Genomic DNA, 72,089 nt, shown 5'->3' with positions numbered 1-72,089 from the left:
CATACTGTAACTGGTGAGAGACTGGTGAGCGGTAAAAATTCCATAAACTGCTTACATCACTACAAATATGAATTGCTATTTATGGAAGATAAACAGGACTTTTTTATATATATACACTACCGTTCAAAAGTTTGGAGTCACTTAGAAATGTCCTTGTTTTTGAAAGAAAAGCATTTTTTTTTTGTCCATTAATATAACATCAAATTGATCAGAAATACAGTAGACATTGTTAATGTTGTAAATGACTATTGTAGCTGGAAACTGCAGATTTTTATGGAATATCTACATAGACGTACAGAGGCCCATTATCATCAACCATCACTCCTGTGTTCCAATGGCACGTTGCGTTAGATAATCCAAGTTTATCATTTTAAAAGGCTAATTGATCATTAGAAAACCCTTTTGCAATTGTGTTAACACAGCTGAAAACTGTTGTGCTGATTTAACTTCTTATGGCTTGGGGGCAGTATTTCGACGTCTGGATGAGAAGTGTGCCCAAAGTAAACTGCCTGTTTCTCAGGCCAAGAAGCTAGGATATGCATATAATTGGTAGTATTGGATAGAAATCACTCTAAAGTTTCCAAAACTGTTAAAATAATGTCTGTGAGTATAACAGAACTGATATGGCAGGTGAAAACCTGAGGAAAATCCATCCAGGAAGTGGGATTTTTTTTATGTGGGTATTTTCAATTGAATGCCTATAGAGTATCTAATGGGTTAGGACCCAGATGTCAACAGTCTTCAGACATTGTTTCAGGCTTGTTTTCTGAAAAATAAAGAAGAATGAGACCTTTCTGTCAGTGGACTGAGGAAGAACGCAGAGCTGGTTTGCGCGCAAGACCGATTGCACACCCTTCGTTGTTTTTCCTTTCTATTGAATATGCTATTGTCCGGTTGAAATATGATCGATTATTTACACAATTGACAACCTGAGGATTAATTATAAACATCGTTTGACATGTTTCGACGAACTTTACCGGTACTATTAGGATGTATTCATCTGTATGTTTTGACCGCCTTGGAGCCAGTGGATTACTGAACAAAACGCGCCAACAAAACTGAGTTTTTGGGATATAAAGCGGGACTTTATCGAACATTTATTGTATAGCTGGGACTCTTGTGACTGCAACCATATGAAGATCTTAAAAGGTAAGTGATTAATTTTCATCGCTATGTCTGATTTTTGTAATTCTTTTACTTGGTTGTAAAATGTTTGTATGCTTTTGTAAGCGGGGCGCTGTCCTCAGCTAATCGCATGGTATGCTTTCGCCGTAAAGCCTTTTTGAAATCTGACAAAGCGGCTGGATTAACATGAAGTTAATCTTTAACCTGTTATGGCTAGGGGGCAGTATTTTCACGGCTGGATAAAAAACGTACCCGATTTAATCTGGTTACTACTCCTGCCCAGTAACTAGAATATGCATATAATTATTGGCTTTGGATAGAAAACACCCTAAAGTTTCTAAAACTGTTTGAATGGTGTCTGTGAGTATAACAGAACTCATATGGCAGGCAAAAACCTGAGAAGATTTCATGCAGGAAGTGGCCTGTCTGACAAGGTGTCGTTCTTCTTGTCTCTGTTTATTGAAGACTGAGGATCTTAGCTGTCCCGTGACACTTCCTACGGCTGCCATAGGCTCTCAGAAGGCGGCAAAACGCTGAATCGTGGCTTTGCAGGCTCTGGCTGAAACAAAGTAGCGCGTTTGGGTAGTGGCTGGTTACAGTACTGTGAGACTCAGGCTCGTGCCAGCGTCGACCGAAAGCTTTGTTTTCTTTCCTCTGTTTAGCTAAATGGACATTCCCGGTCGGATTATTATCGCTTTTTTACGAGAAAAATTGCATAAAAATGGATTTTAAACAGCGGTTGTCATGCTTCAAAGTACGGTAATGGAATATTGAGATTTTTTTTGTCACGAATTGCGCCATGTGCGCGACCCTGATTTACCATTTCGGATAGTGTCTGGGACGCACGAACAAAACGCCGCTATTCGGATATAACGATGAATTATTTTGGACCAAACCAACATTTGTTATTGAAGTAGCAGTCCTGGGAGTGCATTCTGACGAAGACAACAAAAGGTAATCAAACTTTTATAATAGTAAATCTGATATTGGTGAGTGCTAAACTTGCCGGGTGTCTAAATAGCTAGCCTGTGATGGCTGGGCTATGTACTTAGAATATTGCAAAATGTGCTTTCACCAAAAAGCTATTTTAAAATCGGACATATCGAGTGCATAGAGGAGTTCTGTATCTATAATTCTTAAAATAATTGTTATGCTTTTTGTGAACGTTTATCGTGAGTAATTTAGTAAATTGTTAGCAAATTCCCCGGAAGTATGCTAGTTCTGAACATCACATGCTAATGTAAAAAGCTGTTTTTTGATATAAATATGAACTTGATTGAACAAAACATGCATGTATTGTATAACATAATGTCCTAGGTGTGTCATCTGATGAAGATCATCAAAGGTTAGTGCTGCATTTAGCTGTCTTCTGGGTTTTTGTGACATTATATGCTAGCTTGAAAAATGGGTGTCTGATTATTTCTGGCTTGGTACTCTGCTGACATAATCTAATGTTTTGCTTTCGCTGTAAAGCCTTTTTGAAATCGGACAGTGTGGTTAGATAATGGAGAGTCTTGTCTTTAAAATGCTGTGAAATAGTCATATGTTTGAAAAATTGAAGTTTTTGTATTTTTGAGGAATTTGTAATTCGCGCCACGCCTATCATTGGATATTGGAGCAGGTGTTCCGCTAGCGGAACGTCTAGATGTAAGAGGTTAAGCCGATGTATAACACTTGTATTTTTTTAATGAATTGTTATTATGACTATTTCTGTATTTTGAATTTGGCGCGCTGCAATTTCACCGGATGTTGTCGAGGTGGGTTGCTAGCGGAACGCCTGCGCTAGAAAGGTTAAAGCAGCAATAAAACTGGCCTTCTTTAGACTAGTTGAGTATCTGGAGCATCAGCATTTGTGGGTTAGATTACAGGCTCCAAATGGCCAGAAACAAATAACTAATGAAACTCGTCAGTCTATTCTCATTCTGAGAAATGAAGGCTATTTCATGCAAGAAATTGCCAAGAAACTGTAGATCTCGTACAACGCTGTGTAGTACTCCCTTCACAGAACAGAAAGAGGAGTGGGAGGCCCCGGTGCACAACTGAGCAAGAGGACAAGTACATTAGAGTGTCTAGTTTGAGAAACAGATGCCTCTCAAGTCCTCAACTGGCAGCTTCATTAAATAGTACCCGCAAAACACCAGTTTCAACGTCAACAGTGAAGAGCCGACTCCGGGATACTGGCCTGTCTGTGTTCTTTTGCAAATCTTAGTATTTTCTTTTTATTGGCCAGTCTGAGATATAGCTTTTTCTTTCCAACTCTGCCTAGGAGGCCAGCATCCCCCAGTGCCACTCTTGATAATAGCAAACATTTGTATTTTTTGGAGGAGGGTGAAAGGATACCAGGCCCAGCTGTCAAAGTGAGAGAGTAGGCTATTCTGGATGGAGCAGGTACTTTTGTGTAGTCTATTTCTTGTGAGGTTTTCTGTCCTCAGATACAGAGAGCCTGTCTGCAGATTAAGAGGTCCCAATGAAGAGCAGCGGTTCTCAGTCCTGGTCCTGGGGACTCAAAGGGGTGCACATTTTTGTTTTTGCCTTAGCACTATACAGCTGATTCAAATGATCAAGTCATCATCAAGCTTCAAGTGGTATTTATGTATTCATTTGTGACGATATCCTTGATGTGATCCTGATATTGTCACATGCCACACATGCATCTATCTATCTATCTATCTATCCAATGTCATCATGATTTGTTATAAGGGATATTGTACTTAGATTATACAGGAACTATTATTAAAGAGATGCTTTACATTGAAATACACATGTAGTAGTCCCAGAGTTAATGATCCAAGGTCAGTTTTGCATTTCACCTCCTGATGATTATCTTCTCTAGTGTATGTGGGACGGTAGCATCCCACCTCACCAACAGCCAGTGAAATAGCAGAGCGCCAAATTCAAAACAACAATCTCATAATTCAGTTTTCTCAAACATACAAGTATTTTACACCATTTTAGAGATAATCTTCTAGTCAATCCAACCACATTGTCCGATTTCAAAAAGGCTTTACGGCGAAAGCATAGCATTAGATTATGTTAGGACAGCACCTAGACAAGAAAAACCACACAGCCATTTTCCAAGCAAGGAGAGGCGTCACAAAAACCAGAAATACAGCTAAAATTAATCACTAATCTTTGATGATTTTCATCAGATGGCACTCCCAGGACTTCATGTTACACAATACATGTATGTTTTGCTCAATAAAGTTCATATTTATATTTAAAAAAAAACGTTTTTTACATTATTCAGAAATGTTTTGCCTCCAAAACCGCCGGTGAATGAGCACATCAATTTACAGAAATACTCATCATAAACTTTGATAAAAGATACACGTGTTATGCACAGAATTATAGATAAACTTCTCCTTAAAACCTCTTGAGGACCCCTTCGAGAGAAAATCCCGTTAACGGGATTGGTTGGACAACAACCAGTGAGATAGCACGGCGCGAAATTCAATTATAATTTTTTTAATAATAGTCTCAAAATTAAAATTCAAGTATTATACAGCATTTTAAAGATACTCTACTCATTAATCCAACCACATTGTCCGATTTCAAAAAGGCTACGGTGAAAGCAAAACATTAGATTATTTTAGGATAGCACCTTAGCAAAAAAAACAGCCATTTTCCAAGCACGGATAGGCGTCACAAAACCAGATATACAGCTAAAATTAACCTCTAGAGGACCCCTTCCCGCTCTGATCCCGCTAACGGGATTTATTGACAAGAGACCATGGTGGGAAATTCAAAACTGCAAGAATCTAATAATTTCATTTTCTCAAACAATCAACTATTTTTCACCATTTGAAAGATAAACATCTCCTAAATCCAACCACATTGTCCGATTTCAAAGAGGCTTTATGGCGAAAGCATAAAGTTAGGTTATGTTAGGAGAGTACATTGAAAATAGCTGTGTGTAATGTTTTGTCAATTGAAAGACAGGCGTCACCAAAAGCAGAAAACCAGCTAAAATTATGCACTAACCTTTGACAATCTTCATCAGATGACACTCCTAGGACATTATGTTATACAATACATGCATTTTTTGTTCCATCAAGTTCATATTTATATCCAAAAACAACATTTTACAGTGGCGGTGAAATTCAGATTTTTTTTCTCCCTCAAATGCTTCCGGTGAATTAGCGTTACAATTTACAAAATTACTATTCGATAACATTGGTATATTATAATATTGTCATTCAAAGAATTATAGATTAACATCTCGTAAATGCTACCGCATTGCCAGATTTCAAAATAACTTTACTGGGAAATCACACTTTGCAATAAACGGGGTGCTTCGCTAAGAACAATAGGCTAGGATATACAGGTTAGCACCATCTTGGAACCATCTAATATCAATAATACTATTGTAAATAATCCCTTACCTTTGATTATCTTCATCAGAAGGCACTTCCAGGATTCCCAGGTCCACAACAAATGTGGTTTCTTTCGACAAAGTTCATAATTTATGTCCAAATAACTCCAAGTTGTTCCATGTTGTTAGCGCGTTCAGTAGGCTCCTCAAAATGTAGGGGGGGGAGGGAAAAGTCACCACGAAAAGTAAAAAAAAAAATCTATTTACGTTCGTTCAAACATGTCAAACGTTGTTTAGCATCAATCTTTAGGGCCATTTTTAACGTGAAACATCAGTAATATTTCAACCCGACCTCTCCTGTGTCTTGAAAAACGTTTTGAAAAATGTCTCGCCTCACATGAACGCGCATGTGCGCGCAATAATGAAGTGACGACATCCCAGGGACGTCAACTTGTCATCCGGTCTCTGTTCATCATAGACGCTTCAAACAACTTTATAAAGATCGTTGACATCTAGTGGAAGCCATAGGAAGTGCAAAATGAATCCTTTGTCACTGTGTGATCTATTAGCAATGACTCGAAAATAGTACAGCCACAAAATTCTCATTTCCTGCTTGTATTTTTCTCAGGTTTTTGCCTGCCATATGAGTTCTGTTATACTCACAGACACCATTCAAACAGTTTTAGAAACTTCAGAGTGTTTTCTATCCAAATCCACTAATAATATGCATATTCTATTTTCTGGGCCAGAGTAGTAACCTGTTTAAATTGGGTACGTTTTTCATCCGGCCGTGAAAATACTGCCCCCTAGCCCCAAGAGGTGTTAATGCAACCTGTGTCAGATTTCAAAAAAGCTTTACAGCGAAAGCAAACTTTGCAATCTGAGTATAGCGCTCAGACATCAAAACAAGCCATACAGATACCCGTCATTTTGGAGTCAACAGAAGTCCCAAATAACATTATAAATATTCACTTACCTTTTGATGATTTTCATCGGAATGCACTCCCAGGAATCCCAGTTCCACAATAAATGTTTGTTTTGTTTTGATAAAGTCCATATTTCTGTCGAAATAACTCCTTTTTGTTTGCGCGTTCAGTTGAGTAATCCAAATGCACTGTGCTCGCGCAGTAAGTTAAGACGAAAAGTCAAAAAAGTTATAATACAGTTCGTAGAAACATGTCAAACGATGTATAGAATCAATCTTTAGGATGTTTTTATCATAAATCTTCCATAATATTCCAACTGGATGATTCCTTTGTCATCAGAAATTAAAAGGAACACACCTAACTCTCACATGAGCGCGTGAGATTTATCTCATGTCATTTTCTCAGTCATCTGACTCCATATGCTCTTATTCTCCCCAATTCACAGTAGAAGCATGAAACAACGTTCTAAAGACTGTTGACATCTAGTGGAAGCCTTGGGAAGTGCAAAATGACCCCACAAACACTGTGTATTAGATAGGCAATCACTTGAAAAACTACAAACCTCAGATTTCCACACTTCCTGGTTGGATTTTTTCTCAGGCTTTTGCCTGCCATATGAGTTCTGTTATACTCACGGACATCATTCAAACAGTTTTAGAAACTTCAGAGTGTTTTCTATCCAAATCTACTAATAATATGCATATCTTAGCTTCTGGGCCTGAGTAGCAGGCAGTTTACTACAGGCACGCTTTTCATCCGGACGTCAAAATACTGCCCCCTACCCAAGAGAGGTTATGATGACTGACCGTGTTAGAATAAAAAAACAAAGCTTAATCATGTCTCTCTCTATCCATCTGTCGCTCATCTGCAGGTATGTTTTGATGTGAGAGAGGAAGCCAGTCCCGTCATCGCCTACCTCACCCGCTCTTAAGATAACCTTCAAGGCCGACTGGGAGCCCAAGGCTGGTTAGGAGACACTATGTAATTGTGATGAACTGAGAGAATATTAGGGTAGCACTGTAATTTGTTAATCATATGCTGTCTTCCCTGCTCCTCTGTTTTATCTCTTTCCTTTTCTGTCTTCTACACATCACTCCCCACCTCCTCTTCCTTCCTATTTTTTATAATGCACACCATTGTGCATTGAAGTACAGATTGAACTTGTTTTTTAGTGTATAATTGTAGTGTATAATTGTAATGCATACATGCAGACACAGCATCATTCAAAGAATGGAGTTTGATACACCTGGTATTTGATGTGACTGAAAAAGAATGTCTCACAGAGATTCATACCTGAACCGCACCTTTACTTGCCAAGGAAGAATACATGATCAGTGAATATATTCAATGTACAGGCTACAATGTGGGGATCTCATGCATGGTAATAACTACAGCACATGTATATAAGACTTGCATCCTTGGCACAATAAGGTTATTATATTCTACTCAATCCATAGGCTTCATTAATGCCATTCAGACTTGACGTCGATACAACAACTAAACTCAGCAAAAAAAAGAAATGTCCTCTCACTGTAAACCGCATTTATTTTCAGCAAACTTAACATGTTTACATATTTGTATGAACATAACAAGATTCAACAACTGAGATATAAACTGAACAAGTTCCACAGACGTGATTAACAGAAATGTAAATGTGTACCTGAGCAAAGGGGGGGGGGGTCAAAATCAACAGTAACAGTCAGTATCTGGTGTGGCCACCAGCTGCATTAAGTACTGCAGTGCATCTCCTCATGAACTGCACCAGATTTGCCAGTTCTTGCTCTGAGATGTTACCCCACTCTTCTCTTCCACCAAGGCACCTGCAAGTTCCCGGACATTTCTGGGGGGGAATGGCCCTAGACCTCACCCTCCGATCCAACAGGTCCCAGACATGCTCAATGGGATTGAGATCCGGGCTCTTCACTGGCCATAGCAGAACACTGACATTCCTGTCTTGCAGGAAATCACGCACAGAACAAGCAGTATGGCTGTTGGAGGGTCATGTCAGGATGAGCCTGCAGGAATGGTACCACATGAGGGAGGAGGATGTCTTCCCTGTAACAAGCTCAGTCGGATGATGCTGTGACACACTGCCCCAGACCATGACGGACCCTCCACCTCCAAATCGATCCCACTCCAGAGTACAGGCCTCGGTATAACGCTCATTCCTTTGACGATAAACGCGAATCCGACCATCACCCCTGGTGAGACAAAACCGTGACTCGTCAGTGAAGAGCACTTTTTGCCATTCCTTTCTGGTCCAGCGATGGTGGGTTTGTGCCCATAGGCGCCTTTGTTGCCGGTGACGTCTGGTGAGGACCTGCCTTACAACAGGCCTACAAGCCCTCAGTCCAGCCTCTCTCAGCCTGTTGTGGACAGTCTGAGCACTGATGGCGGGATTGTGCGTTCCTGGTGTATTTCGGGCAGTTTTTGTTGCCATCCTGTACCTGTCCCGCAGGTGTGATGTTCAGATGTACCGATCCTGTGCAGGTGTTGTTACACGTGGTCTGCCACTGCGAGGACAATCAGCTGTCCGTCCTGTCTGCCTGTAGCGCTGTCTTAGGCGTCTCACAGTACGAACATTGCAATTTATTGCCCTGGCCACATCTGCAGTCCTCATGCCTGCTTGCAGCATGCCTAAGGCACGTTCACACAGATGAGCAGGGACCCTGGGCATCTTTCTTTTGGTGTTTTTCAGAGTCAGTAGAAAGGCCTCTTTAGTGTCCTAAGTTTTCATAATTGTGACCTTAATTGCCTACCATCTGTAAGCTGTTAGTGTCTTAACGACCGTTCCACAGGTGAATGTTCATTAATTGTTTATGGTTAATTTACAATGAAGATCTGTGATGTTCTTTGGATTTTTACTAATTATCTTTAAAAGACAGGATCCTGAAAAAGGGACGTTTCTTTTTTTGCTGAGTTTATGATAGCTGAGGTTCAGAGATTCTGAATTAATATTCATACCCAGTTTTAGGGTCCATACACAGATCGGCTACATTCTGTAGCTGGCTACACATCCATAGGCATACAGTTATTTTTATCTTCCACTACACAATAAGCAAATTAATAGTTAGCTACCTATGTTACTTCAGCTGCATTGAATGGTAAATATAAGCAAGGAAAGCTAACACAATTGTACATTCAACTTGCTGTAAACACTTTAGCTAGCTAGATTCTTTACTTCCACTGTTTCACAAGACAACAGCCTGGTTTGCTGGTTCTCACGAGTCCCTAAAACAACACAAATTACAAATTCATACTCATGTCATAACACTAGCTAGCTAGCTGGCTAATGTTAGCTTGTGAGCTAACTTGCTATTAACATAATTCTCGACTTGTTATGACGTAACTGCTTACATTTGCTTCCACAATGATGTTTTGTCAGCCATCTTTGCTGAAGAAAGTCACCAGGGACATGTGGCTCGCATCAAATTCGCCATTGGAACCATTCGATATGATTGGTCATATAAAAACCTTAGGACCCAAATGCATAATGAGTGCTTTAACTTCCCCTTGCGGTGGTCTGGAGCAATGAAGCCGTGACACTGGGTACCTCTAAGTCCCGCGGTGTAAGCTCGCAACTATTAAAGGAGGAACCACTGTAGCTGCTGCTCATTCCATTTGCTCGAAAAATTGATAAATGGAAAAAAAAGTAAGGCCCGCATCCATAGAGACACATACCAGCTCTACTGGTATTACTGCTACTACTGGTAGTACTGCTACTACCAATAGAACTACACCTGCACCTGTCGAAAAACACAAGTTGTTCTGCTTCCACGAGCACATCCAATGCTAGCATCAGTAATTCTACATTTGTTGTTAGCCCAGCTAGCATGGACACTGACTGCTTACCTGGGAAAGCACCGAACAACAGACAGGGACGTTGGACCATCGAAGAGGCACAAATATGATGAGAACTACATTGGTTTGGGGTTTACTTATATTGGGAGTAGTGCCTTTCCTCAGCCACAGTGTGTTATGTGTTATATGTTATATGTGCCAAAGTACTATCTCACAACTCGATGAAACCACAGACATATATAAACAAAACATGTCTATTTCAAAAATAAGCCACATGAGTTTTTTGAGCGAGAATTAAGACGACTTTCAAGTAGTAAGACGTATAAAAGCAACAGATACCATTAATAAGAAGGGGCTAGAAGTATCTTATATGGTGAGCTACCGAGTGGCTAGAACAGGCAAGCCCCATAATATTGTGGAGGACTTAATTCTTCCTGCTACCGCGGATATGGCTGGGACAATGCTGGGGGAAAAGGCCAAAAAAACTATACAGACAATCTCTTCATCAAACAATGCTGTTTCACAACGCATCTGTGACATGGCAGGATGCTTCACATACAAGCCAGTGAATTCTATGCTTTATGAGTCAGACGTGGCGGGCCTGGCACAGCTCCTGGTATATATTCGTTACGTTTATGGGGGGTCAATTAAGGAAGACATCCTTTGGAGTAAAGGTGGTCTAGAGTTTTTTTCCCCCTCTGGTTGCACATTTAACATGCTGGTAGAAATGAGGTAAAACTGATTTGAGTTTCCCTGGATTAAAGTCCCCGTTCACTAGGAGCGTCGCCTCTGGATGAGCATTTTCTTGTTTACTTATGGCCTTATACAGCTTGTTGAGTGCCGTCTTAGTGGCAGCATCGGTTTGTGGTGGTAAATAGACAGCCATGAAAAATATAGATGAACTCTTGGTAAATAGTGTGGTCTACATCTTATCATGAGATACTCGAACCTCGAAACGTCCTTAATATTACATTTTTTTGCACCAGCTGTTATTTACAAATAGACACAGACCACCACTCCTCGTCTTACCGGAGGCAGCTGTTCTCTTGCCGATGGACGGAAAACCCAGCCAGCTGTATGTTATTCATGTCATCATTCAGCCACGACTCTGTGAAACATAAGATATTACAGTTAATGTTCCGTTGGTGGGATAGTCTTGATTGGAGCTCATCCATTTTGTTATCCAATGATTGCACCTTGGCTAATAGGACTGATGGTAGAGGGGGATTACTCACTCGCCGTCGGATCCTTACAAGGCACCCCGACCTACGTCCCCGATATCTCCATCTCGTCAAGCGAATCACAGGGATTTGGGCCTTGTCAGGTGTCTCAAGTAAATCCTTTGCGACCGACTCCTTAAAGAAACAATCTTTGTCCAGTCCGAGGTGAGTAATCATGGTCCTGATATCCAGAAGCCCTTTTCGGACATAAGAGACAGTGACAAACATATACAAAATAAGTTACAAATGACACAATAGCACAATTGGTTAGGAGCCTGTAAAACGGCAGCCATTTCCACAGATGGGAATCGGGAGGTACCGATTCTGGGGACCTCGGAGGCACCGGAACACATGAGAATGTATTTTTTACCTTCTATAATAAAGCATTGTAGCAAAGAGTGGTAGAGGAGAGGCACTTACAGAAGTTGCACACATGGGGAACATTTTTAGTAGTGTCCTTTTATAAAAGTATTTCATGCCATTCTACTTCATTTTACAGAATGTTTTAATACCACACAAATGATCGAAATGACAGGCTACTTTGACACTGACAAACTGAGAATCTGAACCTTAAAAACAACCTTGTCTTGCATCCATCAATAGCTTAGGTGTGTGGAGAGACATATATTCTACAATATACCTCTCTCTTGTTTTACTTTGTAAAGCAATGTTTGCTCAATAGGCCTATTTGGAAGTTGATCATATATTTTGGTTGCCTACAGCAGACAGATTTCAGCAGGATCCATTTGCTTTCCAACCGGTGTTGGATTATATTTCAAATATTGTGAAAGGCCTGTTTTGTCAGCATGCTATACACAATCCACAGCTAGGCAATTTTTTAAGAAGCTATTGATCTTCAATGGATATATTATAGCCCTACTCATGGGGTAGTAGGCTATTCTGAATGATTTCAATTCTTTCTGAACAGACAGCAGTAATTCTATAACTTTGTCAGCTCCAGCACCCTTCTCCGGCTAAAATCTTTTTTTTTGTTTTGTATATACAGTACCAGTAAAGTTTGGACACACATTCAAAAAAATTTCTTTATTTTTACTAAGACATCAACTCTGAAATAACACATATGGAATCATGTAGTAACCAAAAAAAGTGTTAAACAATTCCAAATATATTTTATATTTGAGATTCTTCAAAGTAGCCATCCTTTGCCTTGATGACAGCTTTGCACACTCTTGGCATTCTCTCAACCAGCTTCATGCGAAATGCTTTTCCAACAGTCTTGAATGAGTTCCCACATATGCTGGGCACTTGTTGGCTGCTTTTCCTTCACGCTGCAGTCCAACTCATTCCAAACCATCTCAAGTGGGTTGAGGTTGGGTGATTGCGGACAGGTCAGGTCATCTGATGAAGAACTCCATCACTCTCCTTCTTGGTCAAATAGCTCTTACACAGCCTGAATGTGTGTTTTGGGTTTTTGGCCGTTTAAAAAAAATTATAGTCCCACTAAGCGCAAACCAGATGGGATGGTATATTGCTGCAGAATGCTGTGGTAGCCATGCTGGTTAATTGTGCCTTGAATTCTAAATAAAATCAGATAGTGTCACAAGCAAATCACCCCCACACCATAACACCTCCTCCTCCATGCTTCACGGCGGGAACCACACATGCGGAGATCATCCGTTAACCTACTCTGCGTCTCACAAAGACACAGCGGTTGGACTCATCAGACCAAAAGACAGAAAGACTGTCATTTCTCTTTGCTTATTTGAGCTGTTCTTGCCCTAATATAGACTTGGTCTTTTACCAAATAGGGCTATCTTCTGTATACCACCCCTACCTTAACACAACACAACTGATTGGCTCAAACGCATTAAGAAGGAAAGAAATCCCACAAATTAACTTTTAACAATGCACTACTATTAATTGAAATGCATTCCAAGTGACAACCTCATGAAGCTGGTTGAGAGAATGCCAATGTGTTATTTTACAGTATGTCCGTTCGAGTAAACTTGGCCTTTCTATTGCTATTATGTTGTGTTATGATTTCGTTGACATTTTCTTCAAATATCGCTTGAACATGAAGCGTCATTGGACTGGACTGAACAAACGTTAGCTAGCAGCTACCGTGGGGTGCACGAGTATGGACGGTGTCGATTATGCTGAGTGTGATTATTGTAACTTTTATAACGTTTGCACATGTAAGATTTCAATGGTTCAGGAGATGGAATAATGCTGGAGTCCAAAGGCGGCAAACCGGGAGAAGCAGGCTGATAACTATGAGGGTTTGCCTGATCGCTGACCCTACCATCCAGCAGCTGAACAGGATAGGTACATTTTCCCTATATCCATGCAGTACATGAGGACAAAGAGTGCGGTGCACAGTGCTTGCTTTGTAAGTAAGCTAGGTGTGAATTTATCTTGTGATTAAACAGACTTAAAGGTTATTTTACTGATTTAAAGATCATGGACTGTTTCCCAGTTTAATATTAGGATACTTTTTATTAGATTTAAATAATGTTTCCATATCTCAGTATCTTTAGAGTATCCTGTGAGGCAGATCAAAGTGCCCTATGGTCAGGAGGAGAGCAGCTTCTTTTAGGTTTTGGGTGAAACCTTCCCCCAGATGAATCCAAATGTATAGGCCTTAAAGACAGACAGGAGGACGCTCATTCCCCTACAGCTGGACAGCATGTGTCTAGCTGCAATCAAATCAGCTGGGCTAGGGAGGTCTGCCCTGTAGTTAACATTGAAGGTATTTGATAGCTTATGTGTTAGGAAGGGGGAGGTAGATTGAGCGTTATTATGTCACGTGATAAATGCCATAGGTACTTAATTAATTTGAAAATAAACTGGATTTCCCTCTGTGTACAAAAGTTATAAAGTAATTGAGCAACTAGTGATTTCTTGTATTTTTATGTTAAATGAAACTGTAAGGGAGGAGAAAACCTCATAGACAGAGACTCCGCCTATGGAGATAAACCTCCGTTGCCTCACCACAAGCTTCAGTGACACGAGGTTTGGAACGTTAAATGACCTTTTCCACAACCCTCTTGGGCTGCTCGAGGCATTGGGGAACCACCCAGGCAGCTTCCGAGCAGTTTTTTGTGGACTCCACAAAGCCTCCCTCTGCCAGGGACCTGTTTAAAGTAACCCATTCCATACCTGGCGGGAACCGGTAGTGTTTGGACAACGACACCATCTGCCACTGGTTCAACTGGCTGGCCGAGGTACAAGGTAAGATAGTAGTTAAAATGTTCAAGTTTAAAATCGCTAACTGCATATTATTCCATTTTGTGATTTAAATGTGTATTTTAAATGTCCTCCTCTCACAGTGGAAATGGTGTTGGAGTTTGCTACTGGAGCAACAGTGACCATCAAATTCCTCCACACAGTGCGAGGATGTCTCACTGGGCAGTAGAAGAAAAAGTACCCAGAGGCAAACGTGTGCTGTGAAACTAAGGCTCCCTCTTCATAGCACCTACAATGCCTTTAGGGAATTCATGACCTCCGGTATTGTGAATTCCCCACATTTGGTGTTGCATAAAAACATTTATACGATACAATTCTGTATCTAGTAGCACTAAACTAAAGTAGCAATTGAGTTTTTGAAAATGTAACTGCACATCAACATTTGTTAGTACAGTGCATTCGGAAAGTATTCAGACCCCTGACTTTCTTACGTTACAGCCTTATTCTAAAATGGATACAATATTTTTTCCCCCCTCAATCTACACACAATACCCCATAAGGACATAGCAAAAACAGGTTGACATTTTTGCAAATCTATATATATATAATTTTTTTTTTTTTTTAAGTATTCAGAACCTTTACTCAGTATTTTGCTGAAGCACCTTCGGCAGCAATTACATCATCGAGTCTTAGGTATGATGCTACATATTTATTTAATATATTTCAGAATAAGGCTCTAATGTAACAAAATGTGGGGAAAGTCAAGGGGTCTGAATACTTTCCAAATGCACTGTATATCCATATTGGCTGTTATTGTTCACTTAATGATCATTAATATTAAATGATACAGTCCATAGTTTGTCTTGGTGTTTTATGGTTATTTTTTTTAGAAACACTCTGACACTTCACTAATAACCAAAATCCTTTGCTGATATTGACTGAAGTACTGCTGCCATATTGTAGCCAACTCATCCAAATCTGATAATTTGATGTCCTACATTTAAGAACAAATTAATTTCAGCCATTATAATTTAATTAGAACTACATGCAATAATAAGGCTTCCCATCCATTGCATTAAGTGACAGCTCCACCTTTGGGAACCTACAAGATGGTAGCTCTCCTGGAACAGGGATGAGAGCCCTGCACTAGTCCATCTTCAACCACAATGTGTCAACAATGTTATGTTACTAACTGTAATACAGTAGGTTGCTGTTAATCACAATGATATAAAGTGTAACGGGGGCAGAACCCCTATCTTCATAATATTTTTTTTAACTATAGGAAGTTACACGATTATTTGTTTTAACAATTTATAAAAGTCCCGATTGGGCATTAAAGGTAAAGTTCTGTTTTAATAATGTCCATTCAGAATGTTCGGTTGACCTCCGACGGCAGGCACACTCTGAAGGCTCGAATCCAGTGCTTGCAGTAGGCCTCTCCTGGGTCGTGCTGTACTGAGTGGAAGACAACTATTGTGTCAGCAGATGGGCTGGATGGGACACAACCCCCATCCTGGGAAAAATATGATTTGTCCCCCCCAATATATCATATTATAACTATGTAATTTCAATAATATTAATATTACGCAATCAAAGCACTTGTGCTGATTAAAGACACTTAATAGCACGTTAAGTTTCAAAAGATTGCGACCCCCCGCCCTTTGTCTCACAATGGTTTGATCCACTGCCTCCAGCAGTGGCACATGATGCAGGTACTGTGCATGTGTGGGAATCTGACAGTCTGTTGTTGGTGGCTGACTTCCAGTAAGAAGTTCAAACAAAGGATATGTTAGAAATTTTTTTTTACTTCTACCACTCAATACAAGAAAACACATAACCGTCACCAGTCTTCATTTTCGCGGCATTAAATTACAGGTCATTCTGTGTTAGCTAGCGGTTAGCTGATGTTTGCTTGCTAGCTACAGTAACATCAACCGGTGTTTGACTCAAATTCAAATAGCTGCAATGAGAGAAGCTACCAAGAAGCTAGTGTAGTGTTCCTTAGCTGGCAAGGTAACAGAGGGTTCGTGTCTACCGTCTGAAGGCACTCAATGCACGTAACTAACGTAAGGCGAATCCAGTCAACCGCACCATAGCGATGTTTTATGTTGGCAAGGTTCACACACACAATAGCTGAATTTGCAGCGCTATCGCGCAAACTAAAGCAAACATTTGCAAGCTTGCTGGTACATATTCTATTTATGTGGCGTCGTCAAAGATGTTATCTTTGCTATCGTCAGTTTATTCCAAAGTCAGCATGCAGCTGTAGTGCTTCGACGTCCCTGTGATAAGGTTAGCGATAAACTGAACACAACTACACTCTCTTCTACCATTGTCTTAAATATATTTAATGGTCTCGTTGCAAAAGCTGAATTGTCGGTAGGGGACTTTGAAGCACCTGTGTGCCGATCTTGGAGTAAACTGACGATAGCAAACACCACAGAAACGGAATTAGTGCTCGCTAGCTCTGCAAATTCAGCTATTGTTGGAAGCCAGCCAATATAAAACAAACTATATTATAATTACAAAAGGTTGCAGCATACGTTGTGTAAATGGTGAACTCATACAGCTGTCAACCCTTGTCACTGCAATTCGTTTCACATTTGCTAGCTGACTAGCTAGCTACCTTCTAGATTGAAGCCCATATAGAATGATATAAGCCCATCTCCTACTGTAAATAACCTGCACACTGTGTGTGTGTGTGTGTGTGTACGTTGCCAACCAGCCAGGTAGAAAAATGGCAGAAAAAAGACGGACATCAGACATCACCAAAACTCAAAGTAAGAACCCCCTAGTAGCCTAATATCTCAGACTAGTTGATAAAATGTTTATAAGCAAGAAGTGAAATGCTAATGGAAATGTTTCACAATGATGTCATTAGGCAGAGAAGGCAACAGATGGCACACAGACAGCAGAGCTGGGGACAGATGGGCAGGGACAAGGAGTCTCAGGTAAGTTTGAGTCTTTGTTTGGCAACATTATGAAAGGTTCTCTCTTTTTTAGACTTGTAAAATAGGGACATAATTGGAAAATGCCATGGATACCCCCACTCTCAACTTAAACTGGTGACTGAACTAAGATTTGTTTAAGGCAATGGTATTGCTGTTGTGATTGTGTAGTTTTGGGTACCGGTAGTTAGGAGTATGGCAAACACCTTATTTCTTTTCTAGGAGACAGACTGAGTCAGTGAGGGTGGTGAAAGGGAAAGAGCCAGGGAGAGAGACTTCAGAGGGTAGTGTCACAGCTACGACAGGACCAGGTGTCAACCTTGTTGCCAGCAGCACCAGTATAGGGGACTGTGGCACAGCATTGTCCTGTTACCTCAGTGATGGCACATAACCATATCAGCCACATCCACAATTTATAGAAATGTAAACTCTTGCCAGCAGAGTGTTGACGTTTCAAGAGAGATGGTTTCGCGATTTCCCCTGGCTACATTATAATCCATCAATAAAAGGAGTGTTGTGTTTTCACTGTAGCCAAGGGTTTTCAAGCCAGCCATCTTTTGGCCAAAGAGCGGATGCTGCCTTCATTAGTGCAGGATTTAGGAACTGGAGAAAAGCCATTGAAAAATTCACAGCACATCAAAACTGCCAAACCCACCGCCACTTTGTAACGGTAACAACACACCAGCTAAATCTAATCAGTGCCCAGTTATCCAGCGCGTGGGGTAAACGGCAGAAATGACGAAAGCTACCTTGCACTGTATGAGAAAGCAACAACATTGATTGACTCCATTGAGACACACTCAAGACGTTTTGCTGGCAAAGCAGTGGATCACTATAGGGCAGAATTATTTTAAGTGTTGGATGGTATGGAGGTTCAGTTTGGTGTCCGTTTTGACCAGGACAGTCTAAACGTCCTGCAAAAGTTGGAAAGAGCGCTTCTCACGGGGGAGTTGGATGAGTCTCTAGATCAGTACCCTGAACTGAACATAGATTCTCTTTCAGTGCAGTTGTCTCTCTTTTGCAACAAATGCCCCTGTAGCAGCAGTGGAGAGGCAGCAGAGGTCCTCAGGAGGCTTCCAGTGGAGGTGCGGGGGTTGGTTGACCAAGTTGAGGTGCTGATCAGAATTTTGTTTGTGGTGCTGGTGTCTTCATGTGAGGCTGAGAGGAGTTTCAGTGCACTCCGCAGGTTAAAGACTTGGCTACGGGCTTGCATGGGCCAAGAGAAACTGAACGGCGTAGTTGTCTGTAATGTACATAAAGGCAGACTGGATGGTCTCGAGGGAAAATTTCTGCGAGCAATTTGTTGGATCCATTGAAACCCGCAGACATGTTCGGTTCTTTTGTTCAGTAGTGTGTATAGCAGTGGTTATCAACCTTTTTTGGGTACTGGAACCCCTGCATATTTTGATGCAAGGCGGGCAAGGTTTAGAGTGGTCCTCAGGGACCTCCACCCCCTCTATTATATGTAAAGTTACTGGAATCCTTGTGCTGAATACGTTCATTACACTTTTTATTTCACGGACCCCTTGCAATTACACCAGGGACCACAGACCCCTGTTTGAGAACCCCTGGTGTATAGTATGATATTTGTTCTTTTGTTTAGTAGTTTTCTGTTTTTAGTACATGACAGTACACTTAATAATTATTTATTTGATGTTTAATTTACAATTGCATACTTTGTGTGACACTTGTCCATAGCTGCTGTTTGAAGAGTTGAGACACTGACTGAACAATAAATAAGTATTTTTGAAGGATATTTTGGTTGATTTGTTTGGGTTATTCATTGAAGTAGTTCTTTCGCTTTTAGAACTGTACTTATTTTGAGTGTTTTGTTCTTGTGAAGATATTGTAATAGACTCATACCAGTGGCACATATTTAATGACTATATAAATGTATCAGAAAAAGTAAAATAAAAAGGACAATTCAATATGGAGACCAACTTTGATGGTTCTCAATGGAGAGTCTTTTAGATGAGCTCACATCATGTTCATTGTATTTACGAAAACTGCACCCATACACAGTGTACAGTACCATTGCCACCTACTGAACTTTATTGGTATTGCTGGTTGTAAATACAAATACCTGCATAAATACTGGCCTGATAAGGAACACTGCTATAACTATTATTATTAGTAGTATTATAATTATTTAAACATGTGAACAAGTTGGGACAACCCTTCGGTTAACTACTGTACCTATCAATTATCCAGTAGTAGTAATTATGGTTCCTCAATTTACATTTTAACATATTATAACGTAGGCTGTGTTACGGTACTACTTTTGGTGTCCACCTCAGGAATTGCTCTTGAGAAAATTTCATGTAATTGTCCCCTCCAAAGTTGATATCAGATTTTCGCCCAGAGTACCTTTATAGACCAAATCAGTGGGTTTTTTTTATATATTTTTTTATTTAACTACGCAAGTCAGTTAAGAACAAATTCTTATTTACAATGACTGCCTACCCCAGCCAAACCTTCCACTAACCCGGACAATGCTGGGCCAATTGTGCGCCGCCCTATGGGACTCCCGATCACAGCTGGTTGTGGCACAGCCCAGGATCGGTGTGATGCAATGCCTTAGACCCCTGCGGCACGCAGCATCCCCAGAGGGGGAATGTTACCTCAAACAGTTTAGTTACTATTATAACTTATTTATTTTATAATACTATTATAAAATGTAACAGATTCAAAGGAACGAGTGGCGCTGAAGATGTAATTGCCATAACCCTCTGTAGAATTTAAACTCCCAGGCTGCCTCTGGGGCCTTCCAATGGATTTATTGTCCACAACAGTTCCATCTGTGTGTTGCTGATGGTGAACTGGATTTGTGGCACAATCACCCCTTCCGACCAGTAAAGAGCTGAGGCGCTAGTGGTTGGAGGAGCTGAAGTGGTGCTGGTTAGAGGAGCTGGTTGGAGGAGCTAAGGTGATGTGGTTGAAGCTGGGGCGAACAAATCCAGTCAGAGGGTCAGATAGGCCCTCAAAATTGCCAGGGAACCCGATACGAACAACTGCAGAGCTGACTGCCGTTGTTCAGTCCTCAGCCCATGGTGGTTCCACTGACTTGCAAACACAGCAAGATCTCTTTTCACCTGTGACAGGAACACAAAGTGCAGTGCCCACAGGTGCACCTCATTCTTGATGTCGATGATCTGCTCCGTCTCCAAGAAGGTGAACTAGTCATTGTAAATGTTGGAGACTCCATGCCAGATGTCCCCCCACAGCCGCTCTATTCTCTGGTTGTGAGTGCCTCTTCCTCTGAGGTTACTATCCCTCTCACCACCCCTGAACTGCTCCATGAAGGCACAGATGTGGTTGTTTGCACCACCCCGATGACATCTCACCCGGGATAGTACTTCGTAGCTGGTGATGGCTGCTTCAAATGACTCCATGACTGTGGAACTCCTGTTGTTGTCAGGGGCCTTCAGAAACACAAGTCTGCTGTAAGCATCCACAGCACCATGGATAACAAACCTCCACCTAAAAAACAAGATACATTTGTTTTACAAAAACTTTCTCTTATAGTGACGCCATTCTATTTTTATTAATGATAACATTATTACAGTGTCTTGAGATGATGTAGTCATTCAAAAATCATATTAAACACTTGTGTGAGTCCATGCCACTTATTATGCGGCAAATGTTAATTCCTGAACTTATTTTGGCTTGAATACTTGTTTACTGTAGACATTTTAGATTTTTAAATGTTTTATTAATTAGTTTAAAAAAAATCTAAAAACATAATTCCACGTTTACATTATGGGGTATTGTGTGTAGGCCAGTGACAGTCTCAATTAAATCCATTTTAAATTCAGGTTGTACCAAAACAAAATGTGTAAAAAGTCAAGGTGTACATATTTTCTGAAGGGACTAGAGGTCAACCGATTAATTGGCATGACCAATTATTTAGGGCCGATTTCAAGTTTTCATAATCTGTAATCTGACTTTTTGGGCGCCGATTACATTGCAATCCATGAGGAAACTGCGTGGCAGGGTGACCACCTGTTACGCGAGTGCCGCGTCAAAAGGGCATTGTGGCTGCAATGAGCCAGGTAAATTGCTAGCTAGCATTAAACCTTATTTTATAAAAAAGAATCAATCTTCACATAATCCCTAGTTAAATACACATGGTTGATGATGGTACTAGGTTAACCTCTTACATCTAGACGTTCCGCTAGCGGAACACCTGCTCCAATATCCAATGATGGGCGTGGCGCGAAATACAAACTCCTTTAAAATCCGAAAACTTCCATTTTTCAAACATATGACTATTTTACAGCATTTTAAAGACAAGACTCTCGTTAATCTAACCACACTGTCCGATTTCAAAAAGGCTTTACAGCGAAAGCAAAACATTAGATTATGTCAGCAGAGTACCCAGCCAGAAATAATCAGACACCCATTTTTCAAGCTAGCATATAATGTCACAAAAAACAAAACCACAGCTAAATGCAGCACTAACCTTTGATGATCTTCATCAGATGACAACCCTAGGACATTGTTATACAATGCATGCATGTTTTGTTCAATCAAGTTCATATTTAAATCAAAAAACAGCTTTTTTACATTAGCATGTGACGTTCAGAACTAGCATACCCCCCGCAAACATCCGGTGAATTTACTAAATTACTCATGATAAACGTTCACAAAAAACATAACAATTATTTTAAGAATTATAGATACAGAACTCCTCTATGCACTCTATGTCCGATTTTAAAATAGCTTTTCGGTGAAAGCACATTTTGCAATATTCTCAGTAGATAGCCCAGCCATCACGGCTAGCCATGTCCATTTAGCTAAACAGAGGAAAGAAAACAAAGCATTCGGTCGACGCGGGCACGCGCCTGAGTCTCACAGTACTGTAACCAGCCACTACCCAAACGCGCTACTTTGTTTCAACCAGAGCCTGCAAAGCCACGATTCAACTTTTTGCCGCCTTCTGAGAGCCCATGTGAGCCGTAGGAAGTGTCACGTAACAGCAGAGATCCTTTGTAATGAATAGAGATGGCAAAGAAGGCCAAGAAATGGTCAGACAGGGTACTTCCTGTACAGAATCTTCTCAGGTTTTGGCCTGCCAAATGAGTTCTGTTATACTCACAGACACCATTCAAACAGTTTTAGAAACTTTGGAGTGTTTTCTATCCAAAGCTAATAATTATATGCATATTCTAGTTTCTGGGCAGGAGTAATAATCAGATTAAATCGGGTACGTTTTTTATCCGGCTGTGAAAATACTGCCCCCTATCCATAACAGGTTAACTAGCTTGTCCTGCGTTAAATTAACAAGCACCACATTGATTATATGTATCGTCGACTCACAGCCTACTTCAACTTTGCCAAACAGGTGATGATTGAACAAAAGCGCATTCACGAAAAAAGCACATTCGTTGCACAAATGTATCTAACCATAAGCATCAATGCCTTTCTTAAAAAAATGTTAAAATCAATACACAGAAGTATATATTTTTAAACCTGCATATTTAGTTAAAAGAAATGCATGTTAGCAGGCAATATTAACTAGGGAAATTGTGTCACTTCTCTTGCGTTTAGTACAAGCAGAGTCAGGGTATATGCAATCGTTTGGGCTGCCTGGCTTGTTGAGAACTAATTTGCCTGAATTTTACATAATTATGACATAACATTGCAGGTTGTGCAATATTTAGACTTAGGGTTGCCACCCGTTCGACAAAGTACGGAATGGTTCCGTATTTCACTGAAAGAATGAACGTTTTGTTTTCGAAATTATAGTTTCCGGATTTGACCATATTAATGACCAAAGGCTCGTATTTCTGTGTGTTTATTATAATTAAGTCTATGATTTGATAGAGCAGTCTGACTGAGCGGTGGTAGGCAGCAGCAGGCACGAAAGCATTCATTCAAACAGCACTTTACTGCGTTTGCGAGCAGCTCTTAGCAATGCTTGAAGCACAGCGCTGTTTATGACTTCAAGCCTATCAACTCCCGAGATTAGGCTGGCAATACTAAAGTGCCTATGAGAACATCCAATAGTCAAAAGGGTTATGAAATACAAATGGTATAGAGAAATAGTCGACGCGTCATTATTCCTATAATAACTACAACCTAAAACTTCTTAACTGGGAATATTGAAAAACTGGGAATATTGAACCACCCGCTTTCATATGCTCTCATGTTCTGAGCAAGGAACTTAAACGTTAGCTTTTTTACATAGCACATATTGCACTTTTGCTTTCTTCTGCAACACTGTTTTTGAATTATTTAAACCAAATTGAACATGTTTCATTATTTATTTGAGACTAAATAGATTTATTTATGCCTAGCTAAATTCATTGTTTACCTAGCTAGCTAGTTACAGGTGTTAAGCTAAAAAGTGTACAACACCCAGTTGGCAAAAAAGCGTAATGAAATTGTTGCCAGCAGAGCTGGTTAGGCTGTTGTCATGTTATCCAGAGGTAAACAAATCATTGGCCAAAGCGTCAAGTGTGCGTTCTGAATGCTCCGAGAGCAAAAATGAGATGGGTGGGGCTAAAGCTTAAGAGGGTGTGAACAATGCTGAATGGGTGTAGACAAAGAGCTTTTAACTAGATACCAAAAGTTTCAAAGGCCATTTTCTCAAAAGTGAGTTTACAAGTCGATCAACTTTCAAAGCAGAATTACTTTCCCATTGTTCCTCAAAAATGCAGTGTATGATATACCATTTTGTAGCTCGGAATCTCTAATTTTATCCAATGTAAATAACATTTAAAATGTAGCTATATAAGAACAAATCCAGGTGGTGAGTCACATTTCTCTTTTTTTGGGCGTTTTGTGTAACTTATTTTTTTACTTATTGTGTACATAATGTTGCTGCTACCGTCTCTTATGACCGAAAATAACTTCTGGACATCAGAAAATTGATTACTCACCGTGGACAGGAATAAACTTTTTCCTTTAACGAGTCCGACGAGAAGGATATCCTGCTTTCACTGGAACAGGCCCAGATCCACACCTTTCGCGTGAAGAAAAGATGCCGGAAAAGGGAACGCAGATCAGGGATACTTCTGAGAATCTGGAGGTGAGTGAGTAAACTCCCAATGCCTTCCATTCCTCTTGCTAACGTGCAATCATTGGAAAATAAAATTGATGACGTACTATTAACTTCTATGGGCTAGGTGGGACGCTTGCGTCCCACCTACTCAACAGCCAGTATAATCCCGTGGCGCGATATTCAAATACCTCAAAAATGCAAAAACTTCAATTTTTCAAACATATGACTATTTTACACCATTTTAAAGACAAGACTCTCGTTAATCTAACCACACAGTCCGATTTCAAAAAGGCTTTACAACGAAAGCAAAACATTAGATTATGTCAGCGGAGTACCCAGCCAGAAATAATCAGACACCCATTTTTCAAGCTAGCATATAATGTCACAAAAACCCAAACCGCAGCACTAACCTTTGATGATCTTCATCAGATGACAACCCTAGGACATTATGTTATACAATACATGCATGTTTTGTTCAATCAAGTTCATATTTATATCAAAAAACAGCTTTTTACATTAGCATGTGACTAGCATGTGACTAGCATTCCCACCGAACACTGCCGGTGAATTTACTAAATTACTCACGATAAACGTTCACAAAAAACATAACAATTATTTTAACCTCTTACATCTAGACATTCCACTAGCGGAACACCTGCTCCAATATCCAATGATAGGCGTGGCGCGAATTACAAATTCCTCAAAAATACAAAAACTTCAATTTTTCAAACATATGACTATTTCACAGCATTTTAAAGACAAGACTCTCCTTTATCTAACCACACTGTCCGATTTCAAAAAGGCTTTACAGCGAAAGCAAAACATTAGATTATGTCATCAGAGTACCAAGCCAGAAATAATCAGACACCCATTTTTCAAGCTAGCATATAATGTCACAAAAAAAAAAAACAAGCTAAATGCAGCACTAACCTTTGATGATCTTCATCAGATGACAACCCTAGGACATTGTTATACAATGCATGCATGTTTTGTTCAATCAAGTTCATATTTATATCAAAAAACAGCTTTTTTACATTAGCATGTGACGTTCAGAACTAGCATACCCCCCGCAAACATCCGGTGAATTTACTAAATTACTCATGATAAACGTTCACAAAAAACATAACAATTATTTTAAGAATTATAGATACAGAACTCCTCTATGCACTCTATGTCCGATTTTAAAATAGCTTTTCGGTGAAAGCACATTTTGCAATATTCTCAGTAGATAGCCCAGCCATCACGGCTAGCCATGTCCATTTAGCTAAACAGAGGAAAGAAAACAAAGCATTCGGTCGACGCGGGCACGCGCCTGAGTCTCACAGTACTGTAACCAGCCACTACCCAAACGCGCTACTTTGTTTCAACCAGAGCCTGCAAAGCCACGATTCAACTTTTTGCCGCCTTCTGAGAGCCCATGTGAGCCGTAGGAAGTGTCACGTAACAGCAGAGATCCTTTGTAATGAATAGAGATGGCAAAGAAGGCCAAGAAATGGTCAGACAGGGTACTTCCTGTACAGAATCTTCTCAGGTTTTGGCCTGCCAAATGAGTTCTGTTATACTCACAGACACCATTCAAACAGTTTTAGAAACTTTGGAGTGTTTTCTATCCAAAGCTAATAATTATATGCATATTCTAGTTTCTGGGCAGGAGTAATAATCAGATTAAATCGGGTACGTTTTTTATCCGGCTGTGAAAATACTGCCCCCTATCCATAACAGGTTAACTAGCTTGTCCTGCGTTAAATTAACAAGCACCACATTGATTATATGTATCGTCGACTCACAGCCTACTTCAACTTTGCCAAACAGGTGATGATTGAACAAAAGCGCATTCACGAAAAAAAGCACATTCGTTGCACAAATGTATCTAACCATAAGCATCAATGCCTTTCTTAAAAAAATGTTAAAATCAATACACAGAAGTATATATTTTTAAACCTGCATATTTAGTTAAAAGAAATGCATGTTAGCAGGCAATATTAACTAGGGAAATTGTGTCACTTCTCTTGCGTTTAGTACAAGCAGAGTCAGGGTATATGCAATCGTTTGGGCTGCCTGGCTTGTTGAGAACTAATTTGCCTGAATTTTACATAATTATGACATAACATTGCAGGTTGTGCAATATTTAGACTTAGGGTTGCCACCCGTTCGACAAAGTACGGAATGGTTCCGTATTTCACTGAAAGAATGAACGTTTTGTTTTCGAAATTATAGTTTCCGGATTTGACCATATTAATGACCAAAGGCTCGTATTTCTGTGTGTTTATTATAATTAAGTCTATGATTTGATAGAGCAGTCTGACTGAGCGGTGGTAGGCAGCAGCAGGCACGAAAGCATTCATTCAAACAGCACTTTACTGCGTTTGCGAGCAGCTCTTAGCAATGCTTGAAGCACAGCGCTGTTTATGACTTCAAGCCTATCAACTCCCGAGATTAGGCTGGCAATACTAAAGTGCCTATGAGAACATCCAATAGTCAAAAGGGTTATGAAATACAAATGGTATAGAGAAATAGTCGACGCGTCATTATTCCTATAATAACTACAACCTAAAACTTCTTAACTGGGAATATTGAAAAACTGGGAATATTGAACCACCCGCTTTCATATGCTCTCATGTTCTGAGCAAGGAACTTAAACGTTAGCTTTTTTACATAGCACATATTGCACTTTTGCTTTCTTCTGCAACACTGTTTTTGAATTATTTAAACCAAATTGAACATGTTTCATTATTTATTTGAGACTAAATAGATTTTATTTATGCCTAGCTAAATTCATTGTTTACCTAGCTAGCTAGTTACAGGTGTTAAGCTAAAAAGTGTACAACACCCAGTTGGCAAAAAAGCGTAATGAAATTGTTGCCAGCAGAGCTGGTTAGGCTGTTGTCATGTTATCCAGAGGTAAACAAATCATTGGCCAAAGCGTCAAGTGTGCGTTCTGAATGCTCCGAGAGCAAAAATGAGATGGGTGGGGCTAAAGCTTAAGAGGGTGTGAACAATGCTGAATGGGTGTAGACAAAGAGCTTTTAACTAGATACCAAAAGTTTCAAAGGCCATTTTCTCAAAAGTGAGTTTACAAGTCGATCAACTTTCAAAGCAGAATTACTTTCCCATTGTTCCTCAAAAATGCAGTGTATGATATACCATTTTGTAGCTCGGAATCTCTAATTTTATCCAATGTAAATAACATTTAAAATGTAGCTATATAAGAACAAATCCAGGTGGTGAGTCACATTTCTCTTTTTTGGGCGTTTTGTGTAACTTATTTTTTACTTATTGTGTACATAATGTTGCTGCTACCGTCTCTTATGACCGAAAATAACTTCTGGACATCAGAAAATTGATTACTCACCGTGGACAGGAATAAACTTTTTCCTTTAACGAGTCCGACGAGAAGGATATCCTGCTTTCACTGGAACAGGCCCAGATCCACACCTTTCGGCGTGAAGAAAAGATGCCGGAAAAGGGAACGCAGATCAGGGATACTTCTGAGAATCTGGAGGTGAGTGAGTAAACTCCCAATGCCTTCCATTCCTCTTGCTAACGTGCAATCATTGGAAAATAAAATTGATGACGTACTATTAACTTCTATGGGCTAGGTGGGACGCTTGCGTCCCACCTACTCAACAGCCAGTATAATCCCGTGGCGCGATATTCAAATACCTCAAAAATGCAAAAACTTCAATTTTTCAAACATATGACTATTTTACACCATTTTAAAGACAAGACTCTCGTTAATCTAACCACACAGTCCGATTTCAAAAAGGCTTTACAACGAAAGCAAAACATTAGATTATGTCAGCGGAGTACCCAGCCAGAAATAATCAGACACCCATTTTTCAAGCTAGCATATAATGTCACAAAAACCCAAACCGCAGCACTAACCTTTGATGATCTTCATCAGATGACAACCCTAGGACATTATGTTATACAATACATGCATGTTTTGTTCAATCAAGTTCATATTTATATCAAAAACCAGCTTTTTACATTAGCATGTGACTAGCATGTGACTAGCATTCCCACCGAACACTGCCGGTGAATTTACTAAATTACTCACGATAAACGTTCACAAAAAACATAACAATTATTTTAACCTCTTACATCTAGACATTCCACTAGCGGAACACCTGCTCCAATATCCAATGATAGGCGTGGCGCGAATTACAAATTCCTCAAAAATACAAAAACGTCAATTTTTCAAACATATGACTATTTCACAGCATTTTAAAGACAAGACTCTCCTTTATTTAACCACACTGTCCGATTTCAAAAAGGCTTTACAGCGAAAGCAAAACATTAGATTATGTCATCAGAGTACCAAGCCAGAAATAATCAGACACCCATTTTTCAAGCTAGCATATAATGTCACAAAAAACAAAACCACAGCTAAATGCAGCACTAACCTTTGATGATCTTCATCAGATGAAAACCCTAGGACATTATGTTATACAATGCATGCATGTTTTGTTCAATCAAGTTCATATTTATATCAAAAACCAGCTTTTTACATTAGCATGTGACGTTCAGAACTAGCATACCCCCCGCAAACATCCGGTGAATTTACTAAATTACTCACGATAAACGTTCACAAAAAACATAACAATTATTTTAAGAATTATAGATACAGAACTCCTCTATGCACTCGATATGTCCAATTTTAAAATAGCTTTTCGGTGAAAGCACATTTTGCAATATTCTCAGTAGATAGCCCAGCCATCACGGCTAGCCATTTAGACACCGACCAAGTTTAGCCCTGATCAAACTCCGATTTACTATTACAAAAGTTTCATTACCTTTGTTGTCTTCGTCAGAATGCACTCCCAGGACTGCTACTTCAATAACAAATGTTGGTTTGGGCCAAAATAATCCATCGTTATATCCGAATAGCGGCGTTTTGTTCGTGCGTTCCAGACACTATCCGAAATGGTAAAGATGGGTCGGGCGCATGGCGCAATTCGTGACAAAAAAATTCTAAATATTCCATTACCGTACTTCGAAGCATGTCAACCGCTGTTTAAAATCAATTTTTATGCCATTTTTCTCGTAGAAAAGCGATAATATTCCGACCGGGAATCTCCTTTTCGGCAAACAGAGGAAAAAATCACAAAGACGGGGGCAGCCAGGTCACGCGCCTAAGCCCACAGTCCCTTGATCGGCCACTTGAGAAAGGCGATAATGTGTTTCAGCCTGGGGCTGGGATGACGACATTCAGGTTTTTCCCGGGCTCTGAGCGCCTATGGACGACGTAGGAAGTGTCACGTTAGAGCAGAGATCCTTAGTAAAAGATAGAGATGGCAAAGAAGTTCCAGAAATGGTCAGACAGGCCACTTCCTGTAAAGGAATCTCTCAGGTTTTGACCTGCCATTTGAGTTCTGTTATACTCACAGACACCATTCAAACAGTTTTAGAAACTTTAGGGTGTTTTCTATCCATATATAATAAGTATATGCATATTCTAGTTACTGGGTAGGATTAGTAACCAGATTAAATCGGGTACGTTTTTTATCCAGCCGTGAAAATACTGCCCCCTAGCCATAAGAGGTTAAGAATTATAGATACAGAACTCCTCTATGCACTCGATATGTCCGATTTTAAAATAGCTTTTCGGTGAAAGCACATTTTGCAATATTCTGAGTAGATAGCTCGGCCATCACGGCTAGCTATTTTGACACACACCAAGTTTGGCCCTCACCAAACTCAGAATTACTATTAGAAAAATTGGATTACCTTTGCTGTTCTTCATCAGAATGCACTCCCAGGACTTCTACTTCAACAACAAATGTTGTTTTGGTTCCAAATAATCCATAGTTATATTCAAATAGCTCCGTTTTGTTCATGCGTTGAGGTCACTATCTGAAGGGTGACGCGCGAGCGCATTTCGTGACAAAAAAATTAAAAATATTCCATTACCGTACTTCGAAGCATGTGAAACGCTGTTTAAAATCAATTTTTATGCTATTTTTCTCGTTAAAATAGCGATAATATTACAACCCGGGCGACGTTGTATTCATTGAAAGGCTGAAAGAAAAACATGGAGTAGTCTCGTGGACGCGCATCTCCAGTGTCACTGTTCCCAGCCTGACCACTAACAAATACTCCTACTGTTCTTCGCCCGGAGACTGCAGACACCCCCTTACACTTTCTGGCGCCTTCTGAGAGCCAATGGAAGCCTTAGAAAATGTCACGTTACAGCACAGATGCTGTATTTTCGATAGAGATGCTACAGAAGGACAATAAATTGTCAGACAGGTCACTTCCTGTATGGAATCTTCTCAGGTTTTGGCCTGCCATATGAGTTCTGTTATACTCACAGACACCATTCAAACAGTTTTAGAAACTTTAGAGTGTTTTCTATCCAAATCTACTAATTATATGCATATTCTAGTTTCTGGGCAGGAGTAGTAACCAGATTAAATCGGGTACGTTTTTTATCCGGCCTTTCAAATACTGCCCCCTTACACTGAGGCCTGTACTCGAGTGGGATGGATTTGGAGGTGGAGGGTCCGTCACGGTCTGGGGCGGTGTGTCACAGCATCATCGGACTGAGCTTGTTGTCATTGCAGGCAATCTCAATACTGTGCGTTACAGGGAAGACATCCTCCTCCCTCATGTGGTACCCTTCCTGCAGGCTCATCCTGACATGACCCTCCAGCATGACAATGCCACCAGCCATACGCTTGTTCTGGGCGTGATTTCCTGCAAGACAGGAATGTCATTGTTCTGCCATGGCCAGCAAAGAGCCCGGATCTCAATCCCATTGAGCTCGTCTGGGACCTGTTGGACCGGAGGGTGAGGGCTAGGGCCATTCCCCCCAGAAATGTCCTGGAACTTGCAGGTGCCTTGGTGGAAGAGTGTGGTAACATCTGACAGCAAGAACTGGCAAATTAATGCAGCTGGTGGCCACACCAGATACTGACTTTTACTTTTGACCCCCTCTTTGTTCAGGGACACACTATTCCATTTCTGTTAGTCACATGTCTGTGGAACATGTTCAGTTTATGTCTCAGTTGTTGAATCTTGTTATGTTCATGCAAATATTTACACGTTAAGTTTGCTGAAAATAAACGCAGTTGACAGTGAGAGGACGTTTCTTTTTTTGCTGAGTTTAGTAGGCCTAACCTATTGAAATCTGATGGGATCCTGCTCTTTTTAATAGATGCCATCACTTGGTTTTGTACCGCAAATGCATTGCCTACAGAAATTTTGCGCAACATGAGCTCATGGGCTCTCATGAAGTGTTTGATTAGATTTTTGATTACATTTGCATTGATGAGTGATTAGAGGGACAATAGATTGCTGAATACCAGGCAGTTACCAAGTTTGGTAGGCTACTAATGACCATCAGCAGCATCAGAGCTTGGAGAAGCTTAATTCCCGTGACTAAATGGTCATATTGAATTTGATAGCCTCCATGACCTCCGGTGTAGCTGTAATACGGTCACTGTAACAGCCCTAGTTCGAAATGTGTTTGATGGGGTTCAGGTCAGGGGTCTGTGCAGGCCAGTCAAGTTCTTCCATACCGATCTCTACAAACCATTTCTGTATGAACCTCGCTTTGTGCACGGGGGCATTGCCATGCTGAAACAAGAAAGGGCCTTCTCCAAACTGTTGCCACAAAGTTGGAAGCACAGAATCATCTTGAATATAATTGTATGATGTAGTGTTAAAATTTCCCGTTTACTGGAACTAAGGGGCCTATTCTGGACCATAAAAAACAGCCCCAGACCATTATTCCTCCACCAAACTTTATAGTTGTCTCTATGCATTGGGGCCTGAAGCGTTCTCCTGGCATCCGCCAAACCCAGATTCGTCCGTCGGACTGCCAGCTGGTGAAGCGTGATTAATCACTCCAGAGAACACATTTCCACTGCTCCAGAGTCCAGTGGAGGAGCGCTTTACACCACTCCAGCTGACGCTTGGCATTGCACATGGTGATCTTAGGCTTTTGTGCGGCTGCTCAGCCATGGAAACCCATTTCAGGCTCCAGAGTGGTGCAGCAGTCTAAGTGCTAGAGCATCTCAGTGCTAGAGGCATCACTACAGACCCTGGTTTGATCCCGGGCTGTATCACAACCGGCCGTGATCAGGAGACCCATAGGGCAGCGTACAATTGGCCCAGTGTCGTCCGGGTTAGAGGGAGGGTTTGGCCAGGGTAGGCAGTCATTGTAAAATAAGAATCTGTTCTTAATCACTAGGGTAGGGGGCAGCATTTGGAATTTTGGATGAATAGCCTGCCCATAGTAAACTGCCTGCTACTCAGGCCCAGATGTTAGATTTGGATTGAAAACACTCTAAAGTTTCCAAAACTGTTAAAATAATGTCTGTGAGTATAACAGAACTGATATGGCAGGCAAAAACCTGAGGAAAATCCATCCAGGAAGTGCTATTATTTTGAAATGCCTGTTCTTCCATTGAAAGCCAATCCACCATACAAAGACTTATGACCCAGTTCACGATCCCTATGGCTTCCACTACATGTGGCCAGTCTTTAGGCATTTAGGCTTTTACTCTGAAAAATGAGGGAGAAACACCACTTTCAATGAGAGGACAGAGTCCTGCGCGTGACCAGGAGCGTGCCTTTCTTGTTTTTCCTTTTCTATTGGCGAAGCTATTGTCCGGTTGAAATAGGTTCGATTATTTATGACAAAAACAACCTGAGGATTGATTATAAACATCGTTTGACATGTTTCTACTAACTTCTATGGTACTTTTTGAATTTTTCGTCTATCTGTTCCAATGGATTACTGAACGAAATGCACCAACAAAACTGAGGTTTTTGAATATAAAGAGGGACTTTATCGAACAAAACAAACATTTATTGTGTAACATGGAGTGTTGGGAGTACAACCATATGAAGATCATCAAAGGTAAGTGATTAATTTTATCGCTATTTCTGATTTTTATTACTCCTCTACTGTTACTGTTTGTAATGATTTGTCTGCTGGGCGCTGTTCTCAGATAATCGCATGGTTTGCTTTCACAGTGAAATCTGACACCGTGGTTGGATTAACAAGAAGTTAATCTTTAAACCGATGTATAACAATTGTATGTTTCATGAATTTTTATAATGAGTATTTCTGTTTTTGAATTTGGCGCTCTGCAATTTCACTGGATGTTGGCCAGGTGGGACGCCCCTAGAGAGGTTAAATCTGCGTATTCCTCCAAAGCTCAGTTGTCCTGAGTCTGCACAACACTGCCAGGACCTAGGATCAAGGGAGACACTCAAGTTTTTTAATACTATATCTCTTGACACATTGATGAAAATTCTCTTGGCCTCTAAACCTTCAAGCTGCATACTGGACCCTATTCCAACTAAACTACTGAAACTCACTGCCTTCCTGAAGACAAACAATGTATACGAAATGCTTCAGTCTGGTGTTAGACCCCATCTTAGCACTGAGACTGCGCTTATGAAGGTGGTAAATTACCTTTTAATGGCGTCAGACCGAGGCTCTGCATCTGTCCTCGTGCTCCTAGACCTTGCTGCTTTTGATACCATCGATCACCACATTCTTTTGGAGAGATTGCAAACCCCAATTGGTCTACACGGACAAGTTCCGGCCTGGTTTCGATCTTATCTGTCGGAAAGATATCAGTTTGTCTCTGTAGATGGTTTGTCCTCTGACAAATCAACTGTACATTTCGGTGTTCCTCAAGGCTCTGTTTTAGGACCACTATTGTTTTCACTATATATTTTACCTCTAGGTGAAGTCATTCGGTAACATAATGTTAACTTTCACTGCTATGCGGACGACACACAGTTGTACATTTCAATGAAACATGGTGAAAACTGCCTTTCCTGGAAGCCTGTGTTTCAGACATAAGGAAGTGGATGGCGGCAAATGTTCTACATTTAAACTCGAACAAAACAGAGGTTCTAGGTCCCAAGAAACAAAGAGATCTTCTGTTGAATCTGACAAGTAATCTAAATGGTTTTACAGTCTGTAACGCCCTGGCCATAGAGAGGGGTTTTTGTTCTTTATTTTGGTTAGGCCAGGGTGTTACATTGGGTGGGCGTTCTATGTGCATTTTTCTATGTTGGTTTGTTTCATTGATTTTGGCTGTGTGGCTTCCAATCAGGCACAGCTGTAGAGCGTTGTTGCTGATTGGGAGTCACACATAAGGAGCATGTTTTTCCTTTGGGTTTTGTGGGTAATTGTTTCTGTTAGGGTTTTGCACCTGACAGGACTGTTTGGCTGTCGGTTTTCTTATTTTGTTGTATCGTGTTCGTTCTTAAATTAAAATTCAATGATGAACACTAACTCCGCTGCACCTTGGTCTACTCTCTCTCACGACAGCCGTTACACAGTCGTCTCAAAACTGTGAAGGACCTGGGCGTTACTCTCTTTTGACGAACATATCAAGACTGTTTCAAGGACAGCTTTTTTCCATCAATGTAACATTTCAAAAATCAGAAACATTCTGTCCAAAAATGATGCATAAAAATTAATCCATGCTTTTGTCACTTCTAGGTTAGACTACTGCAATGCTCTACTTTCCGGCTACCTGGATAAAGAACTAAATTAACTTCAGTTAGTGCTAAACATGGCTGCTAGAATCTTGACTAGAACCATTTTCTTTTATCATATTAGTCCAGTGCTAGCCTCCCTACACTGGCTTCCTGTTAAGGCAAGGGCTGATTTCAAGGTTTTACTGCTAACCTACAAAGCATTACATGGGCTTGCTCCTACCTATCTTTCCGATTTGGTCCTGCCGTACATACCTACACGTACGCTACGGTCACAAAACGCTGGCCTCCTACTGTCCCTAGAATTTCTAAGCAAACAGCTGGAGGCAGGGCTTTCTCCTATAGAGCTCAATTTTTATGGAATGGTCTACCTATCCATGTGAGAGATGCAGATTCGGTCTCAACCTTTAAGTCTTTATTGAAGACTCATCTCTTTAGTAGGTCCTATGATTGAGTGTTGTCTGGCCCAGGAGTGTGAAGAAAAATGGAAAGGCACTGGAGCAACGAACCGCCCTTGCTGTCTCTGCCTGGCCGGTTCCCCTCTCTCCAGTGGGATTCTCTGCCTCTAACCGTATTACAGGGGCTGAGTCACTAGAGTATGTCGTGGAATATTGCCTCAGAAATATAACACTCTTACAAGAACTTGTGAATTCAATTTAGACTTTAATACAGAGTAGCAAAGCCGTGCTGGTCCGCAGAACAACCAACTTCCCTGAGCACTGGCTCTGCTTTTATACAAATACAGCATATGGGTACATCCCATATGTAAATTAAGTTACTTCCCTTAGTCCTTCTGCCACCATTATTTTTTAGTCTGAGTTCTGTGCTTGTTCACGCCCAATAACGCCTATATCTGCTTCCGGTTAGATTATAATGGTGGCGGGACCCCTTCATGTCATACAAAAATAATACATGCATTGCATGCTCATGTTTCACCTGTTGGTCATTTTGCTAGCATCCTCCTTCCTGTGTCCTTCTGACATTGGTATGTCCAGTTGTCATAAATGTACTTATGGCCTTGGCTAATGTACTCATGTTTGTTTAGCTTAATGTAATCTCTGGCATGTTGCCCTTTTCAGAAATAGCAAATGTACTAGGTGTCACCTTCTCTTCCTATGGTCAATGTAATTGTATGTCCTTGCTACTTCAGCATTGCAACTACACCTATTTATGCTACATTAGCTCCCACACTTACTGGTGCTCTTCCATGCCATCCCTAGGAGGGGTGCGTCACTTGAGTGGGTTGAGTCACTGATGTGATCTTCCTGCCGGGTTGATGCCCCCCCCTTGGGTTCGTGCCGTGGGGAGATCTTTGTGGGTTATACTTGGCCTTGTCTCAGGACAGTAAGTTGGTGGTTGAAGATATCCCTCTTGTGGTGTGGGGGCTGTGCTTTAGCAAAGGGAGTGGGGTTATACCCCCGGCAGGGCCAAACAAGCAGGATATCGTCGGACAGGGCCACAGTGTCTCCCGACTCCTCCTGTCTCCCGACCCCTTCTGTCTCCTGTCAGTATTTATGCTGCAATAGTTTGTGTCGGGGGGGCTAGGGTCAGTCTGTTATATCTGGAGTATTTATCCTGTCTTATCTGGTGTCCTGTGTGAATTTAAATATTCTCTCTTTTTTTCTCTCTTTCTTTCTTTTTCTTTCTCTTTCTTTCTATCTCTCGGAGTACTGAGCCCTAGGAGCATGCCTCAGGGCTACCTGGCCTGATGACTCCTTGCTGTCCCCAGTCCACCTGGTCGTGCTGCTGCTCCAGTTTCAACTGTTCTGCCTGAAGCTATGGAACCCAGCAGCAGGAGCGGTAGAGATACACTGAATGATCGGCTATGAAAAGCCAACTGACGTTTTCTCCTGAGGTGCTGACCTGTTGCACCCTCTAAAATCACTGTGATTATTATTATTTGACCCTGCTGGTCATCTATGAACATTTGAACATCTTGGCAATGTTCTGTTATAATCTCCACCTGGCACAGTCAGAAGAGGACTGGCCACCCCTCATAGCCTGGTTCCTCTCTAGGATTCTTCCTAGGTTTTGGCCTTTCTAGGGAGTTTTTCCTAGCCACCGTGCTTCTACATCTGCATTGCTTGCTGTTTTTTTTTTTGGGGGGGGCTGAGTTTCTGTACAGCACTTTGTGACATCAGCTGATGTAAGAAGCGCTTTATGAATACATTTGATTGATTCATGACCTCTGCATGTGTGGTTCCCACCGGGAAGCATGGAGGAGGTGGTGTGGGGGTGCTTTGCTGATGACACTGTCTGTGATTTATTTAGAATTCAAGGCACACTTAACCAGCATGGCTACCACAGCAGTCTGCAGCGATATGCCATCCCATCTGCTTTGCGCTTCGTGGGACTATCATTTTTCTTTCAACAGGACAATGACCCAGCACACTTCCAGGCTGTGTAAGGGCTATTTGACCGAGAAGGAGAGTGATGGAGTGCTGTATCAGATGACCTGGCCTCCACAATCACCTGACCTCAACCCAATTGGGATGGTTTGGGATGACCGCAGATGAAGGAAAAGCGGCCAACAAGTGCTCAGCATATGTGGGAATTCCTTCAAGACTAATGGAAAAGCATTCCAAGTGAAGCTGGTTGAGAGAATGCCAAGAGTGTGATAATGCTTTTTTTTGGTGTCATTTTCTAGATCAAGGATATCATTGTCCTGGTGTGTCCTAACTTTTGATTGGTACTGTATTTCACAACAGTGTAAATATATGGGTTATGACCATATTATGACAGGTTACAACAAGCTATGTCAGCTGTTATGACATATGACACGGTTATGACCGTGCCATAACGTGTTATAACACTGGGTGTCAAGTAAAGTCTTACCCACTAGGGTAATAGTGTCTGCTATATTAGCTTTTAACACTTTTCACTACATTTGACTAACTCTGACAATAACACAGGGGCTGTGTGTGTGTGTGTGTGTGTGTGTGTGTGTGTGTGTGTGTGTGTGTGTGTGTGTGTGTGTGTGTGTGTGTGTGTGTGTGTGTGTGTGTGTGTGTGTGTGTGTGTGTTGCACCTGGAACTGAGGCCAGTCAGTGGGCATGCCTGGTCTGTGGGTGTTCTTCCACCAGTGCAGTTTGTCTTGCTCATTGAATGCCATGAGAGTGTTGTGGAGCTGATTATACACAGCCTTCACACTGGGAGAGAGAAGGAGAGAAGGCGAAAAAGGGGAGCGAGAAAGATGGAGATAGTGAGAGATGATATAAAGGCCACCCACATCTCCAAGTAACAATCAGACTGCAAGTGTAGCCTAGCTCTCATTGTTGGTGACGTCCATTGGGGATCATTACTCTTCATTTCCACTTCCTGTGATTGGGCAAAGATAGACTCCATCTCCTCCATGTAGCGAGGGGTGTAGCGGAAGTGGGGTCACCATCTCCAGAACCTTCTCAAAGCGGGCTCACACCTGGAGGTGTCGCATTGACAGGAGATGTACACATTATTACACACACCCACGTACATAAATAAAAGCAGGTTTCCGGTTATTCTGTCCTGGAATTGCGTTCCCATGCAAAACTAGACAGATAGCTAACAACTGAGTCTTCAATAAAACACCCAAGCATCTAGCCAACTCCTTTCATTACTCTAATAATGTGCACACTAAACCTCTGTACAATAACAAAGCATAATACACTAGAAACAGTAACAAAACTATAGTATAGTACGTTTTACAATTCGCTTACATGACGCACAAGCAAACTAATACAGCTGGCGGCATACATGAAAGGCGTTGTTTTTAGCTGCTTGTCTGCGTGCACAATGACTACTCTACTCTACTCTACTTCCTGTATTTGTGCAGTCTTTCTAAGTACCATAAATCTCCACTAGGGTGTGATAAGCACAATGGATCACAATGAAAGTCAATCTTAACCACTATAATAAAATGATCTGTTACCTTCTTACAGGATGGCAGCACACTCCTCACCTTGTATAATGAAATTGTGCCACTATGAAATAAAACATGTATCAAGAAACAAATAATGCTCCTTTTTAAAAATCTTTTGTCTCTAGGATGCTTCAGAAAGAAGAACAACAACCTCAGAAACACCTTAGCAGTCCCTTGCTTGACAATTTTTTGTTCTACTTTCCTGACCTTTCTGTCAGTACTGGGAAAGGTTTTGACCACAAGCCTGACTGGCCAGTCATTTCTGTGCGACTGACTGTCTTTCAATAAGACAACATCTCATATTTTTACATTTGGCTTTTCTGCTGTACATTTTCTACGTCTCTGCAGTGTTGTCAGATACTCCTATCTCCACCTTTTCCTAAAGGTGTCAGCAAGACACTGGACTTGCTTCCACTGTTTTCCATGAAGGTCGTTAATGTGGAAGTATCCAGAAGGGGCTGAGGTAGTGCTGGTCTTTTGTGTCAGTAACATTGAGGGTGTGAGAATGGCAGGCATGTCAGGGTCGGTTGACACTGACACTAGGGGTCTCGCATTAATTATTGCCATAACTTCAGACATAAGAGTGCTCAAGACCTCATGTTTGAGACGAGTGGAGCCCGTCTGAAACAGCATAGCATCTAGGATACGTCTGGAAACCCCAATGAGTCTCTCCCAAGAACCACCAATATGAGACGAGTGTGGGGGTTTACATTTCCAAGTACATCCCTTGTCTGAGAGGTATTTAGTCAGTTCTGAGTCATTTCTGTCAATTCCCAATTCTCTACAGGCACCTATAAAGTTTGTACCTCGATCAGAGCGTAGCACTTTTGCTGGACGTGGGCATTGATTTGATGAGCTCAATATGGACTGCTCTAGTATACATACATGTAAAGAGTACCGCCCAGCGCTTGGAGTCTGCACTACCACCTCTAGTGCAACGAGTTATGACATTCCATGGTCCAAACACATGGTGAACTCCAACGCTTGTGAATGGTGGCTCAGATGTGAGTCTGTCTGCAGACAAGTAAGCCATCTTTTGGTCAACTAACCTCCCTCTAACCTTGCGGCAGGTGACACACTTGTGGATGATACCAGAGACCAGACGTTTGCTCCGAATAATCCAGAAGGCTGCTGCTCGAATAGCTCCATCTGAAAAATGACGGCCCTGGTGAGTCACTTGCTTGTGATATCTTATCAGCAGAGTGGCGACGTGGTGTGTCCGTGGGATGATGAGAGGATGTTGTTCATCTTGTGACAGGTCGGCAGAGGATAAGCGGCCTCCCACACTCAGCAACCCATCCTCATCAATCACTGAGTCCAGCTTTTTGAGTGTACTTTGTTTTGGGAACTCTTTTCCTTTCTCAAAGCATTTGAATTCCTCTTTGATGCCTTCATGTTGCACACAGTGAATGATTGCTGTTTTGGCTTGTGACAACTCACTTGTACTGCACGGTTTATTATAGTGATGCCAGCCTCTGCAGTTGGTGTTGTTCGTGCCTTCATGGAAGGATCTGGCAACATGAATGAGTGGCGCTGTGGCTCGATTGAGAGCTTTACAGCTTGAGAACCTCTCAAAGCGATGAGAGCCGAGTTGAGGTCCAGAAACCTTAGTGGCGAAGGCAGTGACGTCTGGTTGAATCTCTGTGTCTGCGTCAGGCTCTACAAGGTCAAAATTGATAGTCTCAGGCTCACTTGAGTTTGCTTGGGCCAGGAATGGTGCAGCTAGTATGGGGCTGGTTGCATGGTCTGCTGGATTGCTGTCAGTGTTTACATAACACCACTGGTCTGGATGGGTAGACTTCCTGATGCGAGTTACCCTATTGGCAACATACCCATAGAAGCTTTTGGTGACATTGTGGATGTAACCGAGAACTATCTTATTGTCTGTAGAACTTGGCTGCATTAACATCAATGTCCATTTCGTCTCTGATCAGTTCATACATTTCACACAGTTCTAGGCGTGGGATAGTGTGGGGCGGTCGAGGGGCCAATTTAGATTTCCCCATGACAAACCAAACATGGCATTGACCTTCCGAGTCAATAACTTTGAAGTAGGCTACCGCTCCTATGGCTAATGTAGAGGCATCCGAGAACATGTGCAGCTCTCTTCTTTGAGTGATAGACAAGGAGACTGGGATGCAGGTCCGCTGAATATACAGATGTTCCAACTCCTTCCACGTATTCCATTCCTCTTCTTTTTCTGTGGGAAGGGGGGCATCCCACTCACTCTGATCAGAAGAAAGTTCTTTGATTAAGGCTTTACCTTGCATTGTTGGAGGAGCCACGAACCCAAGGGGGTCATAAAGACTATTCACTGTGGACAGGATGCCTCTCCATGTAAAAGGCTTCTGTTTCCAGGTTCCAGGAAAGTCCCAGGCTCTGTTGAAAGGGGAGAGGATCCACTCCGAGGTCCAGGTCTTTTAAATCTTCAGCAAGGTCCTCAATGGGGAAGGCTTCCATGTTTTGCTATTGGATGCAATCTTGTGTAGTTTCATGGACTTCGCTAGCATTGCTTGTGTTTCTCTCAGAATGTTGATAGCTTCTTCTGGAGTAGCTACTGATGTCAGCCCATCATCGTCGTAAAAGTTCCTCACTACAAATTTCTTGGGTTCTGACCTGTGTTCCTTCTCACCCTGTAGAGCTGCTCGTCTCATGCAGTAGATGGCTACGGCTGGTGAGGGGCTGTTCCCAAAAAACAGTAAAACATTTGTTGCACATCTGTCGTTAGTGCAATGCAGTCTTTGCGGAAGCACATTAGGATGCCCAAGAGTGTGTTGTTTAAGTCTGGATCACTGAGCAGGATGTCATTCAGTGACACGCCTTAGCACTCAGCGCTGGTGTCAAACACCACTCTTATTTGTTCAGACTTTTGTGGATGGTAAACACCAAATATTGGCAGATACAAGCATTCTGTCTCCCTCTAGTGGTTTGGCTTGGTCGTTAATCAGCATCTTTTGCGTGAAGTCAATAAAATGGCGTTTTAATGTCAGGCTTTTTGTCAGGCTTTTTGTGAGACGGTTCAAGCCCTGCTCCTTGTTATTAGGATGGCGACGTCTAGTGGGGCGAAAAGGTAGTGGAGCCTAGAGGTCGACTGATTAATCGGAATGGCCGATTATTTAGGGACGATTTCAAGTTTTCATAACAATCGGTATTTTTGTCCACAGATTTGCCGATTTTAATAAAATATTTGGCTTGGTTTGGCTTGGTCGTTAATCAGCATCTTTTGCGTGAAGTCAATAAAATGGCGTTTTAACCTCTATGGGCTAGGTGGGACGCAGGCGTCCCACCCGTGGTGCACTCCATCAACAGCAGGTGCATTTCAAGAGCGGCAAATATGAATCCAAATAAATGTCAAAATTCAAATTTTTCAAACATACAACTATTTTACACCCTTTGAAAGATAAACATCTCCTTAATCTAACCACGTTTTACGATTTCAAAAAGGTTTTACGGCGAAAGCATAAATTTAGAGTATGTTAGGACAGTACATTTACAAGAGTTGTGTGTAATGTTTTGTCAATTCAAAGACAGGGTCACCAAAACCATAAAACCAGCTAAAATGATGCACTAACCTTTTACAATCTCCATCAGATGACACTCCTAGGACATTATGTTAGACAATGCATGCATTTTTAGTTCTATCAAGTTCATATTTATATCCAAAAACAGCGTTTTACTATGGCATTGATGTTGAGGAAATCGTTTCCCTCCAATAACCGGCAGTCAAGTCAGCATCACAAATTAAATAATTAAAATTAGAAAACATTGGTAAAATATTATATTGTCATTTAAAGAATTATAGATTTACATCTCTTGAACGCAATCAACTTGCCAGATTTAAAAATAACCTTACTGGGAAATCACACTTTGCAATAATCTGAGCACTGCGCCCAGAAAAATACGCGTTGCGATACAGACTAGCCGTCATGTTGGGGAGATCTAAAATCGAAAATACTATGTAAATAATCCATTACCTTTGATTCTCTTCATCAGATGTCACTTCCAGGTATCACAGGTCCATAACGAATGTAGTTTTGTTCAAAAAAGCTCATCATTTATGTCCAAAAATCTCCGTCTTGTTAGCACATGATCTAAGCCCGCCGGACTTCACTTCATGAACGAGGGGAAAAAATATATTTACGTTCGTTCAAACATGTCAAACGTTGTATAGCATAAATCATTAGGGCCTTTTTAACCAGAACATGAATAATATTCAAGGTGGACGAATGCATACTCTTTTATAACGTATTGGAACGAGGGTACCCAACATGAACTCGCGCCAGGTGTCTAATGGGCCATCATCGTTCCATGGCTCTTGTTCGGTCAGATCTCCCTCCAGAAGACTCAAAACACTTTGTAAAGGCTGGTGACATCTAGTGGAAGCAATAGGAAGTGCCAAAATATTCCTCAGCCCCTGTGTTTTTCAATGGCATAGGTTTAAAGGTAATACAACACATCAGGTATCCACTTCCTGTCAGAAAATGTCTCAGGGTTTTGCCTGCCAAATGAGTTCTGTTATACTCACAGACACCATTCAAACAGTTTTAGAAACTTTAGAGTGTTTTCTATCCATATATAATAAGTATATGCATATTCTAGTTACTGGGTAGGATTAGTAACCAGATTAAATCGGGTACATTTTTTTTATCCAGCCGTGCAAATACTGCCCCCTAGCCCTAACAGGTTTTAATGTCAGGGTTTTTGTCTGAAGTCCTACAAAGTGATGTGAGATGGTTCATGGCCTGCTCCCTGTTATTAGGAAGGCGACGTCTAGTGGGGCGAAAAGGTAGTGGAGCCTAGAGGTCGACCGATTAATTAGGGACGATTTCAAGTTTTCATAACAATCGGTAATCGGTATTTTTGTCCACCGATTTGCCGATTTTAATAAAATATTTTTTGTAGATTTTTTTACACACCTTTATTTAACTAGGCAAGTCAGATTAAGAACACATTCTTATTTTCAATGACGGCCTAGGAACGGGGGTTAACTGCCTTGTTCAGGGGGGATTCGGTGATTCGTTTTTGCAACCTTCTGGTTACTAGTCCAACACTCTAACCACCTGCCTTACATTGCACTCCATGAGGTGCCTGCATGGCAGGCTTGACTCCCTGTTACGCGAGGGCAGCAAGAAGCCAAGGTAAATTGCTAGCTAGCATTAATCTTATAAAAAACTATCAATCTTAACATAATCACTAGTTAACTACACATGGTTGATGATATTACTAGTTTATCTAACGTGTCCTGCGTTGCATATAATCGATGCGGTGCCTGTTAATTTCTCATCGAATCACAGCCTACTTCGACAAACGGGTGATGATTTAACAAGCGCATTTGCGAAAAAAGCACTGTCGTTTCACCAATGTACCTAACCATAAACATCAATGCCTTTCTTTAAAATCAATACACAAGTATATATTTTTAAACCTGCATATTTAATTAACATTGCCTGCTAACATGAAATTGTGTCACTGCTCTTGCGTTCATTGTAAAATTTGCCAGAATTTTACGTAATTATGACATACCATTGAATGTTGTGCAACGTAACAGGAATATTTAGACTTAGGGATGCCACCCGTTAGATAAAATATGGACCGGTTCTGTATTTCACTGAAAGAAAAAAAAAAACATTTTGTTTTTGAGATGATAGTTTCCGGATTCGACCATATTAATGACCTACGGCTTGTATTTCTGTGTGTTTATTATATTATAATTAAGTCTATGATTTGATAGAGCAGTCTGACTGAGCAGTGGTAGGCACCAGCAGGCTTGTAAGAATTCATTCAAACAGCACTTTTGTGCGTTTTGCCAGCAGCTCTTCGCAATGCATTGCGCTGTTTATGACTTCAAGCCTGTCAACTCCCAAGATTAGGCTGGTGTAACCGATGTGAAATGGCTAGCTAGTTAGCGGGTGCGCGCTAATAGCGTTTCAAACGTCACTCGCTCTGAGACTTGGAGTAGTTGGTCCCCTTCCTCTACATGGGTAACGCTGCTTCGAGGGTGGCTGTTGTCAATGTGTTCCTGGTTCGAGCCCAGGTAGGATCGAGGAGAGGGACGGAAGCTATACTGTTACACTGGCAATACTAAAGTGCCTATAAGAACATCCAATAGTCAAAGGTATATGAAATACAAATCATAAAGAGAGAAATAGTCCTATAATTCCTATAATAACTACAACCTAAAACTTCTTACCTGGGAATATTGAAGACTCATGTTAAAAGGAACCACCAGCTTTCATATGTTCCCATGTTCTGAGCAAGGCACTTAAACGGTAGCTTTCTTACATGGCACATATTGCACTTTTACTTTCTTCTCCAACACTTTGTTTTTGCATTATTTAAACCAAATTGAACATGTTTCATTATTTATTTGAGGCTAAATTGATTTTATTTATGTATTATATTAAGTTAAAATAAGTGTTCATTCAGTATTGTTGTAATTGTCATTATTACAAATAAAGAAAAAAAAAATTGGCCGATGTATCGGCGTTGAAAAATCATAATCGGTCGACCTCTAGTGGAGCCACCCAGTTGTTTCCATCATCCTGGAAAACCTGTTCATCCATAATGTCCAAGAAGGCTTTATCTTCTACAGATGGTACTCGTTTATTATCGTCTTGTGTTTTGTCAAACACGGAACATCCCAGGCTGTCTAGGTTCAAAGTTGTACTTGGATCTATCAGGTGCACTGTAGAGAGAGCAATGTGTTGCAGAGCTACGCTGCTGTAGTTCTTTCACCTGGATGATGACAGGGCAAGGGCTCAGATAGGATGTGCGACCATTGCGAAGTATGTTTGTCCTGAACATGTTAACACTGGCTGTTCGGTGAGCCATTCCCAGACAAACCTCACCCACGATGACCCATCAGAGGTCGAGTTGCTGTGCATAAGGAGTGTCGTGGGGCCCATTGATTTGCTCTCGTACCTTGTGTACCCTTAAGCTGTCTCATCCTAAGAGCAGGAGGATGAGAGCGTCTAGGTCCACAGCTGGAATTTTGTCCACCACTGGTCACGCAGATGGGGATGATGATGCGCAATGTCGAGGGAGGGAATCTCCATCCTATCGTCTGGCACCATGTCACACGCTATCAGAGTAGGAAGAGTTAGCTGAATGTGTCCATCTATAGACTCCACCATGAAGTTGACGGCTCTCTTGCCTGAAGTCTCTCTTTCCCCAGAACAGGTCTTCATGGTGTATGGAGCAGAGTTGTCACTGATGTTGAACACGTTGAAAAACTGTCTTGGCCAGAGATTTGTTGCTCTGTTCATTAAAAACTACATACATTTTAACAGCTTTCTTTCTTTTCCCAACTGGATAAGCTTTGACTAGGCATATTTTTTAACATGAGCTTGGATTGGCTGCCTCACCACAGATCTTGTTACACTTTAAAGTGACTGATGGAGGAGCATCTTCACCTTACTCTCCGCCATGCTCTTTCTCTGCTGTAGCGGTGTCTGTAGTTGAAGGGGCTGGACCTGGATGCAGAGCAGCAAGTTATCTGTCGCTCTCACACTCAGATCATTTGATTGACACCTTAGTCTTTAGCCCTGTCCTGAGTTGACCCACAACATCGAAAACAGATGCCATTCTCTTTGAGATATGATTTGCGCTCATCTAGAGTTTTGTATCTAAACCCACAACAGAGGATAAGGCTTGTTATGTTAGACGGCACTGGCGGAGAGTCAGGCGGAGATTGACGCATTGAAGAGGGCGAGGAACGTGATGGAGTCACAATCCATGCCAGGCACACCTGTGAGCTCTGGAACTCCACCTCCGACAGGCAGTCAACATACGTGCCGGGTTTGTCAGGTCGTCGGTTCACCCTGACATTTCCATTCCTCTTCTGACAACAGAACTTGACCAACTGCACAGCAAGGGCCGTCCAGACCGTTATGCTGTTCTGCTATTCCAAGGATGTGTAACCGAAGAGAGATACTACGAGTGGACACAGAATACAAACTGGGATGGATCCCGAAGCAAATGTGGCTTACCAGTGATCCTCCGGGTGTTCATCATTAATACTGTGTCTCAGATGTTTCTGTCCATGACTGATGCAACCCGAAAAAGCATTAATGACAGAGTTAATAAGTACTTGAGGTCACCGAGAAAGTCTGGACATGGCCTGCTCTCCCTTATGTAAGGAATTAGGCCCTTAACCATGTTTACTACAGTATGTACTGTAGGCTATGCTTACTTTCAGACTGTACAGTAGCCTAATAAACAAATGCAGGCATCCTCTGTCTTCAAAATGCTTTAACCTGTTAGGGCTAGGGGGCAGTATTGACACGGCCGGATAAAAAACGTACCCGATTTAATCTGGTTACTACTCCTGCCCAGTAACTAGAATATGCATATAATTGGATAGGCTTTGGATAGAAAACACCCTAAAGTTTCTAAAACTGTTTGAATGGTGTCTGTGAGTATGACAGAACTCATATGGCAGGCAAAAACCTGAGAAGATTCCATGCAGGAAGTGGCCTGTCTGACAAGTTGTGTTTCATCTTGGATCTTTTTATTGAAGACTGAGGATCTTTGCTCTAACGTGACACTTCCTACGGCTCCCATAGGCTCTCAGAGCCCGGGAAAAAGCTGAACGATATCGAGGCAGCCTCTGGCTGAAACACATTATCGCTTTTGGCAAGTGGCCGATCAGAGTACTATGGGCTTAGGCGCGTGCCCGAGTCGACCGAATGCCTTATTTTATTTCATCTGTTTACCTAAACGCAGATTCCCGGTCGGAATATTATCGCTTTTTTATGAGAAAAATGGCATAAAAATTGATTTTAAACAGCGGTTGACATGCTTCGAAGTACGGTAATGGAATATTTAGAAATTCTTTGTCACGAATTGCGCCATGCTCGTCACCCTTATTTACCTTTTTGGATAGTGTCTTGAACGCACGAACAAAATGCCGCTGTTTGGATATAACTATGGATTATTTTGAACCAAACCAACATTTGTTATTGAAGTAGAAGTCCTGGGAGTGCATTCTGACGAAGACAGCAAAGGTAATAACATTTTTCTTATAGTAAATCTGACTATGGTGAGTGCTAAACTTGCTGGGTGTCTAAATAGCTAGCCGTGTGATGCGGGCTATCTACTGAGAATATTGCAAAATGTGCTTTCACCGAAAAGCTATTTTAAAATCGGACATATCGAGTGCATAGAGGAGTTCTGTATCTATAATTCTTAAAATAATTGTTATGCTTTTTGTGAACGTTTATCGTGAGTAATTTAGTAAATTCACCGGCAGTGTTCGGTGGGAATGCTAGTCACATGCTAGTCACATGCTAATGTAAAAAGCTGTTTTTTGATATAAATATGAACTTGATTGAACAAAACATGCATGTATTGTATAACATAATGTCCTAGGGTTGTCATCTGATGAAGATCATCAAAGGTTAGTGCTGCATTTAGCTGTGGTTTGGGTTTATGTGACATTATATGCTAGCTTGAAAAATGGGTGTCTGATTTTTTTCTGGCTGGGTACTCTGCTGACATAATCTAATGTTTTGCTTTCGTTGTAAAGCCTTTTTGAAATCGGACAGTGTGGTTAGATTAACGAGAGTCTTGTCTTTAAAATGGTGTAAAATAGTCATATGTTTGAAAAATTGAAGTTTTCGGATTTTAGAGGAATTTGTATTTCGCGCCACGCCCATCATTGGATATTGGAGCAGGTGTTCCGCTAGCGGAACGTCTAGATGTAAGAGGTTAAAATAAATTTGTATGCGATTTTTCTCGTAAAATAGCGATAATATTCCAACCGGCGACGTTATATTCATTCATAGACTGAAAGAAAAACATGGAGTCCTCTCGTGGACGCGCACTCCAGTGTCACTGTTCTCAGCCTGACCACTCACAAAAACTCCTGCTGTTTTTCGCCCAGAGACTGCAGAGACGTCATTCCACTTTCTGGCGCCTTCTGAGAGCCAATGGAAGCCTTAGAAAATGTCACGTTACAGCAGAGATGCTGTTTTTTTTATAGAGATGCCCTAGAAGGATAACAAATTGTCAGACAGGGCACTTCCTGTATGGAATCTTCTCAGGTTTTGGCCTGCCATATGAGTTCCTGTTATACTCACAGACACCATTCAAACAGTTTTAGAAACGTTAGAATGTTTTCTATCCAAATCTACTAATTATATGCATATTCTCGTTTCTGGGCAAGCGTAGTAACCAGTTTAAATCGGGCACGTTTTTTTTCCGGCCGTGCAAATACTGCCCCCTAGCCCCAACAGGTTAAAAGTTGATGCATAGGGTCCACTACAGCCATGTCTATGGACATGAAATATGGAAATTGAATAAATAGTTTAGACAATCTGGACCCAGTTTCAGCCTTTATTATATCCACATAGGCTACTCCCTCGCATTTTGTGACTTCATTCTGATGTTGCAGTCTTTTAGTAGTGGTTTCTTTGAAAGCCCTGACCACCATCATCACCATCACTGAAACATAACAAATGAAAATATATTTTATATTGGAGATTATTCAAAGTAGCCACCCTTTGCCTTGATGACAGTTTTGAACACTTTTGGCATTCTCTCAAGCTTCATGAAGAATGCTTTTCCAACAGTCTTGAATATGCTGAGCACTTGTTGGCTGCTTTTCCTTCACTCTGCTGTCCAACTCATCCCAAACCATCTCAATTGGTGTAAAATAGTAAATAATGGCTACTTTTCAGAAAGTATTAAACTGTCAAGAGTTGTAAAACAATGTTGTTAATTATCGACATACCTATTTATTATGGGCATCGAAATGTTAGCTATTAAAATCAGATCCAACAATAATATCAAGGGGCTAGAAACTCGGAGTACTGTACAAAAACAAAGGTCTCATTGTATGCTGATGATTCATGTTTTCTTTTAAATCCACAATTGGTAAACTACATTACCGTGTAGTTTACCAATAAAAGGGTCTGATGGTGATGTGGACATACAAGGTATTTGTATCCCGAAAGAAAGAAGTTCTCATTAACAATACATTTTCATAAAAAGTTTTTAAAACTGTTACCATGAAAAGGAAAATACCTGTCTATTTGTGGAAACATTTTAGTCACATCTCAGTTGAACTATTTGCTTATGGCCTTGCCTACGCCTAGCAACTTGTTTTTGAAATTATATGAGCAAAAAATATTCCAAAATTAAACGGGCCTGTTATACACTGCTCCAAAAATTAAAGGGAACACTTAAACAACACAATGTAACTCCAAGTCAATCACACTTCTGTGAAATCAAACTGTCCACTTAGGAAGCAACACTGATTGACAATAAATGTCACATGCTGTTGTGCAAATGGAATAGACAACAGGTGAAAATTATAGGCAATTAGCAAGACACCCCCAATAAAGGAGTGGTTCTGCAGGTGGTGACCACAGACCACTTCTCAGTTCCTATGCTTCCTGGCTGATGTTTTGGTCACTTTTGAATGCTGGCGGTGCTTTCACTCTAGTGGTAGCATGAGACGGAGTCTAGAACCCACACAAGTGGCTCAGGTAGTGCAGCTCATCCAGGATGGTACATCAATGCGAACTGTGGCAAGAAGGTTTGCTGTGTCTGTCAGCGTAGTGTCCAGAGCATGGAGGCGCTACCAGGAGACAGGCCAGTACATCAGGAGACGTGGAGGAGACCGTAGGAGGGCAACAACCCAGCAGCAGGACCGCTACCTCCGCCTTTGTGCAAGGAGGAGCAGGAGGAGCACTGCCAGAGCCCTGCAAAATGACCTCCAGCAGGTCACAAATGCGCATGTGTCTGCTCAAACGGTCAGAAACAGACTCCATGAGGGTGGTATGAGGGCCCGACGTCCACAGGTGGGGGTTGTGCTTACAGCCCAACACCGTGCAGGACGTTTGGCATTTGCCAGAGAACACCAAGATTGGCAAATTCGCCACTGGCGCCCTGTGCTCTTCACAGATGAAAGCAGGTTCAGACTGAGCACATGTGACAGACGTGACAGAGTCTGGAGACGCCATGGAGAACGTACTGCTGCCTGCAACATCCTCCAGCATGACCGGTTTGGCGGTGGGTCAGTCATGGTGTGGGGTGGCATTTCTTTGGGGGCCCGCACAGCCCTCCAAAGAAGCTAGCTCAATAGCCTGACTGCCATTAGGTACCGAGATGAGATCCTCAGACCCCTTGTGAGACCATATGCTGGTGCGGTTGGCCCTGGGTTCCTCCTAATGCAAGACAATGCTAGACCTCATGTGGCTGGAGTGTGTCAGCAGTTCCTGTAAGAGGAAGGCATTGATGCTATGGACTGGCCCGCCCGTTCCCCAGACCTGAATCCAATTGAGCACATCTGGGACATCATGTCTCGCGCCATCCACCAACGCCACGTTGCACCACAGACTGTCTAGGAGTTGGCGGATGCTTTAGTCCAGGTCTGGGAGGAGATCCCTCAGGAGACCATCCGCCACCTCATCAGGAGCATGCCCGGGCATTGTAGGGAGGTCATACAGGCACGTGGAGGCCACACACAATACTGAGCCTCATTTTGACTTGTTTTAAGGACATTGCATCAAAGTTGGATCAGCCTGTAGTGTGGTTTTCCACTTTAATTTTGAGTGTGACTCCAAATCCAGACCTCCATGGGTTGATAAATTGGATTTCCATTGATTATTTTTGTGTGATTTTGTTGTCAGCACATTCAACTATGTAAAGAAAAAAGTATTTAATAAGATTATTTCATTCATTCAGATCTAGGATGTGTTATTTTTGTGTTCCCTTTATTTTTTGGAGCAGTGTATAATGAATATGAATTTGGAGGGCAGAAATGATTAAATATTAAAGCATTAGACCTCTCACTAAAGCCTTCAGTCTTACAAAAGTTATACTTAAATCCGAACTGGTTCTTTAACAGATTAGTAAGAATGTCTCACCCCATGTTCAAAAATGGTCTTTTTCAATTTATACAGATTACAACCTCCCACTTTCGGTTATTTAGAAAAACAATCTCCAAAATATCGCTTTTTTTAAAACAAGCCATAGAAAGTTGGTTTCATATTTAGTTTAATCCACAAAAGTGAGAACAAATAATTCAACAAATGTTATGGTTAAACTCAAATATACGAATTGATAAAAATAATAAATCAAATAAAAAAAAATGTATTCTTTGTAAATGATATCATATATAGTACTGGTGGAGATAAGGCACACATGCAGCTAACAACAATATATAGAAATGTCTGCTTTACCCAAAATGATATACAACTAATTGCAGCATTATGGAAGAGGCACGTGGAAGGGGGAACTTGTCTGTCGGCCCTGTATTAAAGACCAAAATCGGTTAAAGAAAATTGTGATAAATCAAAAAGTATACCAGTTTCATTTAAGGACCAACAAATGGACAGCTGTGCCAAATAGATCGCAAAATAGTTGGGAAAAGATTTTCTATGTACCGATTCCATGGCACGTGGTTTATGGACTGATACAGAAAACAACGCCGGATTCAAAACGTCATATTTTTTGATATTATACCAAATTATTGCAACCAATAGAATGCTATATATATATGGGGGATACAACCAGGAGACAGAATCATTAGATAATTTGTGACTCACCACTTGGATTCGGTCTTATGTCGCAAAATTTGAAATAGTTTTTTTACATAGGATAAAAGTAGAGACTACAAAATGGTATATCATACCACTACATTTTTGAGTTACAATGAGAAAGTAATTCCACTTTGGAAGTTGATAAACTCACTTTTGAGAAAATGGTCTCTTAAGCATTAGCCCCACCCATCTCGTTTCACTCTCGGAGTGTTCAGAGCGCACACTTGATGCTCTGGCAAATGATTTATTTATTTCTGGATAACATGAAAACAGCCTAAATGTTGTACACTTTATCTTAAGACATGTAGCTAGCTAGCTAAACAATGTGTAAGATCACACACGTAACGTTAACCTAACGAGCCAGCCAGCTAACGTTAGCTAGTTAAACAACAATGAACATAGATCCAAATCATGTCGTTGCTACCCTGCATGAATCTGCTGGGACCTAACCAACCAGGTTCAATGTTAGCTAGCTAACATAAGGCTCTAACTAGCAAAGCAAACGGCTCTGGGATACGAATAATAACGTCAGCTAGGGAGCCAGCCAGCTAACATTAGCTAGCTAACAGTACAATTTGGCTTAAGACATGTAGCTAGCTAGCTAGGTAAACAATTAACCTAGCTAGGTAAACAATGTGTAAGATCACACACGTCACGTAATGTTAGCAAACGAGCCAGCCAGCTAACGTTAGCTAGCTAGCTAACAGTGTACTTTAGCTTAAGACATGTAGCTAGCTAGTAGTTTGCGACAACACTAGATAGCCTGATAAACTAGCTAGCTCAATAACTAGCTTGTCGAACGTACATGGAAACTGCCACGACCAGAACCAAAAGGAAAGAAATGGAGAGATCGTCAGATGGACAATTAACCACAAAAGATAGTATGATTTTGGGTACTCCTCTTCAGAATGTAACTGTGGGGGGAAATACTGCAATGGGTGATGAAAATGCAATGGGTGATAAAAATGCGGTGAGCACGGACAACAATGCTCACATCTTGCGCCCCTCCAGTCCCCAGCTCAGGCCTTTACCTTACGACCCCGGCACTCCAGTCAAGCCCCAGAGGAAAAATTTGAGGCCAAGAGGGTATGTCACTTCTTGAGATGCAAAACAATATTGTAATGCTTTTGACAGCAAAGATAGATGAAGGGGCAAATGGCTTGGAGGTCATGGTTAGGGAGAATACGATGAAAATTGAGGCCATTAAAAAATCTGTTGACTTTACCTTTGAAGAATTGAAAACCCTCAAAAGTGACATGAAGAAAGTGGAAGTTATCTGCCAGGAAAATGAAAAGAAGGTGGCTGAACTCGAGCAAAAGGTGAATGAGGCAGAGAGATACCAGCGCAGGTGGAACCTGAGGCTCCATGGAATTCCAGAACAAGCGGGTGAGGACATCAAATGCAGAGTTGTTGACATTTGTGGAGCTGTCATTCCCGAATCAAAAGCCAAACTTCAGGAAAATGTAGACATCGTCCATCGTTTGGGAAGACTTAAGGATCAAGACAAGAGACCGAGGACAACCATCATCCGGTTCACCAACAGATCTACACGGGATCTTCTTTGGAGGCGAGCAAAGAATTGTGAATTCCTCATGAAACAAAAATTGAGGTTCACGGAGGATCTGACCTCAGCAGACAGTGACAAGAGAGAAACTGTGGCCGATGGTGGCTGCAGCTCGAAAGGCAGGGGAAACTTAATTTTTTTATCGGCGCAAGAGTGATCATCGATGGGAAAGAAATGCGGCCAAATCAGAACATTTGAGTGAGAGCCAGAGTCTAACTCGGACAGAACTGTCAGGCCAAAAAACTGATTACCAGGTGAAAAGCAGCCTTTTATTATAAAAATGTACACAAACACTTGAATGAGAAAAGGCTGACCTGAGAACTGGTAAACTAAACACTAACTGTAGGTGAATAACTGCTTATTGTAAAGTCTACACAATGTCTCCCCCTTGTGGGAGTAACAATACTTTGGTAATTTTATGACCAATATTTTTTTAGTTTTTTTGTTGTTGGAGAGGTTAATAATGGGATGGAAATCCTTTTGAGTTACATATCCTTAGGAAAAGCTTATATTAGCATAACAAGGTTGTTGGTTGAAGTTTGTCTATCTCTTTGTTCAAATAATGTCAGGGGTATTCGTAATTTACTCAAGCGTAAGGCTGTTTTCCTGTATTGCAAACGGTTTAATGCAGACTTTTACTTTTTACAAGAGACTCATGCTTGTTCTTCCGATCTATCTTTTTGGAAAAATCAATGGGGTAACGATATATGGTTATCATATGGCAACAACCACTCTGCAGGTGTAGCAGTTTTAACCTGTTGGGGCTAGGGGGCAGTATTTGCACGGCCGGATAAAAAACGTACCCGATTTAATCTAGTTACTACTCCTGCCCAGTAACTAGAATATGCATATAATTATTGGCTTTGAATAGAAAACACCCTAAAGTTTCTAAAACTGTTTGAATGGTGTCTGTGAGTATAACAGAACTCATATGGCAGGCCAAAACCTGAGAAGATTCCTTACAGGAAGTGGCCTGTCTGACCATTTCTTGCCCTCCTTGATCATCTCTAACAAATACAGGGGATCTCTGGCATGACGTGACACTTCCTACGGCTCCCATGGGTTCTCAGAAGGCGGGAAAAAGCTGAACGATGTAATTCCATCCCCAGGCTGAAACACATTAGCGCGTTTGGCAAGTGCTCTATCAGAGGGCCATTAGACTGAGGCTCGTGCATGAGGGGATAGCATGCTTTTACTTTCACTCTCTTTGTAATAAAAAACGATTTCCCGGTCGGAATATTATCGCTTTTTTACGAGAAAAATGGCATAAAAATTTATTTTAAACAGCGGTTGACATGCTTCGAAGTACGGTAATGGAATATCTAGAAGTTTTTTGTCACGAAATGCGCCGTGCTCGTAACCCTTATTTACCCTTTCGGATAGTGTCTTGAACGCACGAACAAAATGCCGCTATTTGGATATAACAATGGATTATTTGGGACCAAACCAACATTTGTTATTGAAGTAGAAGTCCTGGGAGTGCATTCTGACAAAGACAGCAAAGGTAATAACATTTTTCTTATAGTAAATCTGACTGTGGTGAATGCTAAACATGCTGGGTGTCTAAATAGCTAGCCCTGTGATGCCGGGCTATCTACTTAGAATATTGCAAAATGTGCTTTCACCGAAAAGCTATTTTAAAATCGGACATATCGAGTGCATAGAGGAGTTCTGTATCTATAATTCTTAAAATAATTATGTTTTTTGTGAACGTTTTATCGTGAGTAATTTAGTAAATTCACCGGAAGTGTTCGGTGCTTTCGTTGTAAAGCCTTTTTGAAATCGGACAGTGTGGTTAGATTAACGAGAGTCTTGTCTTTAAAATGGTGTAAAATAGTCATATGTTTGAGAAATTTAAGTTTTTGCATTTTTGAGGTATTTGAATATCACGCCACGGGATTACACTGGCTGTTGAGTAGGTGGGACGCTAGCCCATAGAGGTTAAGAGGTGCATTTAAAGGGAAGGTCATCAGTAGTAAGACTCACCACTCTGGACGTTGGTTAATTTTAAGTGAATTTAACCTGTTATGGCTAGGGGGCAGTATTTTCACGGCTGGATAAAAAACGTACCCGATTTAATCTGGTTACTACTCCTGCCCAGTAACTAGAATATGCATATAATTATTGGCTTTGGATAGAAAACACTCCAAAGTTTCTAAAACTGTTTGAATAGTGTCTGTGAGTATAACAGAACTCAAATGGCAGGTCAAAACCTGAGAGATTCCTTTACAGGAAGTGGCCTGTCTGACCATTTCTTGAACTTCTTTGCCATCTCTATCTTTTACAAAGGATCTACTGCTCTAACGTGACACTTCCTACATCTCCCATGGGCGCTCAGAGCCCGGGAAAAACCTGAATGTCGTCATCCCAGCCCCAGGCTGAAACACATTATCGCCTTTCTCAAGTGGCCGATCAAGGGACTGTGGGCTTAGGCGCGTGCCCTGGCCGCCCCCGTCTTTGAGATTTTTCCTCTGTTTGCCGAAAAGGAGATTCCCGGTTGGAATATTATCGCTTTTTTACGAGATAAATTGCATAAAAATGTATTTTAAACACCGGTTGACATGCTTCGAAGTACGGTAATGGAATATTTAGAATTTTTTTGTCACGAATTGCGCCATGCGCGCGACCCTGATTTACCATTTCGGATAGTGTCTGGGACGCACGAACAAAATGCCGCTATTCGGATATAACGATGGATTATTTTGGACCAAACCAACATTTGTTATTGAAGTAGCAGTCCTGGGAGTGCATTCTGACGAAGACAACAAAAGGTAATCAAACTTTTATAATAGTAAATCTGATTTTGGTGAAGGCTAAACTTGCCGGATGTCTAAATAGCTAGCCCGTGATGGCTGGGCTATGTACTTAGAATATTGCAAAATGTGCTTTCACCAAAAAGCTATTTTAAAATCGGACATATCGAGTGCATAGAGGAGTTCTGTATCTATAATTCTTAAAATAATTGTTATGCTTTTTTTACAAGGCATTTGTTTTTGGTCAAGATTTTCAAAATGTAATTAAGACACTTTACAATAATAGTAACAGCTCTGTTAAATTATCCCATGGAACTTCACAAAGATTCAACATTAGACGTGGAATTAAACAAGGATGCCAAATTTCTCCTTTCTTATTTTTATTGGTCACACAAGTTATGGCACGTCATATAAATAAGGATAGTTTTAGTGGTATTCAGATACAAGACAAAGCGATAAAATGTTCACAATTGGCTGACGACACCACCATTGTTTTGAAAGATCATAATGAAGTCAAGAAAGCTATTGAGTGTATTAATGCCTTCACACATGTATCAGGTTTATCTCAGAATATTAGGAAATGTGAATTATTTGCATTGAAACGATGTGACTTAAACTCAGTATGTAATATCCCTGTAAAAGATGTGATCACATATCTTGGTAATACAGTTAGCAAAGATCAGAAAGAAAGGGCCAACTTAAATTTCTCTCCTATTGTAAAGAAAATTGGAAAGAGATTTAACTCCTGGTTATTAAGAGATCTTTCTTTTATCTGGACGTGTACTTTTATCAAAATCTGAAGGTCTGTCCAGATTAGTTTATACCTCCCTTGCCTTGGATGTTCCTCTGTCAGTAACTAAAATGGTTGATACGAAATTATTTCACTTCATATGGAGGAATAAACCACATTATTTAAGAAAAGCGGTAATATGTAGCACCCAAGGAGAGGGAGGGTTGAATGCTCTGGATTTTAAAACCTAGGGCTGCATGTTAGAGCTGATACAGTTGAACATTATTTTCTTTTTGAGACTCTTCGATTTTTTGCTAAAATGTACTGGAATGCAGCCCTAGGACAAGTGAACTGGAACAAAGTTTCGTTATCTGGTAAATATTGTATATCTAATAAGGTGAAAGAAGTATCATACAAACTCATTCATAGAATCTACCCTGTAAAGACCTTTATACACAGATTTAAAATAGCTATTGATAACAAATGTGTATTTTGTGATTGTGACCCAGAGACTCTTGATCATTTATTTTGGGACTGCTCTTATGTCAGAAGATTTTGGTGTGAGTTAGAAGATTTTATTTTAAAAGAAACAACTATTAATGTCAATTTGAAAGACTCCGATATTATGTTTTATTTTGAACCAAATGATATGGACCCTGATTTAACTTTCATTGTTAATTTGTTTAACTTTCAAGGAAGAGTCTTTGTCCATAAAATGAAGTGGGCAGAGAACAAACCCCTTTTCACATTATTTAAGATAGAATTGAAATATTATTTTGAAATTATCAGTAAATGTAAAAACAAAAAAGCAATATGCACCATAAAAGTATTTAACAAATTGAAAATGAATCTTGATATGTCATATCCCTGTCTGTTAGGTTTTGTACTCTTGTTTGTATATTTCATTTTTTTTTTGTATTTGTTGTGTTCATAATAAAAAATTTAACAAATAAATACATTAAATGTAAAAAATGTAGCTAGCTAGCTAGCTAGGTAAACAATGAACCTAGCTTGGTAAACCTAGCTTGAAAAAACCTACACTCGATCCCTCCGATGTCAACAACTACAGACCAGTATCCCTTCTTTCTTTTCTCTCCAAAACTCTTGAACGTGCCGTCCTTGGCCAGCTCTCCTGCTATCTCTCTCAGAATGACCTTCTTGATCCTAATCAGTCAGGTTTCAAGACTGGGCATTCAACTGAGACTGCTCTTCTCTGTGTCACGGAGGCTCTCCGCACTGCTAAAGCTAACTCTCTCTCCTCTGCTCTCATCCTTCTAGACCTATCTGCTGCCTTTGATACTGTGAACCATCAGATCCTCCTCTCCACCCTCTCCGAGTTGGGCATCTCCGGCGCGGCCCACGCTTGGATTGCATCCTACCTGACAGGTCGCTCCTACCAGGTGGCGTGGCGAGAATCTGTCTCCGCACCATGCGCTCTCACCACTGGTGTCCCCCAGGGCTCTGTTCTAGGCCCTCTCCTATTCTCGCTATACACCAAGTCACTTGGCTCTGTCATATCCTCACATGGTCTCTCCTATCATTGCTATGCAGACGACACACAATTAATCTTCTCCTTTCCCCCTTCTGATAACCAGGCGGCGAATCGCATCTCTGCATGTCTGTCAGACATATCAGTGTGGATGACGGATCACCAGCTCAAGCTGAACCTCGGCAAGACGGAGCTGCTCTTCCTCCCGGGGAAGGACTGCCCCTTCCATGATCTCGCCATCACGGTTGACAACTCCCTTGTGTCCTCCTCCCAGAGTGCTAAGAACCTTGGCGTGATCCTGGACAACACCCTGTCGTTCTCCACTAACATCAAGGCGGTGACCCGATCCTGTAGGTTCATGCTCTACAACATTCGCAGAGTACGACCCTGCCTCACACAGGAAGCGGCGCAGGTCCTAATCCAGGCACTTGTCATCTCCCGTCTGGATTACTGCAACTCGCTGTTGGCTGGGCTCCCTGCCTGTGCCATTAAACCCCTACAACTCATCCAGAACGCTGCAGCCCGTCTGGTGTTCAACCTTCCCAAGTTCTCTCACGTCACCCCGCTCCTCCGCTCTCTCCACTGGCTTCCAGTTGAAGCTCGCATCCGCTACAAGACCATGGTGATTGCCTACGGAGCTGTGAAGGGAACGGCACCTCCATACCTTCAGGCTCTGATCAGGCCCTACACCCAAACAAGGGCACTGCGTTCATCCACCACTGGCCTGCTGGCCCCCCTACCTCTGAGGAAGCACAGTTCCCGCTCAGCCCAGTCAAAACTGTTCGCTGCTCTGGCACCCCAATGGTGGAACAAGCTCCCTCACGACGCCAGGACAGCGGAGTCAATCACCACCTTCCGGAGACACCTGAAACCCCACCTCTTTAAGGAATACCTAGGATAGGATAAAGTAATCCTTCTAACCCCCCACCTTAAAAGATTTAGATGCACTATTGTAAAGTGGTTGTTCCACTGGATATCATAAGGTGAATGCACCATTTTGTAAGTCGCTCTGGATAAGAGCGTCTGCTAAATGACTTAAATGTAAATGTAAATGTAAACAACATGTAAGATCACACACATCACATAACGTTAGCTAACGAGCCAGCCAGCTAACGTTAGGTAGTTAAACAACAATGAACATAGCCAAATCGAACTGCATGTAGCAAGGATATGTCATTTTAGGTGACATTTAAAAAAGAAAAGGGGTCCTATCCTTAAGAGGTTTAACTAAAGTGGAAAACTGTAGAATGTTGAGTGAAGTTCAATCTCGTGCTTCTCTGTGCAGGCTCAAAGTTCTTCAGCATGGCAGAGGGGAACAAGGCAGCTGATGTATTGGCTTAACAAGCACTTTAGTAGTGGGGATGTGGATGTGGTAGTTTCAATGAGCAAGGCAGAGGCAAAAAGCCTGATATGGACAGTGGTGGTGCAGAGATGGCAGGAGCAGTGGAACAGAATAGAGACACTAAGGGCAGGCATTTATTCCAAGTACAGAGGAAAGTTGGAGAGGACAGCAGGAAGAGACAGAAGTGAGGACGCTATATTTACAAGAATAATGGTGGGACATTTTAAATGTGATAGGAACTCATCCAACAGGAAAGTGTGATTACTGCCAGGACACAGAGACAGTGGAGCATGTACTGATATAGTGTGGGCAGTATGAGAGGGAAAAAGAGGGGCTGTGATTCAGTATGAGGGCGTAGGTGATACAGGAAATTAGTTTAAAGAGAATATTGAGTAGAATGTCATTATATACAGTCTCAAATATGTTATCTTTTTTAAGAGAAACGGGGCTGGCAGGTAGGATTTAGTTTCTCCCTGTCGCTAGTCCACACTCCAGTACAGTAGCTGGTGGTAATGCACCATGACGTTGGATGCCAACCGCCGATAAACCCCACAAGCTACTTCCAGACACAAAGAGAGAACACCTCACGCTGACCATCTTACTTGCCAGCAGAGTAAGAAATTGCACGTTGCTGTTTTGACTAAAACAAGCTAATGTTAGCTAGCTACCAAAGCATAATTGGCTAATGTTAGATAACCAACATTGGTGGAAGAACAGATAGCTTGGTAGCTAGCCAAGCCTAGTAAAATACAGCTAAGGAGACAAGTGGCTATTGACTGTTTATATTTTTCATTGATACAATTCGTTTGTGGGACCCGCGGGACTGCCAGGAGTCTATTCGTGCAAGGCAACGATGAATCACCAAACAAGGGCATGGATTTCCAACAACTTATGTTATGGCCAGGCTGAATCAGATGCTGCACTACAACATGGTAGCTGATATGAACTAAAGACTCAGGACACAAGTAGCTCAACTACAGCAGCAGCTACAAAAGAGCATTTCTCTGGATGTTTGTTGAGCAAGACCGAATGAGCTATCCGTGAACTCAGTGGTATCTAGCTAACGTTGAATATTTTAATCCTGTTAATTAGCTAATGCTGGTCTAAATATGTTACACGAGATAGTGGTGCAAATATCATGCATAAACTTAATTTCATGGTTTTTTTCTTTGTTATGTCTCAGGAAGAACAGTCTGCACAACACCCATGTAATATCTGCTGGTCAGTCAGCTGAGATTAAGGTACACATATGGAGAGTGGAGCATGGTTGATTTTGAAGGTGAGTAGTCCAATAAAGACATGGACTGACTGTAACTGTTTGACATCTTACAATTTTTTCAAGGATTTTGATGCATATAGCCATTGCTAATACACCACACTGACTCCTCAGATGCAGTTGCAAATTGTTATTGGACTGAAAGAGAGAGGCATAAGTCCTCGGACACCACAGAAAGAGAGGAACGGGACATAAGAAAAGTGAAGGTGGCGTCGCCACAGACAGGTTAGTTTATAAATATAAACCAATCTATAACTTTTAAATTCAGTAGTAAGTTCCACAGATTTTAGTGGTGCTTTTTTATCTTTGAGATTCCAGTGTTGCTTTATTGGGAAGAATAACTTACTGTCTCCTGTACTTTCACAGGCTCTGGCAAGTTGGTCAAAAGAACTCTCTGCTGACGAAAAGCACCGATTTGCAGGGGCAACTTGAAGACACGATGTCTGCACCTGCACCGTAGAGACTATTTTTACTGACTCTTCACCCCTGCTTCTCAATATACTTTTTGCACCGACACCCACCCACTCACTCATTCACCCTTACATATACATACACACAGAACATTACCCTCTTGTTTTTACTACTCTTTATTACTCATAGTTTTTTTGATAAATGTCTTGATATGGTCTCCTTTTTGTTTTCTTGAGTAAGGGAGCTCCAAAATGCAGGTGTTTCAGCCTAGCTCAGTGCTTTCTGTGGTGCTGGGGCAAGCCAGCAGAAAATAAGGAGCGTTGCGCGATGATTGGCTCAGTGTTCTGTCACTCATGGGGACACTACGTCACCACCAAGTCTAAGGCTAGACCCTTCAAATCAAATTTTATTTGTCACATGCACTGAATACAACAGCTTACTTACAAGCCCTTAACCAACAATGCATTTTTAAGAAAAAAAGAAAAATAGAAATATAACATAATTAAGGCGCAACAATAAAATAACAGTAGTGAGGATATGTACAGGGGGTTCCAGTACAGAGTCAATGTGCGGGGGCACTGGTTAGTTGAGGTAATATGTACATGTAGGTAGAGGTAAAATGACTATGCATGGATAATACATAGAGAGTAGAAGCAGTGTAAAAATGGGGTGGGGACAATGCAAATACTCCTGGTAGCCATTTTATTAACTGTTTTAGAGTCTTATGGCTTGGGGGTAGAAGCTGTTAAGAAGCCTCTGACCTAGACTTGGCCCTTCGGTACTGCTTGCCGTGTGGTAGCAGAGAGAACAGTCTATGAATAGGGTGGCTAGAGTCCTTGGCAATTTTTTGGGCCTTCCTCTGACACCGTCTGGTATAGAGGTCCTGGATGGCAGGAAGCTTGGCCCCAGTGATGTACTGGGCTGTACGCACTACCCTCTGTAGTGCCATGCGGTTGGAGGCCGAGCAGTTGCCATACCAGGCGGTGATGCAACCAGTCATGATGCTCTCGAGGGTGCAGCTGTAGAACTTTTTGAGGATCTGAGGACCCATGCCAAATCCTTTCAGTCTTCTGAGGGGGAATAGGTGTTGTCGTGCCCTCTTCATGACTGTCTTGGTGTGTTTGGACCATGATAGTTTGTTGGAGATGTGGACACCAAGGAACTTGAAGCTCTCAACTTACTGCACTACAGCCCCATCGATGAGAATGGGGGCGTACTCTGTTCTCCTTTTTCTGTCGTCCGCAATCATCTCCTTTGTCTTGATCACGTTGAGGGAGAGGTTGTTATCCTGGCACCACACTGCCTGGTCTCTGACCTCCTCCCTAGAGGCAGTCTCATTGTTGTCAGTGATCAAGCCTACCACTGTTGTGTCGTCCGCAAACTTAATGATGGTGTTGGAGTCATGCTTGGCCATGCAGTCATGGGTGAACAGGGAATACAGGAGGGGACTGAGCACGCACCCCTGCGTGCTCAACCCCCTGCGTTGAGGATCAGCATGGCAGATGTGTTGTGACCAACCCTTTTCACCTGGGGTCGGCCCGTGAGGAAGTCCAGTTGCAGAGGGAGGTGTTTAGTCCCAAGGTCCTTAGCTTAGTGATGAGCTTTGAGGGCACTATGGTGTTGAACGCTGAGCTTTAGTCAATGACTAGCATTCTCACGTAGGTGTTCCTTTTGTCCATGTGGGACGGGGTAGTGTGGAGTGCGGAGTGTGGAGTGCAATAGAGATTGCATCATCTGTGGATCTCTTAGGGCGGTATGCAAATTAGGGTGGGTCTAGGGTTTCCGTGATTGTGGTGTTAATGTGAGCCATGACCATCCTTTCAAAACACTAAATGGCTACAGACGTGAGTGCTACGGGTTGGTAGTTATTTAGGCAGGTCACCTTGGTGTTCTTGGGCACAGGGACTATGGTGGTCTGCTTGAAACATGTTGGTATTACACACTTGGTCAGGGACAGGTTGAAAATGTCAGTGAAGACACTTGCCAGTTGGTCAGCGCATGCTCTGAGTACACGTCCTGGTAATCCGTCTGACCCTGCGGCCTTGTGAATGTTGACCTGTACTCATCGGCTGCGGAGAGCGTGATCACACAGTCATCCGGAACAGCTGATGCTCTCTTGCATGCTTGGGTGCTGCCATAGAGTTACATTAGAAGTGCCCATCCAAGAAGGCTCAAGGTCATTGGCCACAGATAAAATGATGTCAAATCACATATCTACAGTAGCTTTGATTGGACTGATCATGTCAACATCATACTTTCAAAATCTTAGCTAGCAATCATCATCATGAATCAAGTCGACAACCTACTGGCAAATCTTTTTTAATCAAATCAAATTTTAGCTGTCACATGTATCGAGTACAATAGGTGTAGACCTTACAGTGAAATACTTACTTACAAGCCCTTAACCAACAATGCAGTTTTAAGAAAATACCTAATGAAAAATAAGAAATAAAAGTAACAAAAAATTTAAGAGCAGCAGTAAATAACAATGGCGAGGCTATATATATACAGGGGGTACCTGTACAGAGTCAATGTGCGGGGGCACCGGTTCGTCGAGGTAATTGAGGTAATATATACTTGAGTAGAGTTATTCAAGTGAAGTATATGTATTAATTTGAGAATGTCCATCATCCATTTTTGTATGATATGTTACGGAAAATATATTTTACAGTGGTTTAGATGGTACAATGATTCTTTAGACAATGACTGCTTGTTTTTTCACATAAACTGAAATTAGGCAAACTATTGCAATTTTAGCAACCAGGAAATAGCAGAGCAATTTCTGCATTTTGCACCTTTAAGTAAATGTAACATATGTAACATATATTTTGAGTGTCCCGGATCTAGATTTACTATGTTACATCTAGTCTATGAGACCAGGCTGCCTACACACAGCAACGCAGTGCAGCAGAAACACCAATTGTTTGGCGCCAACCTGTCACGCAATCAAACCTTTTTGCAACTTTTATGTACAGACAAAAAACTAAAACTGAGGGGGCATAAGTTTGAACTGAGAGGTCTATGCCCCCCTCGTGGCACCGGGCCCATGACACCACAGGGACACAGGACTGTGTTATGTGTGGACATACAGTTCCGGCACATAGAGTACAGAGAGAGTTGACCACCAATTTGGTCCAGATGTGATCGTGATGCTGATTTCCACACCATATTATTCACAAGGTCATAATGATAAAAGATAAAGAAGGTGGCCCCCAGAGGGCCATATACTGTGATACACCTCTTTCTTTCAATACCTGTTATTAGAAAAGTGAATTGATCGAGGCTGACAATATGGGGATCGTCTGGAATGTGGATGGTTCCTATCAGTCCTTTACGAGCTGAGCTCATATCACTGAAATACCAGCTCCATCAACAGAGATGTATGCCAGACACCCAGTAGGCCTCTCTCTCTCTCTCTCTCTGTCAACAGCTCAAAGCCACTCTTGCTCCTGGGATATTGCCTGCCTCATTCCTGCCCTATCTTCTCACTTCTCAGCCTGAATCCAATTGAGTTTTGGTGGACAAGTGCTTATGCACAAGATATATTTAATTTTTTTGTGGTCACAGTAAGCAAATTATATCTTATGAAGCCATCATAAGGCCTGAAGCATTTACAAGCAGATGTTGAACTATATAAAAGGGTAGTTAGTATAAGGCTTATGCCACATACGACAAAGCAACAGATGTGAGGATGGTATGGTAGACATTAGCGTCTAAATAATTTGTCAAGCATTATTGGTGGCCTTGAAAGGGCTTTATTAAGCGTTATTGGATATACCTTGTTTAATGTGTGACCCTTAATTTTTTATGTGTAATTACTGTAAATGAATGTTAACCTTGGAAAAAGAATTGCGCTAGCAGGTTTGAAGGACCATGAAGGAAATATTGAATGGTTTAATATGTGGTCAAAATACTGTTCTCAAAATACTCTTAGTATGAAATGTTTATGAGATTACATTTAAATGCACTGTACCTTTGAAAATGAAGTCAATGTTGAGTGAGCAGTTGAACTAAGATGTCATTTTGGAAATTAGGGTAGAGCCAACCTCCAAAATCCTAATTGAACCCCAATGTGTAGGATTGTCGAAGGCTTGACAGGCTTGACAGGCTCTCCAACCTAATGGTGTGTGTGTGTGTGTGTGTGTGTGTGTGTGTGTGTGTGTGTGTGTGTGTGTGTGTGTGTGTATCAGTGGGTTGGATAAAAAGCAGAAGAAACATTTCCATCTCGTGTGGACTAATAAATCTCTCTATCTTGACAGCTGCTGGAAAAGTTCCATTGTGAAGTGACCGGTAAGTGGTTCTATTTAAAGTTTATTCCTTTTATAGGCGTCAGTGTACTGGTTTAGATAACCCTTATCTCATTTGCACTAAGAAACAGTATAAAAGCTCTAGAGAGGCTTGCACAGTGTGCCCTGTATCACTCGCTCGCTCTCGCCTCACATCCGCACACATTGACGTGGCAGTAGGTATACTGGCAACATGGCCCCGAAAAAAGTGGAACCCAAGAAAGTAGAGCCTAAGAAACCAGAGCCCAAAGCAGAGGCCAAGGCAGAGCCAGCAAAGGCCCCTGAACCTGAGCCTCCCAAGGAGCCTGAGGTGGACCTCAAGAGTATCATTCTAGATTTCACGCTGGACCAGATTGAGGAGTTCAAGGAGGCGTTCACCTTGTTCGATGAAACACCGACGGGCGAGATGAAGATCAGGTACGCCCAGTGCGGAGACCTAATGCGGGCCTTGGGTCATAACCCCACCAACACTGATGTGCTGAAGCTGCTGGGCAAGCCCAAGGCTGAGGAGATGAACGCCAAGCTGATGGACTTTGAGACTTTCCTGCCCATGCTGCAGCATATCTCCCGCACCAAGGAGACAGGGACCTTTGAGGACTTTGTGGAGGGTCTGAGAGTCTTCGACAAAGAGGGCAATGGCACGGTGATGGGGGCTGAGCTCAGGCACGTTTTGGCTACCCTTGGGGAGAAGCTGATGGAGAGCGAAGTGGACCAACTCATGATCGGACAAGAGGACTCAAGTGGCCACATCAATTACACCGAATTTGTCAAACACATCCTCTCTACGTGAGCTGCTCTTTCTTGAGTCACATTACAAATTCTACTTTAACATTGCCTGGCTCAAAGGACTGAATGGAACATATATTGCCCTTTCTGTCTGTATGCTGAACAATGTTGATTCCTAAATAAATGCCCATCATTCTAGGTGTGTTCAGTCATTTTTTGAGAAATACTGTTTAAAAAGAAACAGCAGCAGTAGATACAAGCCTCCAAAGTTGGCTAGATTTCGTGATATACGGTCATTGCTGAGAAATACTGTCAGAATGTATCTCCGGTAAAGACAAGCTGTTGAAACCCATTTAGTGTCTGATTCAAAACAAAATAAGACACAATACGGACGTTGTATAAATACAGTACATGACATCAATTAGTAAGTGTGAGAGTTGGGTTTGTAAGTAAATCACAGGCTTCCTACAGGGACAGATCACACACCAGCTGCTTTCCAGAGCTCCAGACTGATTGATACCCAACATGTCACAACAAGGTCTAGGATTTTCTATATTTTTGAAGAGGTCACAATAGATCATAGGCCAGGATTCAATCTGAGCGCTGTCGACAATGCGTCTTCTGAAGCCAAGGTCCCCAAGTTCGCTGAGATTGCATTCATGACCTTTTCATGTCAAGCGCTGGACAGCGCGCGTCAGATTGAAATTCATTGAATCCCAGGCACAGTTTCTGAATATACAGTGCCTTCAGTAAGTATTCACACCCCTTGACTTTTTCCACATGTTTTTGATTTAGAGCCTGAATATAACATTTATCACGTTTAGATTCTTTTTTTGTCACTGTCCTAAACACAAAACCCCATAATGTCAAAGTGGAATTATGTTTTTTGAAATTTCTTGAGTCAATAAGAATACAACCCCTTTGTTATGGCAAGCCTAAATAAGTTCAGGAGTAAAGATTTGCTTAACATATCCCATAATAAGTTGCATGGACTTACTCTGTGTGCAATAATAGTGTTTTTTTAACATGATTTTTAACTGACTACCCCATCTCTGTACCCCACACATACAGTTATTTGTAAGGTCCCTCAGTCGAGCATACATTTCAACCACAGATTCAACCACAAAGACCAGGGAGGTTTTCCAATGCCTCGCAAAGAAGGGCACCTATTGTTAGAAGGAAGCCTGTACAGAATAAAAATATTCCTAAACATGTATTCTTGCAATAATGCACTAATGTAAAATCGAAAAAAATGTGGTAAAGAAATTTACTTTATGTCCTGAATACAATGAGTTATATACCACTCTTTATATTTTCAAGCAAATTTTAAAGCGTGGTGGTGTTATGGGTATGCTTGTCATTGGCAAGGACTATGGAGTTATTTTAGGATAAATTAAACAGAATAGAGCTAAGCACAGCCAAAATCCTATAGGAAAACCTGGTTCAGTCTGCTTTTCAACAGACACTTGGAGACACATTCTCCTTTCAGCAAGACAATAACCTAAAACACAAGGCCAAATATACACTGGAGTTGCTTGTGACATTGAATGTTCCTGAGTGGCCTAGTTATGGTTTTGACTTAAATCGGCTTGAAAATAGATGAAAAGCTTTAAAATGGCTTTCTAGCAATGATCAACAACCAACTTGACAGAGCTTGATGAATTAAAAAAATAATAATGTGCAAATATTGTATATTCCAGGTGTGCAAAGCTCTGAGAGACTTACCCATAAAGACTCACAGCTGTAATTGCTGCCAAAGGTGATTCTAATATGTTTTGACTCAGGGGTGTGAATACTTACAGTACCAGTCAAAAGTTTGGACACAACAACCCATTCCCTGGTTTTTCTTTATTTTTACTATTCTCTACATTGTAGAATAACAGTGAAGACATCAAAACTATGAAATAACACATACGGAATCATGTAGTAACCAAAAAACTGTTAAACAAATCAAAATATATTTAACATTTTAGATTCTTCAGAGTAGTCACCCTTTGCCTTGATGACAGCTTTGCATACTCTTGGCATTCTCTCAACCAGCTTCATGAGGAATGCTTTTCCAACAGTCTTGAAGGAGTTCCCACATATGCTGAGCACTTGTTGGCTGCTTTTCCTTCACTCTGCAGGTCCAACTCATCCCAAACCATCACAATTTGTATTTGTATTTATTATGGATCCACATTAGTTGCTGCCAAAGCAGCAGCTACTCTTCATGGGGTCCAGCAAAATTAAGACAGTTTAAAACGTTACAATACATTCACAGATTTCACAACACACTGTGTGCCCTCAAGCCCCTACTCCACCACTACCACATGTCTACAGTACTAAATCCATGTGTGTGTGTGTGTGTGTGTGTGTGTGTGTGTGTGTGTGTGTGTGTGTGTGTGTGTGTGTGCCAATGTTTGCTTCATAATCCCCGCTGTTCCATAAGGTGTTTTTTCATCCTTTTTTAAATCTAATTTTAATGCTTGTGTCAGTAACTTGATGTGGAATAGAGTTCCATGTAGTCATGGCTCTGTGTAGTACTGTGTGCCTCCCATGGTCTGTTCTGGACTTGGAGACTGTGAAGAGACCTCTTGTGGCATGTCTTATGGGGTATGCATGGGTGTCCGAGCTGTGTGCCAGTAGTTTAGACAGACAACTCGGTGCATTTAACATGTCAATTCCTCTCATGAGCAAGGAGTAGTTATGAAGTCAGTCTCTCCTCCACTTTCCGCCAGGAGAGATTGACATTATTAATATTATCTCTCTGTGTACATCCAAGGGCCAGCCGTGCTGCTCTGTTCTGAGCCAATTGCAATTTTCATAATTTCTTGCATCAATATGTTTTGACCATGACAGTTTACAATCTAGTGTTACTCTAAGTAGTTTAGTCATCTCAACTAGCTCAATTTCCACATTATTTATTACAAGATTTAGTTGAGGTTTAGTGTTTAGTGAATGTTTTGTTCCAAATACAATGCTTTTAGTTTTAGAAATATTTAGGGCTAACATATTCCTTGCCACCCACTCTGAAACTAACTGCAGCTCTTTGTTGAGTGTTGCAGTCATTTCAGTCGCTGTAGTAGTTGACGTGTATAGTGTTGAGTCATCCACATACATAGGAACTCTGGCTTTACTCAAAATCAGTGGCATGTAATTAGTAAAAAAAAATGTAAAAGTAAGGGGCCTAAACAGCTACCCTGGGGAATTCCTGATTCTAACAGGATAATATTTGATAGGCTTCCATTAATTAAAGAGCACCCTCTGTGTTCTGTTTGACAAGTAACACTTTATCCACATTATAGCAGGATGTGTAAAGCCATAACTCATACATTTTTCCAGCAGCAGACTCTGATCAATAATGTCAAAAGCTGCACTGAAGTCTAACAAGACAGGCTCTCTAGTAGGCTTAAATTAAAGATGTGGCAAATAGGAGTGGCAATATCGTCTGCTATTATCCTCAGTAATTTTCCATCTAGATTGTCAGACCCCGTTGGCTTGTCATTGTTGATAGACAACAATAATTTTTTCACCTCATCCACACTGACTTTACGGAATTCAAAAGTACAATTCTTGTCTTTCATAATTTGGTCCAATATACTTTGATATGTAGTGTCAGCGTTTGCTTATCTTGCCAATGAAAAAGTCATTATTATATCTTCTTAGGGCTAGGCCCCTTTTTTTTATCAATTTCCACCTGAATGACGTGCCCAAAGAGACCATCCTCTTAAAATGGCAAGTATAATATATTGAAAATTAGCTCTCTGGATGCAATTCCTATGGCTTCCACAGGCTGTCAGCAGTCTATGTTCAAGGTTTCAGGTTTGTAACTTCAAAAATGAATAAGAAATATCAGTTTTAGTACAGGGACACAGTCTTGGAAATTCATGTTTGCGTGCACCATGAAGACAGTACGCACCTGCTAAAATCCTATTTCCTATTGAACATACTTCTTTCCGTAAGAAATATTATAGTTTGATCACATTTAAGGGTATCTGAGGAGTGAATAGAAATGTATTTTGACTTGTTGAAACAAAGTTTAGGGGTAGATTTTCGGATTCCTTTCTCTACCTGTTGAACGAGTGGATTACTCAAATCGATGGCGCCAATTAAACAGACTTTTTGGGATATAAAGAAGGATTTGATCTTACAAAACGACACTATATGTTATAACTGGGACCCTTTGGATGACAAATCAGAGGAAGATTTTAAAAAAGTAAGTGAATATTTAATCGCTATTTGTGAATGTATGAAACCTGTGCCGGTGGCAAAATATTTTGACGTGGGGTGCCGTCCTTAAACAATCACATGGCATCACTACATCCTATGGATGGCATGTTTTCGCTGTAATAGATACTGTAAATCGGACAGTGCAGTTAGATTAACAATAATTTAAGCTTTCAACCAATATAAGACACTTATATGTACCTAAATGTTTAATATCCATCTTTTTTATGATTATTTATTTGAATTGGCGCGCCCTCCAGTTTCACCAGAAGTTGAAAGTAGTTTGCAATATCAGTTTGCAATATCAGTGGCTCCTTCAATGAATGAAGGAGCCGAGTTGGCTTTTTTCCCCAAAATGTCATTCAAGGTGCCCCAAAGTCTTTTAGTGTCATTCTTAATATAATTTATCTTGGTTTCATAGCGTAGTTTTTTTTAATTTTGTTTAGTCACATGATTTCTTAATTTGCAACACGTTTGCCAATCAGTTGGGCTGCCAGACTTAATTGCCATACCTTTTGCCTCATCCCTCTCAACCATACAATTTTTCAATTCCTCATCAATCCAAGGGGATTTAACAGTTTATACAGTAATTTTAATGTTGCGTGCTTATTAGAATAAAGAATAAGTCGTTTATGAAACTATTGGAATAAGTAGTTTCATAAATGTGTCAAGTGCAGCGTTTGGTTGCTCCTCATTACACACCACAGACCAGCAAATATTCTTTACATCATCAACATATGAATCACTACAAAACTTCTTGTATGATCTCTTAAATACTATATTAGGCCCAGCCTTTGTAACTTTAGTTTTCTTAGATATGGCTATTATATTTATATTGTGATCACTACATCCTATGGATTTGGATACTGCTTTAAAGCAAATATCTGCAGCGTTAGTAAAAAT

General features: G+C 41.2%; 1 protein-coding gene and 1 long non-coding RNA gene across 2 annotated transcripts; both read left to right on the top strand.

The window, feature by feature from the left end:
* The first annotated feature begins 16,248 nt into the window (after positions 1-16,248).
* Positions 16,249-62,234, top strand: LOC106587001 (uncharacterized). The gene is made up of 6 exons (XR_001324339.2): positions 16,249-16,597; positions 17,257-17,311; positions 17,413-17,482; positions 61,462-61,557; positions 61,669-61,779; positions 61,921-62,234. It is a non-coding gene; the product is annotated as an uncharacterized lncRNA (long non-coding RNA).
* Positions 62,235-66,411: 4,177 nt separating this feature from the next.
* cmlc1 (cardiac myosin light chain-1) lies at positions 66,412-67,174 on the top strand. The gene has a single exon (NM_001141464.1). The coding sequence runs from the start codon at positions 66,445-66,447 to the stop codon at positions 67,039-67,041; it is 597 nt and encodes a 198-aa protein (NP_001134936.1). The 5' UTR covers positions 66,412-66,444; the 3' UTR covers positions 67,042-67,174.
* The last annotated feature ends 4,915 nt before the right edge of the window (positions 67,175-72,089 follow it).

This window comes from Salmo salar, chromosome ssa26, assembly GCF_905237065.1.
Source record: "Salmo salar chromosome ssa26, Ssal_v3.1, whole genome shotgun sequence".
Lineage (NCBI taxonomy): Eukaryota > Metazoa > Chordata > Actinopteri > Salmoniformes > Salmonidae > Salmo > Salmo salar.
Note: the sequence above shows the minus strand (reverse complement) of the source record. Positions and strands in the feature narration are given on the sequence as shown.

Coding starts and splice junctions, on each gene's coding strand:
- cmlc1 (NM_001141464.1), top strand. CDS start 66,445: ATGGCCCCGAAAAAAGTGGAACCCAAGAAAGTAGAGCCTAAGAAACCA.